We start from the raw sequence: 72,089 nt of genomic DNA, 5'->3' as shown, positions 1-72,089 counted from the left end.
TCCCCACAGACTTTGAACAGGTAACTACCTGGAAAAGTCTTTGAATCTCTTAGAGGGAATTCATGGGTCTCCTTTGTCAAGCTGAAAGAAGTGTGCCTGCTCTTGCCAATGCTGAGCTGTGTGACAGCATGCTACTAAATCTGCTTTTAGCTGCTTCAGAGGTATGTGAAGCAAGGAAGAAAGCAGAGTATCAGTGGGTGAGCTTTTAATGGGGTGGGAGACAGACTGCTGCTCTTTTTCTCCATCATTCTGGAGACCATCATGAAAAATGTTGCTATTTCCTTCTCTCTCCTGAGGTTTTGCACTGTTACTGTACCTCCACTCAAAACTGTCGTTCTCCAGGTGTGCCACCCTGAGCGATCCCTCAGGTTTGTGTATGTCCCTGCAAGAAGGTGTGACACATAGCTTTCATCTCCAGCTTGGTGACAAACGAACAAATGCAGCTCTCCAGAAGCCTAAAGCAAGTCCTGCTGTGTTTTTCCACCCTTAATAATATTAGACCAGAGTTAGAAAATATAAGGAAATAGTAAGAGTCACTAGGCATAAACATGTTGGTTCAGCTTGGAATTCCTTCTGCTTAAAATAAAGTCCAAATCCAGCTCCATGTTACCATTCCATGTCCCATCACTCCTCTTACATACAGTATCTAAACCCTTTTGTCTGGGGCATCTAAAGTTGTCCTTTTTTTTTTTTTTCTTTTTTTTTTCTTTTTTTTTTAGAGGGACTAGTATAATGTTTAGCTGTCTTCTTTACCCAAGTGAGTATTTAGAAGAAGTGCGTTCAAAAATCTTTCTTGCTTCATGTGTCATATTGATTATACCTGGTTTGGTCCTTACTGCTTTGGACAGTTAAATGGAAGTAGTCCTTGCTTCCTCCTAGTCTTTACCTCATCGCTTTGTACAGACAACTCTGGGCCAGATTTGCAGTAATTGGGAGAAGAATATTCTCCAGTTCTGCCATATTTTTATTCTTTTACCTGATTTTTTTTTTCCAATGTCATCTTTTCTTTCCATCAGAACTTCTAATGGCAGCAAACCTCTAACATACTATTTCTGCTTGAGGTGAGATTTTTGGGTCATTGTACAGCTCCTTGAAGATGTAGAGTCGATTGAGAAATGTTGTTTTTCTCCTCTGTATAGGTCTTTCACATTCATTGGGCATTTAGTGGGACATGCTCTGTGAAGAGTGGTAGCTGTGGAGAGTCCTGGTTTTCCAAGATTTTGTTGGCTGTGGATACCACCTAAACAACACCTGGGTCTTCTCTCTGGAAGACTCAAAAGTTTGAAGTGTAGCTTACACTGGCGATATTCCATTTGATTTCAGGGAGAATTCTGGCACTGTCAAGGGCTGCTCAGCATGGTTGTATCTGCTCCTCTGCTTTTTAAGCTTCCATTTTCCCATTTAAGGAATTCCATCAATTCCTGACTGTGTGGACATGAGGAAACAAATGACTCAACAGCATCACTGTCTTCATGATGACAGAGGGCAGCTAGTAAGAGAGCTCTGACCAGACATTTTAACTCCGAGAACAAATCCAGATCCTTTCCCAGTTCCCAAGTAAAATTTTATCAAGCCTTTTGTACAATTACTCTTTCTTTTCCATGACATCACCTGCAAGCAGAATCACAGTGTGTGTATGTAAATGCAGAATGTGACCCAAGCTTAATAATCTCTTAAAGATTTGTTGTTACAGACAGTCAGGTGGGAGTGAAGCATCACTTCCCCAGCAGCAAATTTTTAAAAAGCACACTCTGATTTTTATTCTATTTTTCACATAAGAAAAAGTAGGCCTCAAATGCCTGTGAAAATGTGGGTACCAACAAGAATTTAGGTTGCTCTCTTTCATAAGAGGGAGAGATGCTTAAGCCTAATAATCACATTTATGGAAATTTATTTTTTTAAACAAGAAAAAAGAAAATCAGTGAATACAAACATCCATACCCTGTTACTAATCCTACACTTAATCTGACTAAGTGCTGTTGATTTTGCATGTGAGAGAAGATGTGTCTTTGACAGGGAGTTTGAGAAAGTGACAATTTAACTGGCAATTCCCCTGTTGCTACTAAGATCAAAGGCACACCAAAGCTGCTAACCTGGAATATGAAGTGTGCTAAGAAAGTGTGAAAAGAAGCAACAGATACCTCAGGAAAACAGCTACTTTACAATATTGCTGCAAGAACTAAATTTGTTCACTTGTTTTTGGCATTGCTCCCTGTATCTGACTCAGTGATATTTTCCTAGCTGCCCTAATGGTAATGTTTTTTTTTGCTCCTAAGAACCAGTTTGGATAATAATGGCCATGTAAAGTGTATTTTGCACACCTGGTGCTTGCCATCCCATCTCCAGCTCTCCCATAAATGATGGCTCATTCTGCTTTGAAAGTGTAAGTGGGCCTTAAAAGTGAGTGTAGGTGCAATATCCTTCCTCCCTGCACTTGCTGATGAAAATTTGAACCAGACCCCTGGAAATGTACCCCTAGCATGCCACATGTCCCACATGGAACAGTGTTATGGACCTGCATGGAGCTGATGGTCCCTCCTTTAACTGAGCACTTGGAATGTGTCTCTCTGCCATAGAAGAAATATTTGCCCTTGGCTGGGCACAGTGGGACTGTAGAAACAGCAAGTGAGTCTTTTCTGCTAATTTAAATGTTTCTCCTTTCTGGAAGCAGTCATCTGGTTAGATTTCACTTCATTATTCATCAAGCCTTGGTGAGCTGCCTGCATGTAGAGTCAGTCAGGGGTTTCCCGAGCTATGGCTTTACCTTGGTAATCCAGGACCCACAGAAATGACCTCTGACTGAGGGCAGGCTTGAAGCTTTTTTAGGGCTTTGAAGGGTGTTTTGTTCCAGCCAGTAAAAGCAGGACAACCTTTTCTGCAGAGGAGCTGTGCTCCACATAGCCATCATTCTTTGCCCAGGCCTTCCCCTGGCAGCACTGTGTTTGGAGAGAATTCAGGCCTTCCCTGACAAAAAAATGGTACAGGAGAAAATGAACGTGATGGGAAGTGCAGAACATTCTCTCTTCCGTGGACAACTTAAAATTTTTATTGTGTTTTTCCCAAAGAAAAACCTGCCCTACTCTGCAATGAATCAATGAAGATTTAGTAATATGAACAAATGAACTTTGAATTGTGCAATTGAGTCTTTCAAACTGCACTATCAGGAACTATATTGTCTGCACCTCTTTAAAAGTCCAATTTGTTCCTAAGCCACAAATAGTTTAAATTGTCAGTGATTTTGTGAAAATCAATAACGATCATGCAGATAGAACTCAGAGTATCATTTTAACCATAAATTATGCACCTGATGAATCCTATCCCATGGACACAATAGACAACAGAGGACCACAGAAGTACAGTATCCCTGTTGCCTTTATTCCCTTTCCATGTGCTACTTCCTGTGTTGGTGATCAGGAGGGAAACATCAGTTACAAACCTCCTGGCTCTGGAAAACAGGCAAAATTCTTAGTGATGCATTTGAAAATGTGCTTTTAGATAAATTGTATACAGCATATAATTCAGCATATAATTTATCTTTCAAGTGTTCTGTCAATTTTTCCATTGAGAAAACTCCTCAGGTTTTTCCAGAGCTGATGTTCTCTCTGGTGAGCTCTGCTTTTTTCCCAACAGTGGCTCATAATGCTTCTTGCAGCTATAAGAAGATGATTAATCAGTTTAATCTGACAGATCTTAAGTCTTGAAACTGCTAACCTCAGAAAAATTCCAGCAGACTCCCAACAATATCTTGATATAATCTTAGCAATATGAAGCCTGATCCTCCAGTCCTTGCAGGTCTCTGGCAGTTCTGCTTGAGCTGGTGGGATGCATGGTACATGCACGTACTGTGCAAGGCTATCAAAACCACAACTGGTTCCCAAACTTGTGCATAAATTCATTTTCAAATGAAGAAAGGAGGCGGGGGGGGGGGGGGGGGGGGGAGGGGAATCCTTATTGCTTTAGTGCTGAAGAGGATCAGAGGATTAAACCCCATTATTATTTTTCTTGTTCAACTCCTTCATAAAAAATTCGATATCAGTGTTTTCCTTTCTTGTAGCTCTGGTTTTTGGTGGAAAGATGGTAACTCACTGCTGAATTTATATGAGGGATGTCCTCTTGGATCAAATGGGAAGCTTTTACCTGAAGCATAGTGTGTGACTGTGATGGCAGCAGCTTGGAGCAGAGAATTCTTGATGGATTCCTCCCAGAGCAGGAGGAATGGGCAATAATAGAGGCACTGTGATGGGCTTGGTTCAGAGACACACGTTGTGCTCATTCTGAGCCAGCAAGAAAAACAGAAAGAGAACAGAAATGTATGTGAAAGCATATAAAATTAAAAAAAAAAATTAAAAATAAGTTAAACAAGACCTTAGAGCAGATATTTTCTCCAAAATTTCTCACTGATTTTCATGCTGGAACAAAAAAAAATAAATTAAAATAACAAGAATGGAGCCTTTCAAGTATCTTCTTGGCAAGTCTTGTTGATAGCATTGACAGTTTTTGTCTCCAAGGAGGTCAAGAAAATATAGAGGGAGACGTGTCCATAATGAAATTTTGTAATGATATCCACTGATATAGGAAGCAGCACTGGCAAAAGTACATCTCACACATGTCTAGATGAGGTAGAAACCAAGGCCAGTTTCTTCCTTAAAGCTTTTTGGATCCTACCCACATATTTCTCATTTTTGCATAAAACCTGCTGAACTGTTGCTGTGACCACTTGCTTCTTCATTTGAGTCATCCCCTTTCAATATACAAACCAGATGGTGGCTGTTCTCCATGAAAAGAGCTATTGTTGCATCTTTTTTTTGTGTGTGTACGTTAGTAAATGTGATTTAAATGACTTGGAAAAAAATATTGACAGTTTTTTCATTGGAAAAGTTTGCATCTCTCAATTTTCTGCTGTATTCGAAATTAAGAAATTACTTACAATTTCAATTTGCCTAAACCTTGGGATTTTCCTGCATAATAGAATTATAAGTTTGAAAACCTGTTTTGAAGTTTTCTGTTCCTTTTTTCAATGGTAAAATGCAGAGAGGAATAAAACAATTTCTTTTCTTGCTTGTTTTAAAGTCATCATTTTAGAGCCTTTTGAAGCTAAAGCAGCTTTAAACACTTTTGTAGAAAACCCCTTGCATTTTCAATCAGCCCCACTGCACTTTAATGCACAGAGCAGAAGACACAAACACCCAAGTTATGAAGTTAGGGTGAGCTGAACTCACGTGGTGTGGTCACAACTGTAACCCACTAATTTCCTTTTTTTAGAATTTTACTTGGGTGCCTGAAGAGTCTTACAAAATATCCACTTAGTGCTGCTGAAGAGATCTAGGAATGGATTATAACTGTTGGAGGATCTCCACCAATGTAAGGTGTAATAAAAAGGATTTAATGAACCTTTGAGAGGAATAGACTTGGTTTTTCTGACTCAGTTTTAGGGTAGTGGAACAGGATAGATAATGGCTTTGCATCCTTGTCTCCAAAAAGGATGATCTTACTGAACATTTGTAAAAGTCAGTAGGGTCCAGTAATTCTGGAGTTGCAGAACTCCTAAAGCTCAGTGCAGAACACATTTTGGAAAACCAACCCACCCTGATATCAGGGCTGCTCTGGTGGGCAAATTATCTTATCAGGAAAAGGGCATTGATGTTTTGATTTCTGTGGGCAGGAGCTCTGCTCTTCAGTGGACAATTCTGACCAAGAGTAGGTTTTGTCCTTGTGGTGTGGCAGCAGCACCCACCACAAGGTCTTGTCTCTCATTTTCTTCACACCTCTGTGCACAGCCAAGGAAGATTTGATTTATATTTCAATTGTACAGCAATTTACCGAACAGTAATTTTTTAAAGTTTTTTGAAATTACAGAGAATTGACTTAGAAAAACTTACACTTTGGAAAGTATCCAGTGCTTTGACGTATTCTTGAAATAAACCCTGAAATTCATTATAGTCAAACCTTAGTCAAAGACAGACTATATTGCATTCTCCAACTAACAAGCTGCTTTTTCTGAATTTGAATATCAGAATGAAAACAATAGGTGAGATTTCCCATTACTCAATGAAACCTGATGTTTGTCAAAATCTATCATACTGAGTCCTTCTAGCTCTTCAAACAAAAACTGTGAGGGTTTTGTCATTGCGTGTTTTTGATATGCTGCCCTGTTGTTTTGTTTTGTTTTGTTTTTAACTTTTATTATTAAAACTTTACAGTAATACATCACTGTTCTAGATAGAATAACGATATAAGCATAAATCTCTCAATCTCTAGATTTCTACACCTGCTCCAACTTTGTGTGGAAATCCATTTACAGAACCAAGGAAAATAAAATGACAAGTAAACACAAACTTCTTCCTTGAAAAGGGAGAAAATTATTCTAAAATCTGTTTACCCAGAGGAAGGCTTCAGAAGTTTGCTGCTGCAATGCTGCTTCAGAACTTACCTTGAACAGCCATGTCCCCTGCAGACTGAAATATTTTGGTATAGCTGACAGAATTAAGCATTACGTAAGGGGTTCTTGGAGAATTGTAATCACCATTTTCATCCAGAGGAGCAGCATGCAAGGCATTGACATCAAAACTTTATGGAACTCTTTTTTCAACTAGTGCAGAAAATAACTAGCTAGACTGAAAACCACTGAAAGTGTGTTTTGATTTGAGAATGATGGGATTTAATATTTTAAAAATGTACTTAAGTCAAATTCTAAGGTAGGCAGTTTCTTCCTCTAGGTACATGCAGGGTATTTCTCAGCAGATCTTTTTGAAAGGTATAAACACTTAAATAGGTGCAATTCAACATTTCTGTAATTACAGTAATTTCTGGTTATTCATGTCCTGATCTATAATTTGGAGGGATTCAAAGACCAGCCATGTTTAGTAGTCACCATGTCTAATGTGTTCAGCTCTGCAGCTCTGAGCCAAGAATGAGTGGTATGTGCATACCAGAGCAAATGGAAAAAAAAGGTCTGTGAGTATTCATTGAAATTCAGAAGTCAGTTTTAATTCAATGATGTTCATGGAATGTTCCCATTCACTTCCTACAATCAGATTTTGGGCATTTGTGCAAGAAATCAACCAGACCACAATTTTGCCCTAGGTTTTCTTTGCAAGTTAATTTTAAATTGAACATTTAAAGCACAGATTTGTGGGAAATAAAATGAAATCATGAAATATTAATAATATTTTCAAGCTGGGTTTAGTTGGTTAGATGATGTCATTATGCTCTGCCAGTTCCTTCTTGGATGCTTTTTATGTGTGACCAAGTGTCTGCAGATCAAACCATATAGGCAAATCCAGCTACTACATTTTCTTACTGATTTCATGCAAAAACCCAGTTTGGAAAAATACAGTCTTGGGGCTGCTTCACCATAAATGTGACAAAGCAAATAAATAGCTTTAAAGTTAAAGAAATTAGGAATCAAGAGAGTATATTTCATCCTATTGGATCCTGGATTTTTTCCCTCTCTGATTTGATTCAGGAATAATTGTCTTGCCATCAGTGGAGCTTCATTGGTTTGGATTTTTTTTTTTTTTTAACTGCTGCCCCAGCAGAGACGGGATTTTGCATTTACTATTAATAAACAGGTAAGTCAGGAGATGCTGAACCTCACCTGAGTTCTCTACAGTCCTTAAGTCATTAGCATTTCCTGAGTTATGAGTACCTGTACAGACCCCATGCCACAGAATCTTAGTCTGGTTTGGTTTGGAAGGGACCTTAAAGCCCATCCAGTCCCATCCCCTGCCATGGGGACACCTTCTGCTGTCCCAGGCTGCTCCAAGCCCCATCCAGCCTGGCCTTGGACACCTCCAGAGACAGGGCATTGGCAGCTGCTCTGAGAATGATGAAAGGAGCTTGGTCGGTGTGATATATGTGACAAATTTTCTCTTTGGGAGAGAAAAAGAAATGCTCTGTTACAGAAAAAAAAAAAATATGTAATTTCTTTAGGAACTGAGAAGAAATTAATTTTTCAAGGTGTTCGTTTAAAGTTTGAAAGATTTTGACAAGTAAAGGGCTTAGTAGCTCCATGAAATAGTGTAATCTTTTGGTTATGCTGTTACTGTCCATGTCAGTTTACTTATATATATGCCCAGGGTTAAGATCAAGGGCATTTTTCAAAAACTTTATTTAATTCCTGGATTGTAATTCAAGTAAAAATCAAAGATACCTAAGAACATCTTGTGACTTGTAAAAGTTTCTCTTCTTGATGTTAAAAATGCTGTTGAAGATCTCTTGTCCTTTATCTTATGATCAGTGTTACCCAGTGTGATCTGGATCACTCAATTCTCACTAAAAATTCTTTGGTAAAGACTATTTTTGGGGGTTTTTTAAATTTTTACAATTATGTATGAAATTTCATATGCCTTGTTGAATGTATTTCTCCTAAGATTTGCTAATGAAATTTCGAGGACAGAGAAACACAAGTATTTGCTTTTTAAAAAATAGAAATACGATTTAATTAATGAGGCTGCAATCACTGCAAAGAAGAAAACCACTATAAGAGCAAACTAAGGGAGTCATGAACCAGCACATGAGAATTTTTAGCTACTACAGTTTTCAGCTGTGTTCTTCAAGTAAAGATAATTTTTACTCCCGATAGTCCTAATAATACGCTGAGAGTGGGGTGTGAGATTTCTGTGACTTTGTGACTGTGTCAGGATCTCTCACCCATGTGTAGGAAAAGTGAATGTGTGTGCACATTGCCCTTGTGCTCCCTGAATAACGGTCAAATTCTGCCTACTGGAATGGCACCAGCTGGCTGCTTTGATTTTTTTATATATATATTTTTTTACAAGTGTATTTTTTACAAATTTACGGTGACCTTCTCTTTTAGAGGAGTTACTTCCACATCTTCAGGTTGGATGTGAAATGAAATCTGGAGTCAGCACACACCAAAAAATTCCTTCCACTGGAAAAAACCTGGGGGAGATTTTCTAATGATGACTGCGAAAAAGGTTTCACTGAAAACACTGGATGCTTCTTCTCAGCTGTCATCTCAGTTTTCTTCTGAGTTAGAACAGTAACTTCATTATGGCTTTCGTATGGCACACACATGGAGGACGCTCCAGATCCTACAGAGGCTTTTCTGCAATACGGAGAAACAGTGGCAAATACACAACAGCAGCCTGAGTGGGGGATCCAAACCATAGTTATACATTAATCCATGACAATTACTAATGGAGTCATCCAGACTGGGCAAGATTATGGGAGACAGGACTGGAAAGCCAAGAGCTGTGTTTTTAGGATATGCAGATGTGTTTAAGGCAGTAGGCCTGCAACACTCAGGAGCATGTGCAAGCCAAATTGTGCCTGCCTCCAAGACTCCCCAGCCAGAGCCCCAGTGCATGTGCCTGCCTGTTCAAGGATAATTTGTCATTTGGACAACATGCAGCAATCCACCAGTTTATTTGGACAGTCTTTTGGCCAAATTCTGGGCTTGATTCAGCCCCTGCAACCTGTGACCTTAGTGCTGCTGAATGGGTGTAAGGGAGCAGGAGATTTATTTTTGTGTTGCCTTTTAAACGGTGGTTGTGTTGAAATCCTAGGGAAAGCTGGAGCTATCCACCATGTTTCAAAAAACATCCCAATCAAATTATGAACTGATGTTTTTACCACATTAGGATTCCTGGTGGACTGGTAAGAGCTTTAGGTGAAGGAAGACTCCTAAAAAGTTTGGGGATTTTGTTCTGAATTAGTGAGTGATGCAAAAATTAAACAGCTCTGCTGTATTTTATGGAAATTAAAAATTTCTACCACATAAATGATACTTTAGGAGAAGTGGACCGCATTTTCTCCACACTCTTGTGTGCTATTCCAATATATATTGCTATAGACCGCTGTCTATAAAATGTGACACCAAGAGCAAGTACAGCCTTCTCATGCTCATGCTCCAGTAGTTTTTGGTGGCCTTTTCAGCAAAGGAACCTTTCACATCTAGAAAATATGGTTCGAAATTTTTGGTTCTGTCACACAGATGTGCACCTGCAGATCTCCTGCAGGCTTTATTCTGTATTTCACTCTTAGCTCCTTCACCAGCATAAGGCCAGCACAACTCCTTTGTGCTTATCTAGTTGTGACAGTTGTCTCTACACATCTTTATTTTTTCCCCTAATTTTCAATAGTTTAAGTGTAGTTATGTGTATATTTGTCAAGGAGAATATGTTTTCAAAAATAATACAGCCTTGGAATATTTTGGAATGTTCACACATTGGAATCTGTTAATGTTGACACAGGCCTTTCTGACACATTTTTTCCTGCTTCTGTTGCTTCTGATTTCCAACAATGCCTCAGAACAGAAATCCCTGAGTCAGAAGAGTGGGAAGAGCTCCCCACTTCTCCCCACATCTCTACTATTTAACCTACAGTAGTTTCGGGTAGAAAGCTGGAGTGAGCAGAGCAACACACAGACACACAAAATCCCCCCAGAATGGAAACTGAAGTATCCAAGAGCTTGAGTTTTAGTGGCTGGGAGAAGGCATTTCAAAACAGACCATGTTATACAGCTGACTTATGGATGGAGAAGCTGCAGGGTAAAGAGGGACACGGGGACAGAGAGGAGGCGTGGAGATTTGAGCTTCCTTCAAAACTGGAAGTTAAAAGGAACATTTCTTGAGTATCCTGTGCTGATGTCTGTGCAATGTCTGGGCAGGTTCAGTGCCAATGATTCTGAATTTCCTGGGGAAAAACTGTTGTGTCAAAAGAAAATGTCTGAGTAGCTCTAGAGCTTAGTCAGTATAACATCACCACACACGGGACCACTCGCAACACACCACAGAGCCACACACCACACTGTGCCATTTCACTGCCTGGAATTTAAGATCTCTTAGCAACCAAAGGAAGATGGTTGGTGTGTTTTCCCATATTATTTCAAGTCATAAAGCTGACAGGGAAAGAACTCCTCTTTTGCAATTAGTTGTTCTCTTGGGAGGGACCGTCTGCAATGTTCCCATGAACCATTCTGAATCCTGCACAAAGAAAGGATAGAAAGCTGATGAGCAGGGCATTTATGCTCTGCATGAGGGACCCTGCACACAGGGTTTTCTGCAAGGCTTCAAGGACTTACCAGTGGTTCTCATTCACACAGGTGCTATCTACCAAGCATTTTCTAAGGTCTGAACTAAGGCTGAGAATCAAAATCTGATAAAAGAACAATGATTCTTTTAAAGTGGTAAGGATGTTTGTAACTCTGCATAATTAGGTGAGAATTACAGGACGTCTATTTTCTACCCACAAAACACCTCCATGGTATTTTACTAATATAGCCATACTGATGTTCTTGTAAACAGAAAAAAATTCTGCATCAAGAAAGTTCTGTTTTTGTCTCTCTAGTTTTGATATATGTTGTGCTGTTTTACTATTTTTTATCTATGCATGGTAATTTTCTTTCACCCTTAAATAAGACCTTGACAGAAAAAGATTATCTTTCTTCCATGTTGTATAGATTGGACAGTTTTCTGTGTCCAGAGACAAACTCATGCTTGACAAATTTCCTGCTTGTATTTGTACCTAAAATAGTGGAAATTTCCCTTTTCTGTCCTTGCCTCTCCCTATGCCAGCAAGTAGGTTCTGGTGGTTGAGGCTTTCCGACTGTCATGGGTTGTTGAGTGATTCACAGAGCAGCCTGAAGCAGCTATCCTTGTGAAATCCTCTGATTTAGCAGTAAGCCCTGGGCTGTACTTTATGAGCTCCATGGTGCCTTGCCAGTTTCATCCTGGGCTGGTTCAGGAGAAAGTTTACAAGCCTACTTGTGCCCTTGGGTACACACAGAGGTTTCTGCTGGGGTTCAGAGGCCTGTTGGTGTCATCTGCTGCACTGGTGCTGCTCTTGAGCTGTGACAGAATCACAGAACAGCTTGGCTTGGAACGGACCTTTAAGCTCACTTTGTTCCACCCAGCCATGGCAGGGACCCCTCGCACTATCCCAGTGCTCCAGCCCCAGTGTCCAGCCTGGCCTTGGGCACTGCCAGGGATCCAGGGGCAGCCCCAGCTGCTCTGGGCACCCTGTGCCAGGGCTGCCCACCCTGCCAGGGAACAATTCTGATTGCCAATCTCCCACCCAGCCCTGCCCTGGGGCAGTGGAGCCATTCCCTGTCTCCTGTCCCTCCATCCCTTGTCCATTGTCTCTCTCCATCTTCCCTGGAGCCGCCCTGAGCTCAGCCCAAAGCTTCTCCTGGCCGGGTGAGCAATGCCAGCTGTGCCAGCCTTTGCTGCCAGCAGAGCTGCTGCATCCCCTGCTCACCCTGGAGCCTCCTCTGGGCCGGCTCCAGCAGCTCCAGCTCCTCCTGGGCTGGCCCAGGGCTGGGGCAGCTCTGCAGGTGGGGTCTCACCTGAGCTCTCCTCCCCTGCTGGTCACCCTGCTTTGGATGCAGCCCAAGACAGGACTTCTGGGCTGCCAGCACATGCAAAAAATTATCTGTGTGCATCCTCCTTCAGCAGAAAGGTGCTACTTGGCTGAGCAATAATTTTTGTGTGTGTGTGTTATTTGGGATTTACATGAGTCACTGAGAACAGGGAGTAAATTGTGGAAAACCTAGATAAAAGTGTCAGGTTTTCCTCATCATCAGCATTGCTTCCTAGCTGGTGTGTAAAGAAGGTCTTGCAGGAAAACTTTCCTCAGCTTGGCTTTTTTATTGGAAATAACGCTTTCCACAAAGACATTGTCAGCAAACTCCATCTGGACACACTCTCCCTCTTCTTTTGTTTTGCTTTATGATCCAATGCTAGTCTATTTTAAATAGTGAAACATTCTTCTTTTTTTCTTTCTTTTTTTTTTTTATTTTGTCATAAGACCACATATTCTATTTCTTTGGTGAGTGTCAGCACTCTCAATCTAATCACTGTTAAAAGATTAACAATCTCACTTTTGGGAGTGGCTTTCGCATTCAATAAAGAATAAAAATCAAATAAATCAAATTCAGACAGATAACTACCAAAGAGTATTATAGAATAAGTGGGTTGGGTTTGGCAAAGTTATAAACAACAAGATTTAATAACAAAACTTTAATGGCCTCGGGTTCCACTAATTGCATCTATTGCCTGTCCATGCACATGATATGGAATGGATGTATTGGAATGGTATAGAATGATACTATATAAAAATGCACTGCTTGCACACATGTTGAAAGACATAATAATTTCAAGTATTTGCTTTATCAGCACTTTCCAATTGTGAAGCGCCATTTGCAGCAGTCTGGTCTTCTCAGGGACCATCTTTCAGGAAATAATCTGGTAATCTGGTACAAATAACATTATGTTCTTGTGCCAAAACATCCCTTGTGCACAAGGATATTTGCATTTTGCAAAGAAATAATGGGGACTCAAGTCTGATTTTCCTTCTTCAGAACTCTTATTGCTCTCTCCTGCTGCTGTGACTGCTTTGGACTGACTCCAAACCACTGACTCTTCTTTCAAATGTACTGTTAATATGCTATTATGTTAAACAGGCTGATAGAGTAAAATGGAAATGAACATGTGCAAAAGTCATTTAGGTCAAATGAAGTAACATGCTTTCAAAATATTAGCCAAAATTTTAGCATAAAACTTTGATGAGGCTGAAAAATCCTCTATTGAGCGGGAGCGTGGAATTAGCCCTTATACAGACCATGTTTAGAACCTTATGATACTGTTTAATTCTACGGTTCCCCAAGGGCTACTTATAACCAAATTAAAGGGCGTCTTGTGCATGTTCTGGACACTGATTACGGGACCACAGACTGAAGCTGAAGACAGCTCTACAGCCACTAAGTATGCAAGTAGAGACACCCCTTAATTCAACTATATGTACCCTCAGGGATCTTGGTAATTATAATAAGAAGGCATTTTGCAATTTATCCAAGGCAAGACTTAGTGCTGGTGTGGTTTTTCCTAGTGTTTTTTTGTTTTGTTTTGTTTTGTTTTTTTTTTAATCTTGCCCTGTTTGTTTCTTTTGTTTATTGTTTGTCTGGAGGTTTTTTTGTTTCTTGGTTTTTTTTTTTTTTTGTGTTTATGGGCTTGTGAAGAAGGTTATTTTTTCAGCCTCAGAAGATTCAGCAATCCACCAATTTCTGCTTTTCCTTGACATACTCACAGGATGGTGGTTTCTCTGCACAAATGCCTTGGAGTGCCTGTGGTTGCTGTAGTGCTGCACTTGAGAGCGTTCACGAGCTTGGTCTTGGTTCTGCCTGGTTTAAGAGAACACGTTCCTGGGAGTGCAGCCCTGCTGGGCAGCCCTGACATTTAGAGTCTGCTGAGGTTGTCAGCAAGTCTCTGCCAGCCTGGAGATCTTGGAACAAAGTGGCTGAAATGGCACTCAAGTCACCTGGACATCCCTGAATGGTGTGAGAGGTGGCAAACGCCACAGTGTGGAGTTAGAGAAGGGGAAGGAGGCTTCTGCCATTATTTCTCTATTTGTCCTCAACAGATTATGTTGTTTGTGAGGATAAATCAGCTCAACTCCTTTGACTTTGGCAGACATCTGCCAGCAAGCACCATCTGAAGATTTGGCTTGGTCAGTAAATTGGGATTTTTGAAACAAATATGTACATTTTAGTGCAGAGCCTGGTCACATATCTCCCTGATGTGAAGTAGCAGATGTTCCTTTGGATGATCATCAATACCTCCAGGACCAGAGGCACCGTCACGCATTTCCAATGGTTACATCTGGCAGACTGTTGTCTAAACCACTGCACTCTCTTTTCATTGTCAGTGAAGGGCATATTAATATACTGGTGTGTATTAACAGTGTTCAGCTGAAGAAGAATGCGACTAACACACTTTGCACACCCTGACACAGGTTTCACTGGTTTCGGACCCCTTTTTTTGGTTCAATGTTACTAGAGCGAGCAAAAAATTGTTTTCTTCCTATTCCCCAGGCTGGTCTAGCAGCAGTGGAAATTCTCATTTGACTGTTACTTTCTACAGTGGTTTATGCCAGCTGAGGATTTGGTCCTGCTGGGTTTGGTCTCAGCTGTAGGCTGGTACCAGCGGAGCTTGTGGCCTCTTTGTGCTGTCTCATCTTCCCTGAAATCCCCTTGCTCCGACAGCAGGCAGTGTCCAGAGCAGAGAAATTGGATGTAACAATTGTGTGCAGTCTCCAAAAGGGTGACATTGCAGAGTACATCTCATGCACACCTTGATGGGGACCAACCACATAAGGCTCCTGTTTGGCCCTTAGGCCCAGGAGTCCTTGTTTGCCTGCATCTCTTAATGACATTATAAGGCATTAAGGATGAAAGTGCAAAGATCTAAGTGGGTGATAAGTTGTGAGTGTCCCTGAGACTTTTTTCTGCCACCTTTGAATTCAGGTGAGACTGTGCAAGCAGTGAGATGCTACTCAATCCAAATTAAACTGGGAGACCATGTGTTGAGAGTTGTGGAAAAGTCCAAATTACTTGTTGCCTTGTGGAAGCTGGTGCCTAAGAGATTCTGTAGCCTACAGTTCTCTGCAGCAAGCAGCAGAAATTAAGGCAATAATATAAGCAAGAGGGCTGGAAGTGCAAACTCAAAAGAAGCTTTTAAACAACTTTCTCTGCTCTAGTTCTCCTCAGACTTGTGCAACATGTTGCCTACAAGGAAAAAGTATTTTCCTGGAAGTAATGTTTAGAGGAACAACAGTCTTTCAGTGCTGTCGAGTTAATAACAACCCCCAGGAGTGGGACAAAGGAAATTCTTGAGAGGAGAAAATCCATGGAGAATGAACAGAAAACAAACAGTTCAAAAGAATTCAGAAAATATCTATGATTGTATAAACCAAAAGCAACCCTTAACCCCTGTTGAGAAGTTTTCCCTTTAGCTGCTGAAGGTGAAGCAGGTGTGAAACATAAACAGAAGCAGGTTGGTTGCTCTGGTTCACGAGCTGCCCCTCCTAATCTGTGCATGCAGGGAAATCCATCTTGGGAATGCTACTGAGGGACACAAAGCAAGCTTTGTGAAGGACCTGGGAAGGTGGAATGTGAGAAGTGTCACATGCTTTCCTTGCTCTTCCACCTTGCCTTAGGCAACTGGTACTGTTTCCTCTCATGGACGTAGTACTGACTCAGGGGGATTTGCAGTCTAATCTAGCATGTCTGTTCTTACATTGCCAAAAAAACCTAAGAGAGCAACTTAAACATCTTGTCTTTCGAGTGGAACAAATCAAGTGTTTTTTTAGGGGGAAAAAAAAAGGTGGACGGAAAGCTTTGGAGCTGTAGCTGGAGAAATGAAAAGGCCAACATGAAGAGCAGGTCCCACCAAAATGCTTTGCAAGCCCTCAGGCAGATCATGGCTTTTTCTGGCATTTAGTCCAAAAATGCATTCCACCCACCAGGAGTTTATTGTGCCATGTGTTCCTCTTGGCATGTCTCTCCTCCTCTGAATAAAATTAACTTCTGTAACTGGCAACTGATAAATTCTTGCAAACACTCCAGGCCTCCTCTCACTAAAGCCTGCCTGGAAAAACATCAGGTTGCCATCTTCAAACCCATAGATTTCCTGCTTGCTACTGCTAACCAAGGCAGACCTTCTCCTCTCTTTTTCAGCCCCCATCTAACTCCCTGCTGATCACAGGCATCCTTCTTCCCAGGGATGTGCAGCTTGATCAAATACATGGCATATGGAAGATGCCTTGGGTGCATAGTCTTCTAGTAAAAACAAGCCAAGACTCATGCCAAATGAACATCTTATACCACTTCTGCAAGAGCCTTTATGTATTCAAGAGGATGAAAATAATTCCCAACCCAACTATTAGGGTTCCCCTGCAATGATGGTGTGCTACCTTGGCATGAAAGCAGAATGGGCTTCTTTGTGCCATTATCATTCTTAAGGGGAAAAAAAAAAAAAAAGTTCCCAGTCCTTCTAGAAGGTTCTCTGCAAAGCCTGCTGACAAGGAGGTGTCTTCCAATGATATTTCAGGGTCTGGTTATCATGTAGATAATGAAGACGCAAGGTTTGGCATTTCAAATTCAGTGATTTTGCTATTGGAGATAGGATTGTCCCTGATTCCAGTGAAAAGAGAAAAGTCTGTTTCTAGTCCTAGTGATTGTAGAAATTCAAAAATTTGAACTCTTCGGGGACTTCACACCAGAAAGCAAATGAAAAATGAAAAAATGCACTTGAAATTATTCAGGACTTCGGGTGGGCTCGCTTATGAATTTTGGATACCTCAAAGATGATGACATATTTTAGTTTTCTAGTTCCCCACTGAGTAAGCATAGCTCAACTCAGTTGCAGGCTGATTACTTGGCAGTTTTCATAGTACTCAGTTTGGCAACCAGTGAGGGGTTAGAGACGAGTCACAACTGATAAAACAGGATTTTCTCTGTCAGGATGGCAATTACTTTGGCAGGATTTGTCTCACAGTGGACTGTGCTAAGCTGAACTGGCTTTCTCCTGGTGTGGACTAAGAGACGTTTACCTGAGCTCAGCAGATGGGAAGCCACCTGCCGAAGCATGGTAAGTTGAGGGCAGATCAGCACTTCTGGGCAAAATACATCTTGTGTGAGAGATAGCTTTCAGTGAGAACATTGTGTGGGAAGAAATAACAATAGAGAGAATTTTCACAGCTGATGGGATGGAGGAAATGAGGGAGAGGGAGAGGGAGAGGGAGAGGGAGAGGGAGAGGGAGAGGGAGAAGGAGAGGGAGAGGGAGAGGGAGAGGGAGAGGGAGAGGGAGAGGGAGAGGGAGAGGGAGAGGGAGAGGGAGAGGGAGAGGGAGAGGGAGAGGGAGAGGGAGAGGGAGAGGGAGAGGGAGAGGGAGAGGGAGAGGGAGAGGGAGAGGGAGAGGGAGAGGGAGAGGGAGAGGAGAGGAGAGGAGAGGAGAGGAGAGGAGAGGAGAGGAGAGGAGAGGAGAGGAGAGGAGAGGAGAGGAGAGGAGAGGAGAGGAGAGGAGAGGAGAGGAGAGGAGAGGAGAGGAGAGGAGAGGAGAGGAGAGGAGAGGAGAGGAGAGGAGAGGAGAGGAGAGGAGAGGAGAGGAGAGGAGAGGAGAGGAGAGGAGAGGAGAGGAGAGGAGAGGAGAGGAGAGGAGAGGAGAGGAGAGGAGAGGAGAGGAGAGGAGAGGAGAGGAGAGGAGAGGAGAGGAGAGGAGAGGAGAGGAGAGGAGAGGAGAGGAGAGGAGAGGAGAGGAGAGGAGAGGAGAGGAGAGGAGAGGAGAGGAGAGGAGAGGAGAGGAGAGGAGAGGAGAGGAGAGGAGAGGAGAGGAGAGGAGAGGAGAGGAGAGGAGAGGAGAGAGAAGAGAAGAGAAGAGAAGAGAAGAGAAGAGAAGAGAAGAGAAGAGAAGAGAAGAGAAGAGAAGAGAAGAGAAGAGAAGAGAAGAGAAGAGAAGAGAAGAGAAGAGAAGAGAAGAGAAGAGAAGAGAAGAGAAGAGAAGAGAAGAGAAGAGAAATTCCCATTGCTTTGTTTTACAGAATCTGAAGGGGAACCCAGATTTGAAGCAGTTCACTTTTCATTTTTTTTTTTCTCCTGGCACAGTAAGATTGTTTGGCCTCCCTGATGATTAGAGGTCATCCATTTCAATGTTATTCTCAGGGGAAACCTATGATATTGATAATACAACATCCACACAGTTGTGCTGTAATCATAATAGTATGTTAATCCTTATAATTACCATGAGAAGCAATGCAGATTTGACCATAATTATCTGTATCTCACATAGCCATGTAAAATTAATGTTGTTTTGATTCTGCTGATTGATGTGTCATTTTGGAGCCAGCATCTGGACACTATCTCCTGATGGCTACCTAGAAGGCCTTGGATTAGGTGCCTCCAGGCTGAAAATATGAGGCCAGGTCCTAAGGTGACAGATGCCAGCATAGTTTCACCTAAGTTAGGGCAGCTGCCAAGCCATGGCTGGGTGTCTGCTGGTGGCATGTGTTTGTTCCTGCTTCTTCTCAAAAACACAGGAAAGAAATAGCAGAGTTCAGAGCAGGACAGACAAAGTGATCTGTGAAAAGACATCTTATGACAGGAGGAGCAGACAGGCTGTGGGAGAGTGTGAGGGTTGTGCATTTCCCCGTTGCGCAGTTCTGACGGGTTTTGAGAAGAGAAAAAGTGCATGGGCTTACTGGAAAGAGAGGTTTCACCAAGGAGCACCTGAGATATTCTCTGCTATTTCTCTCTGCACATATTAATGGTGATCTTCCTCTGCTACTGAGGGCAATGCAAGAAAAATCATGTATGTAAAAAATCAGATTCCCCTAGGAGAGAAGCAAGAAGTGACCAGTGAACCTCAGATGCAACAAATACAAAATGAATGACTGATCATGTCTGACCTTAAATGTGAGGATTTGCAGAGGGTCGGGGTGAGAGGAAGTGAGATGAAGTGGATTTTGACCATCTTGGTGTATTACACTGGATACTCCTTGTACTTATGTCATAGGAGGAGATCAGAAATTTACAGGCTCCCCCATTGTGTTCCTGCCTCCCATTTATGTCAAAACTGCTCCTGTCCCTTTCAGAAGTACAATTAATCCTTGAAAGCCATCGGAGCAGAAAATTATGCAAATTAATTTTCAAGTTTGAGAAAAGGATTAAGAATTGAGAGGAGCCAAAGTAAAGGACTAAATTTTGGTCTCACACACAATGCTTTCTTCTCACTGTGTGTCAGACAAACACATGACTCTGACTCGTGAAGATTATGCCACTATAAGGGATCTTTACAGATGAATCTGGGTCTCCTGCGCAACAGTAACAGGAGATATTCACAGTCCTCATACTAGCAGTTTTTGTGGAATTATTCCTTCATGCCATGGATTGCTGGTACTTTCTTAAATGAACTTGGTAGCTGAGATAATTTGCAGACTGGTTTAAAAGTGTCACAATGGTGAAGCAAAGATGTTTTTGCTCCCTTGGAACTGGAGTCCGCTGTGACCATTTTCCCTGTACTGCCAAAGTTAAAATCACAACAACATTAGAAATTAGTCATGGGCAGGCTCAAAGGCATTTTATTCGTGGGAAAGGTCATTTACTATGAATGTAAGTGATGTAAACAGTGCATGGTGACATGTTATGCTCCTTCTCCTTTTTTTTTTTTGTTTTTTTTTTTTTTTGTTTGTTTGTTTGTTTTGTTTTTCTTTCTTCTTTTTTTTTTTTTCTTCATGAGTACCCATTGATATTAGAGACCAAGAGCTTAAATGTACATGGGGTTTTTTTCTCCTTTTTTCTTCCTCCTAGTCTGATAATTTCTGTGCTTCTTCTTGTCTTTGGATTTTAAGAACAAAATAGTACCTGTTTTATTTGTGGGTTCCAATCCTGTTCACAGATTGCTCCATTCCCCTGCCTTGGCAGTCATCACACCATGTTTGTGCTGGTTTTTCACAGAGCTAAACCTCACCTGTCACTTTCATCTGCTAACAAGGTTTCCATAACAAGCAACTGAGTGCTGAGGAAGATGCATATATTACCTCCTTCCACTGTCATTCCTTCCCCTAACTGCTCATATCAGGTAGAACACTCATCCTAGCTACCTATATTCTCCTCCCTTCTAAATTTTCATCTACCAAACTACAGCACTTTCACCAACAGAGCAGAAGCAGGAGCTTCTGGGAGGTACTGGGATTCATCTGCTTTCAATAGATGTGGCTATGCATCACCCTGCTGCTGAAAAAAATCCTTTTAACCCTTTCACACACTCTGACAGATCCCCGAGTGCCATCCTGTGTCTCTGAATGACTGGGAGGAGAATAAAGAAGCAAACAAGAAAGAGTTCAGCATGGTTGAAGGCCAGCTTAGAGCCCAGGTGACTTCTTCCCACATTGAAGTCATTCAGAAGTAAATGGCATTTGAATATTCACTGTCCCTCCTTCAGAGGAACTGGATTTCTCTTCAGATCTCTAAAACCCCTCCTACATTATCTCAGACCACCTTTCTAGAAAAGGCAGCCTTTCCTGAAGCTATCAGGCCAAGCTGTTCAGAAAGTTTGTTTCTTTCACCAAGAGATTGTCTTTACTTCCATCTACATTTCCCCTAAACTGAAATCTTCATTGTAATTTTTTATCATTAACTGATAACCATAAACATCAGAAATTTATGGGTTTGAATTCAGAAGTCAGTGAAAATCTCCTGTATTATTTTTTAGAGTGCTTATTAGGGTATATAATTTTCAATATTACTGGTGAATTGAAATTCTGTTCATTGTTTAAGTGAGAACACCAAGTTGAGTACAAGGGATTAATTTTGAGAAAGGGAATTGCCAGTGAAGCAGAGAGTAAATTATAAATATGTAATTTTTGTGTTTCTGTTTGTCTTATTATGATCTATTTGCAAAAACTGTTACTAGAAGGGAGATTATGCAAAAAGCAGTTTAATGTCTGTGTTAGTTGGTAGTGTTTGGGCTAAGATATATGTGCATCAGTCATTTCTACATTCATCTGCTTCATATTCAAATATCACCTCTGCTGAAATTATAGGCAAAACATTGCTGCAACAAAATATTATACTCTGTTCTGCCAGATCATTATAGTATTTCCCAACGTGCCAAACAGATACTGCAATAACATTTCTTTGTGTTAACCATACTGATCAGAGGGATTTGTGCTATATCATGCTTCTCCAAGCCCTAAACAATAACCAGATTTACTAGAAGAAATATCTACCTACTTGTGAACAGGGAACCAGCTAGGGATATAAAAGTGCCTCCTTCACTTGAGATTAATAAATGGTAAACCAGACCAGTGAAATCTATGTTTTCTTGTCAAACACTAGTGAAAAGTCAGATTCCAGCCAGCCTAATACTCTTGTTAGCACTTCTGTGTACCCACAAGTTGGTCTCCTTCAGTTAGGCAAGTTTAGTACAGCTGAGCTGAGGTGTGCAAAGCATTCACTGACTATGGAAACTTTAAAAAAGCTTAGGAGATAATTGATTAAAAGTCTGGGCTTTCTGAGCAGTGAACTCAGCTATGTTTCTTTCAACACCAGTCATCTTGCTGCCTATGACTGTATTTTGTACCCAAGATTTAAGGGAGGGTGGAGGATTTGGTTGTGGGGGGAATTGGGAGTGGGGAGCCAGAGGTGCACATTTTTAAAAGTTTCTTCAGTTTCTGGGGCTAAAATTTCAAAATGCTAATTGCTCTCCAATGACATTTGGAGAGAAAGCACACTTACACCATGTGTTTGAACTCAGGAAATTGAATAAATTTTCTTCCTCCTAGCCTAGAAGATTTTACTGAAATACCATTTTTTTCCTTTCTTACTTTAATTTTTTTTCCCCTCAAGTGGTTCCTCCTCTGCTCAAAGCATGTCTATGTTTTGTACCTTCTTACTTAATTTCAACTATTTCAGTTGATTTGTTTTCAGCTGGTGCCTTGTTGTTCTGGGTGGGAAGGCAGTATCAAACCACAGCTTGAAAAGAGGAAAATCACAGATTTCTTTCTAAGGGTGGCCTGAAGAATGCCAGCAGAATTTCTCATGTCCATCACTCAGGAGCCAAAGATTTGTCTTTGCAGCTTAGAGCTGTGATTCAGACCACACAGTTTGAGTTTAGATCTACTGACATTCTGATTATATAAGGTGATGTTCTCTGAAGAAAGGCTCTTGCCTCTCTTCAGCCCGTTTCTGGTTATGAGGTGTTCACTTGAAACAGGAAAACAGGAAATTTCAGGAAGTTTCCTTTACATGTGCAATGGTAAGATATCAAGCAACCAATCTTGTGGATCAGGAAGTAAAAAAAAGGTGTTTTATAAGAAAGAGTCATTATAGCTGGGTTTGTTTCAGAAAGGGTAGTAGTCATTAGACAAATATAAAATGAGAATGGATGGTAATATTCTACCAAATAATATCTATTTTCTGTTTCTCTGCTTCTGCTCTTTACTTTGTCTTCTGTTTCACACAGTTGAAAAATCTCAGTTGTTTCCATTTCTCCTTGTTTCACCACTGATAGAGTTTTCCATTACTCCCTTTCCATTCTCTTTATTCCCCATTTGTCTCCTTGGATTGCCTTTGGCATTTTTAGCTGTCACTCTAATTTTTCATTTGTGTGCTCCAGCACACAAACACAGGCTCCTGTACACACACCCACGAGCAGCCACAAACTCTCTCCCTTGCTTCCCTCTCTCTCTGCACCTTCTCTGAGGACAAGAATTCCTCTCTCAGCTGCTTCCTGGTTACACAAGTGATTCCTACAAAGTCTGGGGGTTAGTTTGACACCACTGTTTTTCATTTTGTTCCATTTAGCTGTAATCACGGCCTTGGAGAAGTTTTGGTTCTGCTTTGTTTTTTATCAAGACAAAGCTGATTTTTGGTTGTTTTGGCCTCATTTTTCTCTCTGGCTTTCTACTTGCTATTTTACTGAATTGCTAAGGATGTGAGACTTTTTAATGTGCCACTGAAGAAGGTAAATGCTGTAAAGGTTTGAGGGAACATTTTTACTCTAAAATGGCAGGTTAGCCCCTACTCCCACCCCCTTTTGGATTGAAGGTAAGCAGAAAAGACATTCAGAAATATATATGTACCAGATACATTCTCTTTTTCTCTCAGAATATACAGCTTACTATTATCTCTATGCCACTGGAATGAGGAGGGGGTAATATCTGTAAATTGCCAGAAGTGTGATTACTTCTAAATAGCCATGGCTCAAATAACCCTGGTACTTGGCTTTCCTCATTGCTTTATAATGTATTATCTTGAATTAAGCCTTGAAGGAACATAGGTGTGTTTCACGGGTTAAACAGGACAATTTCTTCCCAAAAAGACTAGGACTAGGTTTGATTTTCACCTGCATAAATACACAGAGAGTGGGGAGGCCCTGACACAGGGTGACCCAAGAAGTTGTGCATACCCTGGAGGTGTTGAAGGCCAGTTTGGATGAGGGTCTGAGCAACCTGGAACAGGGGAAGGTGTCCCTGACACCATCAGGGGGGTGGAATGAGGTATTCTCTCAGGCCCCTTCCAACCCAAGCTGTCCTGTGATTCTATGATTATATGTATATATGCTGGATCTTTTTTGCAACCAGTGCTGTTTTCCAGCAGATTAAAAGGTGCCCGGCCTGAAAGCTGCTCCAAAAGCCCAGTTGTAATATTTCTCCAAGCTGCAACCTCACTGAATGTTCTGTCCCCACAAAAGATTAGAAAACCTTTGCTTTAACCTGTTCTCCCTCAGTGCCCCCTTTCCTAAAGAACCTCCCTGCATTATTGTGCTTTCTGTCTCGGTGATCTCAGTAATAGAAGATGTCTTTAGGAAATGGTTTAGATAGCATACTTGTGTGAAATTCTTATGCAAAACCCCAGGGCTGGCTGACCTGGTTCACCAGGCAGCTTCTGCTCCTGCACTGTAGGCAGAATGGAAAGGCTGTGTGTCTCCCTGCTGCTCCAGTAAAGTGTATTTCATTTCTCTGCGTTATCTACCTATTATGCATTTATAAAGCTCTTCGGGTGACTAAGTTGTTTGCATAACACGCTGTATTTCTGGCAGTAACTCTCCTCTGAAGGAGGGATGTGTGTGTGGACGCCTGCTCGTGGCTACCGTGGCTACAGCACGCAGGCATCCTCCAGCCACAGAAGTGGAACCAGCACGCTGGCCAGGTGAAAATTTCTGCTGCATTGTTCCCTCCTGGCAGCTGTGGACTGTGAGAGGGCTCCTGTGAGCTCAGGGGTGTGTGGTGCCAAAGGCTGAGGGAGCACAGCCTCGGTATCCAAGGGCTTTTGCAAACAGTGCTCAAAGCAGCATAAATTCCTCATCAAACGAAGCAAAATCCCAACTCCTCCCCGAGCCGTAGTCACTGCTGGATCAGGAATCTTGTTAGGTTTGTAGCTTTTGGATTAGCGAGACCCTTTATTAACTGGGACCAAAAACCTTCTCTGAATGGCTAAATCCTGCATTACTGAGCCTTATTCTCCTGGTCTCCAGGAAAGGTCATTGGTGTAGGCCTCCTTGTATCTTCAGTGTAAAAATGTGTCACTGTGGGTGGTCACTCTCTCAGCTACTGTGCATCAGCTTTGTGGAAGTCATGGCCTATTGACACTGAGAACATCTCTACCTTCCCTTTGTAGCAATCTGAATTTAAGCCACGCAGTATTTGTGCAGCCAGTTAAGGGTTTAACCACTTACTCACCCTGCAGGATGAATAAAATGCAAAATTATGAGTTTGCAGGGTGCAATTCAGCTACTTCAACTTGAGAAAGGACTGTCAAGTTTAGGAGGGCTATGCTGTACTACATTGCTGAATTTGTTAATAAGCACACTTAACTTAATAGATCTAAACCCCAAACAATATGATCATGATAATAGTATTTCCTGATATACACAGTGTGATGATGGTTTAGGACTAAATTAAAACATTTTCAGTTGTTTCCAGCTTAGATGAATCAAAATGTTTAATCCCACAAATGTTTTGCAATTAATTTTGCAAGACAGGTAAACTTCTAGCATTTTGCTTTGTGTTAGTGGACATAACACAATTCTTCTATGCTTCAGCAAGGAAAGTAAATAAGCATGAACCAGCAGACACGAACAGTCATGAATTTAACATGGTTAAAAAAAGTTAAGTTTCAGACCACACTCTGTCCTATAAACTTTGTATTTCAGTGTATTTTTTGTGTTGGTAGTAGGTCTCTTTCTATATATCCCATCATGAAACCATATTATTTGCAAATATTCGTGAAAGCAAAATTGAGATTTTAAAAATGGCCAAGTTTGCTTTTTGTTTGTTTGTTTCTTGTTGTTGTGGGGTGTTTTTTTCTGTTTGGTTCAGGTGTGGTTTTTTTGTTTTTTTGTTTTTGTTGACTGTTGGCAGGAGAAGACAATTCAGGGTGTGTAGACTAAAGTAAACTTGGGGTGGACACAAGTGATTTAGGTCAGCATTCTTCCTGCAGCTGTGTATGCCAGCCATGTACTCCATGCTGCTGCTTTAATGCACAAGGCACAGAGGAGTCCTGTGTTCTGAACAACTTTATCCTGGGATCTCTGACTGGAGCTGATGTGGCACACTGAAAGGAGCATTAATAAGGTAAAGGAGCAGTCTTCATGGCCTTGTTTAGACAGTGGCAGGAGAACCACAACATTTCACTGATGAGCTGCTCCTCCTCCATCATCAGGACCTGAAGCACTTTCATTTTATTGGGAACAGTTGGTTGCATCCAGTTTTATACACAGGGGCTGTGTATTGAAATATGCACCTTTTTGCTGCCTATTGAAATATGCACCTTTTATGAAGTTAAAGAGATGAAGTAACCACTGAAGGTGCTCAGAGAGGCTGGCAGGTCTTGCAGAGAGTCGGAAGATCCCAAAAGTGATTAAAAACTGCACGGGGAGAGCCCGCTGCCCACACTCCTACAGACACACACACTGACACAGAGCTGGGCACAGCTCTGACACAGCACACGGATGCAAATCACTGGGACACTGCTTAACTTCGCAGTTCAGTGGGAGGGTTGGTGCTGGGCACTCGGGGATGAAGTGGCACATTGCTGGTCACATCAGTCACCCGCCTTGGTGGAGGCAAAGGGAGTGTGGGTGGATCAAGGGGAGGTGATGAGACAACAGGAGGAGTTGCCCCTTCTGCCTGCTATGGTATCTGCTGCCTGTTTCTTCCAAATATGAGTTTCCTTACTGTTTTCCTCTTTGTCCCCTTCAGATGCGCTTCTTCCTTCTTCATCTTGCTTCTTTCCTCCCTCTGAGGCACAAAGTTCCTTCCCCCTCCTACCCGCCCTCTTTGTTAGCTGCCTTTCCTATTATTCTGCAAATACATGCAAACACTGAGGGACTTCGAGCAGATTCAAAGTGGTACCTCTGTCTAGCCCCAGAACCAAGCTGGGTTTTGTGTACTCTCTTCCACTTTGTTCTGGTTTATTGTATCTCTTCCTTCTGCACCGCTTTAAATTGTTCACTAAGGAATTCCAAGTCTTTATTTAATGATTTAGCAGAGCTTCTCTCTGAACTCACAGTAAATTTCACTGAGCATCTGTTTGTGAGTTTGAATTTTGTCTTGCTCTGAATTCTTTCACTTGCAGGGCATGGTTTTATAGCACTCTTATATTCATTTAATCTTGTGTAACACATGAATGATCCCACTCATTCTAAAGGCCACATGCTTGATTTGGCAATTACTATGGGTCTGTCTCTGACTAGTTTGGTTTTGTCTCTGTTTCTTGTCTGTTAATTATTTCATGAGATCTTGCTGTATCTTATCTCTCATCTCCAGTTCATACTGTTATTTATTGTTCTCCTTTTTAATCCCAAAATTTGAATTCTGTAGAAGTTCTGCCTTAATTTTTTTTTCTTTTAATGCCAAGACCATGTTTACTTTATCAGTTTTGTTGTCTAAGATGCCACCAAACACATTACCCTTTCACACACTAGGTCTGTGCTCTTCTAAGACCATCTCTAAGCTCTGGTAGCCTGGTGATTTTGTAAGTCAAAATGTCAAGGTAATGACCAGATAGGTCTCAGACAAGCCTGTAAGAAAGCATGAACTTTACTGGCTCTAAATGTTCAAAAATCCTCTACTGAAGCTCTCTTTCCTCTACCAACAAAAAAAAGAAAAAAAAAAAAAAGAAAAAAAAAAATTTTAAAAAATCCCTGTCCCCTTAGCCTGTGGTTGCCTTCAGAATAATCTGACCTGGCTCTGTGTGTGTGCATGCACAGAAATAAGTTAGAATGTTCCCTCTACAGCCATTTAGCAGGCCTACAGGTTTAGAAGACAGGGTCATCTCCAAATGTCCTGAATTCCCTTCTGTGTCCCAGCCCCTGACAACAGAGAAAGCTAAACATTTCTGAAAAGTTATTCAGAAGGCATAAGCAGAGCCTTCTTTGGGACATGCACACAGCTGGAATGGTAAGCTGCTGGCAAGGGGCTCTTCCTTCACCTCCTTTCCCCTTTTTCACTTTTCTTTTTCCCCTTTTCCTTCCTTCCTTCCTTCCTTCCTTCCTTCCTTCCTTCCTTCCTTCCTTCCTTCCTTCCTTCCTTCCTTCCTTCCTTCCTTCCTTCCTTCCTTCCTTCCTTCCTTCCTTCCTTCCTTCCTTCCTCCCTTGCTTCCTTCCTTCCTTCCTCCCTTGCTTCCTTCCATCTTTTTTCTTTCTTTCCTGTCTCTTCTCTCTCTCTCTTTCTTTCTTCTTTTATTTTTCTCTGTCTCTCCCTACTCCTTCCTTTCCAAATGAAACCCGAGACACAAAAGTGCTCCTGTTATGTCAAAGTCAGAGCTTTCAGGAGAGCTCTACACATGGCCAGAAAGACAATAAATTTCTTGAGCTGACAGCAGTGTGGCGGTGGAAAGACAGATCAGGTTTGGTATCCTAACAAAACCTGCAGAGCTAACCAAGGCTGCTAGGACAATGTAATATTCCTGAGGAGCTCCTTCTGATCCCTGCCCCACCTCTCAGGAGATGCTTCCTGGAATTCTGGGTGATTCTGCTTTGTGCCTCTGCCGTGTGCGTCAGGATATGTGATATTCAGGGCAGTGAAATAGACCATCATTTCTACGAAACTGAAATGTCTGCTGTGGCAGGATGAGTGTTGAAGCCCTGAGCATGTAATTTTGTCTGGAGCGAAGTGATCTCTGAAATATACAAGGGTAGAACGAGCGACATGACAACTAGGACTAAAAGACCTTATTTTTGAATTGGAAAAGCTTTTCATCCAGAGGCTGCGAGGGAGGGTGAAGTTTGTAATATGATGATTCAGGTGTGAGTGAAAAACTGGACCATCTCTAACAAAGGTCTTAATTTGAGATATATTAAATCTCCAAAATTAAGATTACAATAACATACAAATAACAGGAAATCTTGCCTGTCAAAACTTTTGAACAAAATGTCAGCCTTTTATTTTGATGAGAATATTTCATGCAGTTTGCTGGTATTTTGTGGAATTATTTGCATTTAAAAAAAATATTTCTTGATTCAAAACAAAATGTAGATGCAGAGAAAATAGTTAACTTCTGTTAGATTTTTTCCTCCTTTCTTCCACTCCCTCTTCCCCCTCCTTGACTGAGGAGATAAACAAGGATACCAAATTATATTTATTTTAATTTCTTCTGATTTGAAAGGAAGTGAATATTGTTTCCAATTGATGAGAAATACTTTTTAGCATGAATCACTTAATTGAAAAAAAAATCAGTACTTTAAAATATTAATATATTAGCATATTTTCAGATGTAGATTTTCCCACTGAACATCTTTCAACAGTCCTGCTCAGATTACAACTTTTCCAGTGCCTTCAGAATTTTGGGAAGTCTTGGGGGGATCAGCTGCTCACATTGGCCAATTCCAGAGTCAAAAATTTGGACATCTCAAACCCGAGATGTCCAAGCCCATAATCTCCCATGACCCAGCTGAAAAAAGAACTTATGCTGAGATCTTGGCTGCTTGCTGGGTTGGGGTATAATTGATAGAGCATAAACCTAAATAACATGTAGAGGCAGAAACTCTTCTACCTGGAAAACCCTTGACAAGGCTGCATTCAGGGCTATTGAGAACGGTAATTATCTGAAATAAATTATCTGAAGCAACAGACAAGCACATAAGCAGAGAGGCAGAGGAAAATAGGCCTTCTGAGAAAAAAGCCCTGATACCCCCATCCCACAATTTTACCTCACTTCAGGTCAAGTGAGACACTTCCCTTCAGCAGCACATCATGTCCTAGGAGAAAACAAGTCCTCAGCTCCTCAAGGTCACTGGTATTGTTTAGTGTCTTTGCACGGGGAGCTGATTCCTGCAATCAGACTTCCTTGATGTCCTCCTCTCATGGAGGGAATCAAAGAGCTCCATTTGTGAAAGGCTGACAAGCCTGGCATACTTGGAGAGACCAAACAAAGGTTAGTGTGGGTGGGTATCATGAGTCATTTCTATGACTAAGACGCTGGGATAAACTACCCCTTCCTGGTAATTTAAATTTATTAAGGTCATGGGCCATCTAATGAATCAGTGTGTCTAAATGAATCCAAGTGTGATGCTCATGATGTTAAACACACCAAAAAAAAAAAAAAAAAAAAATCAGGTGAAGGTAAGATTTAGTTTTCTGTGATCTAATTCAGCATGAGGCCTTTATTCCTGCATGTGCTATCAAAATGTGGTTAGCTGGTAGTGCTGACGTGGTGCTTCTGTTTCCTGCTATTTCCTGTTATTGATGCTGGACTTGGACAGTCAGCACTTACTAGAAGCCACTAAAATGCCTCCTATGGTCTTTGAAAGGACTTTTCTGGCCAGAGTCAGAATGGAGGTGATTCCTCCGTTTTCATGGTTCAGAGGAGCCTGGTCTTTCTAACCCAAACTACTCGAGCTACTTCTGTCCTTATTAGCAGACTATTAATTAACAGCAAGGAATTTAGAAAGAAGCTTAACTCTGAATTCTGTGTGTTAGTTGTGGGCAATGGAAGTGGTATCTAAAAGAAAAAGAAAGCTTCACACATGAAATATCAACAAATATCAAGCACTGGTACAGAGGACACAGTTTCCATCCAGGACACTGCAGACCCTTGATCCTTAGCAGTGGACAACTGTGGTCCTTAAGAGTTGATGACTGTTGGTAACTGATGGAGCAAGGAGAGGAGACACTTAAAAATATGTCCTGACACACCCTTTTCTGTGCTGTTGCCAAAGTCACAGCTCTTTCCTGACCTCTGCCAGCCCTCCTAAAACGACAGCTGTGTGTTCACCCCCACCCTGTTAGGTTGCATCCAGGATTTCAAGCACATTTTCCCCCCGGTTGCCTGCCTGACTGTCCCTTGCTGACAGCCAGAATATGATGCAACATGTTCTTTTCTCATGTGTGGCCACCAAATGAAGCCAACAGGTCATTTATGGAGGTGGAGGTGGCTGCCTCTGAGTGGCAGCAGAGCCTACAGAAGCAGCCCACAACCTTCCAGTTACCAAGCAGGGAGTGGTGGGGCTGGCCTTCAGGGAGTCACCTGAGAGCCCTTGAGTGGAAGATGAAAAACATCTTGTTCTGAGTGTCTGGCATCCAGGAGAGGAAATGAACTTGGGTTTACGACATGGGTAGCAAAACAACAGGAGGTCAGATTATGGAAATGCCTTTTAAGTGATGTTTGTTCTCCTGCATTCAAGGCAGCTGAGGGATATTTCAGTAGGAAGGACTCGGCCGGCTCACTTGGCAGAGGACCCCATTGTTCCTCACCTACCTCGCACCAATAGTGAGGAATAAGTGTTGGGTGTCAGGCTGTGGACTTCACTTTTAAAATGCAGGAAGTCTTGACTGCTCTCCAGGATCCAGCTGCAGGCTCCCAGACCTGCTGTTATTTTCAGATACATGGGAACTATGAATACTTTGTGGAAAAGAGCCCCATGTAAAGGACTTGAAAGGACACAATAAAACCCCCCCACCACTCAAACAGTAATGTGCTACCTAACAACTCTGTCTCTTGTGTTCATGACAACCTTTTCTTTCTTTGCATGTGTGAGGAACATATGGGTTCACATTTATGCAGGTATGCTTTGATTAATGCCTTTATTTTTAGCCCATAGAATGGAACACTCGTTTAAATTTCCACTTTGTTTGGTACAGTTTTTCCTCATTGTGTACATTATTGGGCAGAATATCTTTGTTGGTTCACTTACAATGGTAAGTGCTCTTCTCTCCAGGGTCACCACCAATGCTTTTACATTCTGATAGGTTCAGTCTTGCTGCTGGCACAGATCTCTGTGACTTCATGTCCAAAAATGTATGCCCTGTTAGGCACGCTGAAAAGATGTTTCATTACTGCTGCGGAATGGAGCACACTCAACTTATCTGAGGTGGGTCTGAAGTGAATTTCTCCCCCTCTTTTGTCTATCAGCAGCTCTCTCTTTCTCTATGTGAATGTGTATGGGTGATTATGTATACTTATATCAGCTACTCTGGAACTGTACACTGCTTTCAGTGTGTAAAATTACTGTGAAAAACAGCTGTCCACAGAGACTTGCAGCTCAGAGATGAGAAACTGAGGCACAGAAAAGCTGGGAACCATATTTTCTCCATTTTGAGACATATATTCTGGATGGGGGACTGAGATGAGATATCTGAATGAGATACTCAGAGAGATATTGCAAAGCAGTTTTTATGGCTATCTGGCACCAAGCACAGCAAACAGTGAAAGAGCAGTGGTTGAATTGAGTTATTCTGTTTGGTGGTTCCCCACTGCCAAGGGGATATGTATTATATTTGTACCCACCAGGCTACAGGAGAGGGCAGGGCCAATCCTGGGGATCCAGCCTGAAATGGCTTTTCCTCAGTTTCTGGCTCTTAACATTCTCTTTTAACATCCTGAAAACTCTTCTAAACCTTCAGGTACCCAAAATATTCAGGCCTCTAAATTAGCTGCTTATCATTGTCTGTGCTGACGTGGGGACATGAGCAGGGCTGGATGTCATTTGCCACCCAAATCGTCACCAGAGCTTGCAGGCTGAGGCTGGGTGGTGGCTAAATGTGAGTTAATGTCCCTTTGGTGGCAGCCTGGCTTCACAGATAAGAGAGTGCAGTGGCAGAATTGCCAGGTATTTTTTTAAAGGATCCTAAATTAGTAAGCACTTATTACAACTCTGACAGAACTTAGGTTTCATACTGGTTGCAAAGCAGCAGACTGAAAACAGCTAGAAGAGAAACAAAAATGCTGTTGGGCAACATCAAAATGTTGACCACAAAGTCCCTCCAGTGCAAAATATCCTGGGACACTAATAAAAATAAATTAATCCTTCCAGCCAACTTAAATATCCCTTGACATAAAGAATTTAGATTCACTATTTTTAAACACTGAAGGAAAAAAAATTATCACTTGTGCAATGTTGTTACAAGATTTCTCCCATAGCCCTTAACTCAGGCATATTTTATAGAGTGTATTAATACATAAGAAATCACACAGAGCAGTTTATATTTAATAAGAAAACAGGAATAGAAAATTATAATATATACAGAACAAGACAGGACTGAACTTTTTCTGGGCCATTGGATGTTAAAACCTTCTATCACTGTGAGGGTTTGCCAGAATTCCTCCAGCAGCAGACAATGAACTAGATTGTGACTCCATGGACTGAATTCCTCCAAGCAGATAGCTGGGATGGATAACATGCCATGCTCCAGCTTCTGGTGCAGTATTTGCTACCTCAGAATTTTCTAACTTGTAGACACAGCCCCCATGACAGGGAAGGATGGGATGGCTGGAGGGGCAGGGCTGGGGAGCAGTTCATCTGTTGTTTTGGGGTCCCACTGGCCAGCAGCTCTGCAGAAGTTCAGCAGTGTCTCCTCCTGCTCTGGTGGTACGTGGGAAAAATCCAAGAGCACGCTGTCACAGCTGAGGCAGTCTCTGCAAGGAATGGGAGGTGTTCTCAGGGTTTGGTGAAAAACCATGCTTGTCTGATTAAGGCATTTTCAAGAGGTGAAAGAAGCCAGCTGCCCTTCTGGACACATCATAAAACCTGTTGGCTTTGTGTGAATACAATTTGTGTTGAGGAAATGGGCTTGAGGAGAAAGAAGAAGCACTAAGGCACTGAAAAACTCCTCTCAGACTGATGGCAAGGTGGCCACATGTAGAGCATCACCCTGTACCAGGTCACCTGTCTTCCTGCTGTGTCATGAAGTGCATGGATGTTAAAAGCCATGTGTACCCTCCTGACTTTATTTGGTTGGGACCCAGAAGAACTTGTCAGCAAAACTGAGGACTAAGCACAGGCCTTTCACTGAAAGTGTTCATCATCTTCCTGAGAAAACAGCTCAAAATATACAACTAATTTTTTTTGTGCAGCCTTTTTCAGCATAGCCATAGTGTTTTGCAATAATTCTCAGGGAGTGGAAAGCTAACTTGCTTTCAATAAACCCATCAGAAGAGCAATAAAAGTGATGAAAATTCTCTTTATGGCTGGTGGCTGACTCTGTACTAATTTGAAAAACAGTCTGCTTGTCCAAAGACTAGTTAAACACCCAATCTGACTTTGACATCCATGTAAGGGACAGCTGCTGCTTTGTGTTTCAGCTGTGCGGGTCATCCCTTGGAGAAGTGGCACAGATGTTGCCTGTGCTGCTGGTACCTCACAGAGCCACCCCTTGAGAAGGTTTCATCTTTCTGTGGCCGCAATTTATGACAGCATCTTAAATGGATTGAAGTAACACAGAAAAAAACCCTTCTTGTCAGCAACCAAACCTGATGTTTCTCCCAGAATCTAACATTCTGGGTGCTCTGCCTCTCAGAGTGGAGACATCTGAAAATCCAGCAGCTGCATGGTACCAGATCTCCTCTAAGGCCTGGTTCCACATCCCTGCATGGCTGTGAGTGTGTGAGCTGCATCTTTCACTGCTGGCTCACATAGGCTGAACCCTGCAATTGCTCCTTTTTGGAACAATGCTGTTGAGCAGACCTGTTACCTGAAGCATTTTGCCATGTTCAGGAGGAGCTGAGTTTGGGGTGGCTCCTGAGGGGCTTGGACATGGTGCTGCCAGCCCCCTCCTCTGGCCTTGCTCCTCAAAGTTACAGGATGGTGGCTTTGGGGCTGTGTTAGGGTGGCAAACCAGCTCCTGCATCCAGCTCATCTCATGGCAGCCTGGAAACACCTTGGGCAGGACATGCAGCTGGAGAACCCACGGAGTCCAGCTCTGTCTGTCTTAATGGATGTTTGGGACTTCCAGAGGGGTGCTGGCCTTCAGACACAAGTTGTGCCATTGCTTTCTCACAGCAGTGGTGTGAAAAGCTTCGCTGAAGGATTGGGTTACCCCATTTTCAGCAGGGGAACACTCAAGGTGAAACCTGTTCCACGAGCTCCTGTTTTGCTCTGGTGTAAAGCTGGAGGAGGCCACTAGAAGCACCACGGTTGGGACTGAAAAAAGCTGACTAGCTGACTTTTTTGGCTGATGTGGCATGCATACCGTCCACTGATCTCCCTTAATAGCCTAGGCTGAATTGTGAGCTGCTGCAGCTGGGCACTGAGGACTGGCAGTCCCCAAAAAGCCACACAAACCACAGAGGCAAGTCCTTGTGGCTGGAGATCAAGGAAGGCTGCCAGGGGACTGCTCTCTGCAGAGGAGGCTCAGTCCACTGCCTGAGGGAATGAATGAATGAATGCAAGGTTGCCCACTGATTTAGTGAGGTCTGGGCTGGGGAGAAAAGGCAAAGGAAGCACTAATTTGCCAGGCAAGTAAACATGGGGGATGACAAAGAGGCCAAGCCCTGGTCTCAAAGCTGCTCCATCCCACAGGAGACACGGGAAGTTTGGATCTCCATGGAGAGGAAAAGTTGCACATAAACAGCACAACTGTTTATGCAGTTCAAAATGGGTTTTGAAGGGCCCCACCATGGCCAGCAGGCAGAGCTGTAGGCAGAGGTAGGACACACTGATCTGCTGCTTTTTGGCTCCTTGCTCTAGTTGTCCCTAGAGCAGGCTCAGGACACAGGGCAGGTCCAGCCCTGTGTACATCAGCTTCCAGGAACACTTTGCAGCTTTCTGTCTGCTGCTGGTGCCAGGACAAACCACCGGGCATGACTTTCATCTTGGTGGACTCTTTATTCTGAGTTGTGGTGTTCCCTCTGGCTGAGGGCCATTCTTGAGCCTGGTGAGTGGACAGGGCACAGGAAATGAAGCTGTGGCCAAGTCAGAGGTTTTCCCATATAAAAATGGCATACTATCGTATTTTCTCGGTTTTTATTTATGTATTTTGCAATGCACCCACTGGGTTGGTGGTGTCTAATTCCTGGAATTACAGGAAGATATTTAAAGGTTGAGTGTTTGAGGTTTACTTCACCTGCCCACTGACTTCAGTGGGTATTGCCAATTCCCAACAGATATTAGCATAATCCAAATCTCTGCTATATCAGCTTAAGCTCCCAGGAAAGTGCGGGTATTCCTGCACTCAGAGCAGTCTGAATGTAGAGGATCATTGAGCTTCAAAACTCACATGGCCATCTATTTGAAAATGTGGTGGTTTTCAGCTCAGAATCCTCACTTTTCTGAAGCTTCAAATACCAGAAGGAAGGTTTATCAGTCAAAAATCCAAGTTTAGGCAAAATTTCATTGAATTAGCATCAACCTCAAAGTGAAAACCTTCCTGAAACATGTGAAATGGAGCTAAAATAACATTTAAAACCTTACTGAACTTATAAAGCAAAGGAACTTTTCAATGTAGCTTTGAACTAGGTTCACCATTAATATTTATGTTATTAAATGGATGGGTATTTTCCTGGCAACAGTTTGATCTCACTGCCTCCTAGGGTATTAGAGAGTTTGGCTCAAGCTCATGGTCAGATTTTAGCCAGTTCTTGCATTCACGGCTGGAGCATGATTTTGTACATCTCTGTTGAGAAAGAGAGCTTCATGATAGCCTCCAGGCATCAGAAAAGCTCCTTAATTGCTCTCCACAGAATCTGCTGACCAGAGAGAGTTCTTGTTATCTTTAAGCAGCCCTGTTTGTGTTGAAGGATCAAAATCACTCACAAAGAAAACAAAACCATCTCCTTTCCCCCCATCCCCACGATGTTTCCAATTATCCTAGATTGCTGTCTCTCTCATTGACTAGTAGGTCATCCAAAAGCTAAGACATATTATGGAAACAGCCTGTTAGCCCCTTCCCTGGAGTGTCTCAGAGAATTTGGACTCCACTTGTGAGGACTGAAACGCAGACCACAATAAGGGCTGGCTGCACACAGAGCAGGGAGATGCTGCTCCTGCCACTCCTGAGGCCACTCCCGAGGAAGTCGCTCCTCTGGCCGCTGGCAGCAGAGTAGGATGAGGACAAGGAGCCATCCCACAGAGAGCAAGGAGCCTGGTGATTCTCCATGTGTGCTCCACAGGAGAGCACAGGTGCTGCTTCAAAGCCTGCAGGAAAGCGTGGCAAATTCCTTCTGGATGAGGGCTGAGAGCTCTGCCTTGCAGGAGAAACCCCATATCTCTATCTCCCAATGCATCAGAAACCAGCTGAAGATAAGAGATAAGGCGTTTGAACCCGACAGTTCATTGAAGTCTCTCTGGCTGTACCAAACCAAATCAAAAAAGAAAAATAAAAAAAAAAAACTGAAGCTCTGAGGCTTTCCCCAGTAGAACACATCGAGGAGCAAGTGGTTTGTCACAACCTCTCCCTCTAACCATAAGCCTTCACCACATCCTCTTACTTGGCTGCACTCTGACAAGTACTGAAAGGAAACCATGGAAAGGACGTGGTGATGCCGCACCTGGCAAATGTCTGCAGGGGCAGAAACCTCTACAAATGTCATAGACACTTATAAATGTCTCTGAATGCACCATCACCCTGCTTGTCTTCATGTCTGGAAGGTCACATGGCTCCTCCCAGTGCACACTACTTTGTGTGCTTAAATGATACGCTGTTGTAAATAAAATGGTATCGAGTGTCTGTGAAAATGCAGAAGCCTTTCAGAACAAGAAAATTACCCCACCTTGTAATTTCATTGAAAACACTGTAAAAATAGCAGTACCTTTCATATCCCAAGGAGGAAAAGGTGATGGAGATTTATGCTTTTCCTTGAACACACAGATTTATAACAGTGTGTAATGTACATTCATTTCATCCATATTTATAACTGCATTGATGCAGAGTCTGGTATCCATTACTTTAATCTATGTAACTTGATCATCAGAAATTTAAACCATAATTTTTAACACATATCACCAAGAATTTCAGTTTGATTCAAAAAAGAAGAGCATATTAAAATCCCAGCTGCAATTAGTTATTAAAACTGAACTTTTTTTGCTTAAATACATCTGTTTGTTCACATAGACTCTGTTCCATTCTTCCTGGTGCTGGGTATTTTACTTCAGGTTAATCCTACAGCAACTCACTACAAAATACCTTGAGGGTAGAAGGGAAAAGAAAAAAACCCACAGTTAAGGATCACATTTGGAAGAATTCCTGTAAATAAATCTTTTACATCTTGGCAAAGTGAAATCAGGAATTGAAGAGTCGGTGACAGCAGTAGCCTCTAGTCACTTAGAGTGAAGTGGAAAAAATAATTCCAGGCCAAGATCAAAGACTCCAATTGACAGACAGCAGAAATTAAACCCAGATACCATTTCATAAACATGGAGCGATTGACGTTCACCACATGGTTATTGTCCAGCAATGGAAAATAAAACATCTGTACTCCTCAAGATCCTGAATGGATGACCCAGAACTGAAATCACTCAGTTGCCTGGTGCTAAGAAGGTGTTCCATTGTTTTCTTTCCCCACTTTGATTTCATTCTTTCAGCACCATTAAAAGGTGGAATACCTGGATAGTTAGAAAATAGTACATAAAAATGAACATATATTCATTTTCTGACAGGAAACGACATTCTTTTTTCTCATCTTTGGACCCATATTCTACTATTCATACTGCAGGTAAACATGAATAATTCCACAAATTTCAATGGGTTTAGTTTAAATATAGCAAGTAACACAATCTTACATGAAACTAATAGGAAGAGGAAGCTGCCTGTGATGTTGCAGAGCCAATGTTTAAGTATATGCATTTCAGGCTTTCTAAGGGAGGTAAATGATGTCTTTCAGAATAATTTTTCATAGCTTTTTTTTGCTTTTTCCCCCCTTTGCCCTCTTCATTGTTTTTCTCATTTCAGAGCATTCATCTGCAGAAATAAAAACAATGGAGAAGAGGAGACCATGTGGGAGCTGGCTGTTGAAACCTTTGCATTACCAGGACCAGCAAGGTGATGTTTTTCAGTGAGACCTACAAATTATGAAAATGATCACTGAAAAGGGCAAATAATTTGCCATTTAGAATGAACTTCTTTATTGATAGTATTGATTAGTTTTATGTTACTATTCTTAGTAACTCCGTTGAGGAGTTATCCCTTGAATAATTTCTACAAAATTTGTCTGAACTGTTGACTGTTAAATTATTTTCCTTAGGTAGAAAATAGTAGGAGAAAGACAAAGAACTTAGGATTTGTCACATATAGACTTCCAAAAAAAGGAGTGCCCTGTTGCCAAATAATGTCTTTGTTTGAATAATTCTGTTGCTTTCTTTACAATAACTTCTATATTAAACTGTGGTAGATGTGCAAATGCCTTATTAAACCAGGAGCATGGGTGAAAATTTTTCTCAGAGGTTTTCAGATTTTGTTCCTGTAAGAGAAAGATCTTGCCCACCATAACCAGAGCTAAAATAACGTGTTCCACAGCCATGTTAATCATATTGTATGAGGGCTAAACTCAATCTGAAACACTGAAGAGACACTGAAAATTAGAAGACAGAAAAAAAAATCAGACCTTCTCTATTCAAACTTCAAAGCATTTCCTCCACAGTACATTAAATGTAGTTGCTGGCTGTATTCAGATGTAGAGATGTTCAAAATAAGGTTTTTACAAAAGTAACTTGTCCTGTTTCATATTTTTTCTCAGCTGCAATGCAGTTGCCCTCCTCAACTGTAAATACAGAATAAAACATCAGCAAGGGAGAAAAAGACATGTCTCGTCACTTTGAGAAATGTGGGAGGTATGCTGGGCCTCTAAAAAGCTCTCATTTTCTGTTTGATTTGGACAAGTTCCAAGAAATTCAGCTACTCACCAGAAACCTATCTAAAGCTCAAACTCAACAATATTTAGCAGAACATCTCAAAACCACAGTGGCACCCATGAGTTCCCTCCATTATTTCTCCTGGAAAGATCACAAAAACAGCCTCTTTTCCAGAAACAGACAAATTCCTTCAACAACAACAGTGAAAAATGCAGATAAGAAATGCCATGCTTTTTTTTTTTTTTTTTTCAAATTATTTTTTTTTTCCTTCCTGTATCTTCCACTTGCTATCAGCCCAGCTTCCAGAGAGCACCAAATGTTTTATCTCTCAGGCTAACTCCTGCTGTATCCTACAGTATTGTGGCAGCCCACACAAACTAGATGTAGCAGAGGAGAAAATAAATCCCTTGCAACTTTTGGTGCCCACAGAGGCTTCAACTTAGGTGTTTTTCTAGCAGTGGGCAGAGGTCCACAGTATCATTAAGCTGTGAGGCAGTTCAGCCCTCCTGAGCCAGCACCCTTCAAGACTTGTTACCATAACAGCCGAATTTTCTCCCCGTTGAGCAACTCCCACCACTGAAAATATGCAAAGTGACAGCACTGCACCTCCACTGTGCTGTCTGCTGGAGAGGCTGATCCCAGCATTGTCTGCACCTACGTGGTGAAGTTAAGATACAGCTGCTGGGCTTTTTTGAAAGACATCTACATTTTTCTGCTGGTGAGACGAGCAGCGATTTTCTGTCAGTCATCGTGTTTCCCACAGCTGCCATCACACCACTTGAAAACAGACCCCAGGTGACCTGAATCCCAGATCCCCTCAGCCCAGGCAATATGTGAGATGCCATATGTCGCTGTGGGTAATAGCTGACGCTGAACAGGTGTATGTCATCACAGCACACCATCTGGAGGGCAGAAGATATTAAAAAATAAAAAATAAAAAAATAAATCAAAAAAAGGAATTAAGGTACATATCCAGCGTACAGATCTCTTTGGGTGACTTTTTCAAGCAAACCTGGGTGTATAATGTCTGCCTTTTTTGTTTTCTCTCAGTGACAAATGATAGAAGCCATGACACATGTCCTGATTCTACTTTTGTCCAGCAGTGGTCTACCTTCAAACTTGATTAATAACTATTCAAAAAAAACCCACAAAGATTTCATTAGGGTTTGTTGCTTTAGACTTTTTCCATTAACCTCAGCAATGGAGAGGAGGGTACCACAAAACTTTTGCACATAAGGCACAAGTTGACCAGGCAGTAGCCAAGATAAAGAGACTTTCTGAAACTCCACTGAAGCACAAATTTGTTAGTGGCAATGGACTGAGAAAGCTGCTGAAAATATTCTGGTCATCCCACTTGCCTGTGTGAGCTGAGTCAAAGCAGTGGCATCTGTTCTCTGATAACAAGTTTGGAATTTTGAATGGTTCTTCAGTGTCACATCAGGAAATTTGAATCCAGATGCTCAAAATCATATGGTTTGGTTTGGTTTTGTGTATTTATGGTTTGGGTGTTAAGGCCCTTTTTTCCCTCCTATAGACAGAAATCTCACATCAAAGACATGGGGGCACTTCATAGAACATGCCTTTTTTACAAGGTTTCTGAAGAAAAAAAGTAGGGTCCTCTCTCAGTTTGGCAAATTATATAAAAGGAAAAGAGGTAGTGACAGGCTTTGATTTGACAACACAAACCTAAACATGGAATTTGTAGAACTCACCATGCCAGTATCTCAGGGTTCTGTGACATAAACCAAAGCCTTGGATGTTCAGATTTAGCATCCTGGCTGAGGCCATGCTATAAAACCTGAATATATCCAGAAATTTCCCAAATATTACTTTTTATCCAGGTTTAATTTGGACTCCATGCATAGTAGCATTATAGTTTCTTAAAAAAAAATCATTTGTACAAATAAAAGCTGGGTGGCACTATTTATGTATAGTTTTAAACTGCAGGATAATGGACACTTTATTTTTTTTTTTTTTTTTTTTTTTTGCCACCTTAGAGTAATGTAGTTGTGAGTTGCAGGATTTTAACTATTTAGGGATTTTTTTTTTTTTTTGGGAGGGGGGTGGTGGTTTGGTATTATCTGGGAATTTTTTTGACATATAACCCTAACAAAAGCCATTAGTTGCCTTACATGCTTGCTTCAGTCTCATTGGAATGTCTTTTTTGCAGCAGTTTACAATGTCAATGAATTTTATGTTCCAAGTATTAAACCTCTCTTAATTGTTGATCCAAAGATTGCCAGAGTCAGTGGAAACTGGCCAATTTTCTCACAGAAATTTCATTGCCTTTAAGACTTTTAAAAATCAATACAATTTGCTAAGTTAATTCTTCATATTCATAAATGATAATAATGTGCAATATTTAAGGTGGTCTTTTGTTTTAAACAAAGGAGAACATAATACCTCTGAATCTCATAATCAAGTGATTTCACTCATTTTCTTATTACCATGGTTTCCAGATGAACGAGATACACAAAGTGTGGCTCCAGATCTTACGAGCAAAAGAATGATTTCCTGGTGTAACTCCACTGAATTTAACAGAGTTTACATCAGGGAGTAATTCTGCCCAGCAGGATTAGGCAAGTCATTTACATAAAATTGGTACTGTACATCATGTGTCGAGTTGATGAATTTGCTGAGAGTTGACTTTATAACAGTGGGCTTGTATCACATGTTATAATTATTTGTATCATCCTTGGCTTCTTATTGTGATGTACATTACACATCCCAAAGGAGCTGGATAAAGGACATGCAATTCGACAACATGCTGCTGAAACACACAGCAGCTGGAGAAACAACACATAGACTTTTCTCTCTGGAGATTGCAAATATATCCAGAAGTATTTATTTTACAAGAGAGGAAATTAGGTGAGTGAGGGGCCTGACTGGAAAGCACACTTAATCTCTTGTCCTCTTGGTTTTTGTTGCTTGACATTTTTTTATGTAATTTAAATTAATTGGATATTTGACAATAACACAGGGCATCTTGAACTCTAGGTCAAGTAATGTTTTCAAGTTGCTCAGAGCCTTAAATAAAATTAAAGTTTACTTTTACAAGGGGCTATTTTATATGATTTTAGCACAGATCTACAGATCCACGTGTTTGTCCAGAAATGCAAAGAAGCAAAATAAACTGAAATGTGAAATTAGTACCAGCTGAAGGGAAAAATTTCCTGTAGAAAAGAGCAGTTCCCACCACAGAAGAGTCTCACAAGACAGTGGATGGCACGTAGAGGAAACCAGGCTAGATAAATGTGTGGCTGAGAAAAACAGGTTCCACTGCTGGAAGAGCAAATCTGCCAGTTTGACCTTCCTGCATTTCTAAATTGGTCTTTACACAGCATTAGGAGATTGATGAGGGAAGGGAAGGGAAGGGAAGGGAAGGGAAGGGAAGGGAAGGGAAGGGAAGGGAAGGGAAGGGAAGGGAAGGGAAGGGAAGGGAAGGGAAGGGAAGGGATAGAAAGAATGACGCGAGCTTGACTCACATCAAACAACCAAGGAGGTGCAATGGGTCTCTAACCTTCATCCACTTGAATGTCCAAGTTCACCGAGAAGTTTCCAGCTTCTTTTTTCCCCACTGGCTTCCAAAACAGTGTGGTTCAAGGCATTTCTTTGTCAAGAACATAGTACCATCAGTTCAGATGCACAGCTCTGAGATCAGAGGGATCAAATTGCATTATAAACCTCCAGGGTCATTTGGCTCAGAACTCCAAGGAGACGACTCACCAGCTGAGCAGCTGCCTCAGGTGCTCCAACAGAGATTTGTTATTGCATTAAATATTGCACAGCTGAAACTGCTCCCTCACTGTGTCAACAAGGAGAGACTTCCCTACTGGCGAGAATCCTGTCTTGGAGGTCCCCAGGGAGTTACCTTTTTCCTTTTCCCATATGCCTGCTCTTTTGACGCATAAAGCTTTTGTCAAAGTGTCCCCATGTTAGACTTTGCACCAGCTTGGGATGTTGCCCTTTCTGATTTGACTGTTCCAACTCAAAATAACTAAGTATATATGCACATATCTAGGTGGCACAGCCTATTTTTCATCCAGTCTGTTTCCAGAGTAACCTTCTAAAGCGTAGGACAAGACAGTGCTGAGCTACTGATGAAAAAAAGCTGATTTCTCAACCTCAAAACTACAATTATAGCAACAAATCCAACCAAGAATAATCAGTTTCATTCCCACTACAATCTATTCCATGTAGTAGCACTTCAGAGTTTGCAATAGGTGATCTGGATTCTCCATTTCTGTGTGAGGCATGCTTCCCATACAGTGCTTTGTAGCTATTCAGGGCAAGCAGGCATTGATGCACTGTGCCACTGAATACTTCCAAAAATAGACTGTAGATATTGCAAAGTAACAGCTTTCTTTTGAATAATGCTGAGACCTCCACGTGATCACAACACGTTCAAAGCAAAGTGAATCTGGGCATTTCACTGTTAAAAATGCAGGCAGCAGTCATGGGAGGGTAGCTGGAAAATTCAATTCAGTATTTTTAGGCTCTGACTTTCTTCATTGTCTCCAGATTCAGAAGAAAACAAACAGCTACCTAATGACAAGTGAGCTTTTTTCATATCTGCATGTGTGACACTGCCTTGTAGCTGATCAATATATGGCAGCAGTTTCAGATGTACTGCAAAATAAATGTGCTTCAGCTAGAAGAATAATGGTACATGAGCTCAATAAATCTTCAGCAATCTGGATGTCCATATATGAAGGCAAAAAGAACATGTAAATGGAACAAAGACCCACAAAAATAGGAGAAATTGCAGAAAGTGCAATATGAAGTCACGTGGTTTTTGAACAGCTGTTGTATGGCCAGTTTTATATTTTATTTCACCTGTAAAGATTACAAAATAAAAGGGGGTACATTCCCCATCTTAAACACTCAGCAGAGAACTGGGCCTCATGAGCATGTACAATGGTAGAGGGACCTATTTGTCAGCCACTGAACATTCAAGAATTAGGCACCTTCATGTCAAAAAGACAGACCCATATTGCATAAACATCACTAGTGCTGATGACTTTGGAAAAGTCATCTGACTTTTTACTGGCAGATATGAACACAGTGAACAGCCATGTTCACCTCTGACTCAAGGTCTCTGTCACTGTTTGACTCATGAGAGGTCCCACCTCTCTTTCTCAGGTGAGCTGGGCATGTAGGAGTGAGTTTTCTCTCAAGAGTCTCCTTTGGGCCGTGACAGAACCGAGCTCCAAGAAGACTGAAATGCACAAACACCTTTTTATGATAACCTTGGCAAGCATCTGAGTCTTGGGCAGACATCTCAGATTGGGGGGATGATGGCCATGACACACACTGGAACAGCTTTGGAACCTGTGGCAGTGACTGCAGATTTCATGTTGACATTCTTCAGAAATCCATAAGGACACATTCAAACTTGAACTGCATTGGGATGGATTCGCAGCACTGAGCATTTTGCAGAGCAGAACAGCTGCTGGTTTCCAGCATCCATCATGTTTATGGTAACATTTTATTGTGTGGTAAGATGCATGAAATAATATACCCTAAAAGCACACTCCTCCCTTCTCACTTTCTTCATCTTAATGCTGAGCCTTTGAGACCTTTGACAATATGTTTAATTTCCTTTTGTTGCATAGTCGAGCCCTGGAAAGAATGAGATGAATATCTGGCAATTCCTGCTGTCACCTACCCAACTGGAAAACCATGTAGGGAAGAACGAGTCAGAACCACAGCATCAGAGGCTGCTTGGATTTGAAGGCATCTATGGACACTGTTCAGCCAACCCCCTTCTCAAAGAAGGGCTGAGCAGAGAAGGTTTCTTAGGACTTCTCCATTTCAGTTTTGAATGTTTCTAGGGAAGAAGATTCTCTGGGCAACCTGCTGTAGTGTTCCACTGCTCTTCCAGTAAAAGAGTTTTTGTGACATCTAAATGGAATTTCCTGTGTTTCAATTTGTGTGTGTTGCCCCTTGCCCTTTCATGAAGGGCCATGAGAATGGGCTGTCTCTGTCTTCTTTACAGACTCTGGCTACTGATTTATGCACATTTATAATGCCCCCACTGACCCTTCTCCTCTCCAGGCTAAACAGTTTCAGCTCTCTCAACCTCTCCCCACAGTGACAAATGCTCCAGTGTTGTAATTTCCAGTAATTTCCAGTATTGGACTCTCCAGCACATGTGTATTTTTCTTGGCAGGTGGAACCCAACACCAGACTTGTTCCACTAAATCAATATCTTGCACTGAGGAGCCCAGCACACCCCAGATGTGCGTCCCTTGGGTTGAGCAGAGGGAAAAGGTCACCTCCCTTGACCTGCTGGCTAAAGCACCTCAGGATCCCACTGGCCTTCTTTGCTACATGAGTACATTCCTGGCCCACGGTCAGCTTGGCATCCACCAGGACCTCCAGATCCTTCCCTGCCAAGCTGCTTTTCAGCCAGCTGGCCTCTGGCATGCAAAGTGACAATTCCTGCTCAAGAGGAAGAATTGCTTCTTCCATTTGCTGAATATGGTGGTATCCCTGACAGCCCTTTTTGTCCAGCCTGTTGAGGCTCCCCTGAGTGTCAGCTCATCCACCTGGTCTGTCATTCACTCCTCTCAGTTTAGCATTTTTTGTGAGGAGGATGACAGTCCCCTCAGTCTCACCATCCAGGTTATTAATTAAGATATTATGCAGTATAGGCTGCAGTGCCTGCAGTGCATAAACTGCTGGTGGCTGGTCTCCAGCTGAATTTTGTGCCATTTACCAAAGCCCTCTCAGCCCCAAAGCTTAGCCAGTATTCAGTCTACCTCACTGGCCACTTTAATAGCCTGTGCTTCTTGAGTTTGTCCATGAGGGTGTTATGGGAGGCAGCACTGGAAGTCTTGTACAAGTCAAGATAAAAAACATCCACTGCTCTCCCTTCATGTGCAGAGCCAGTAATTTCTCTGCAGGGTGGTCAGGCATGGCAAATCCCTGCTGCCTGCTTATGATCGCCTTGTCCTTCATGTGTTTGGAATGAGTTTTAAGAAGTTTCTCCATTGCTTTTACATGTTTTGAGCTGAGGCTGTTTCATCTGCCCTTCTGTGTATCCTCCTTCCTGCCCTTCTTGAAGACAGGAGTGATGGTGGCTTTCTTGCAGTCCTCGGGAATTTCTTGATCTCCACAGTTTTCCAGAAGTATTCATGGACCACAATGACATTGGACTACTCCCTCAGCAATTCTCACATCAGGCCCCTCATTTTCCATCTGTTTAAATGTTCTCCAATCTGATCCTCTTCCCCTAAGGATAAGAGTTGACAGCTCCAGAATTTCTCACTGGAAAAAATCAGGTATGGTAGTTAAAGTGAGCTTTCTTCAGCAAAGACACTAGAGGTGAAAGGGAGGAGCAGATACTTTTTCTTTTTTCCTTTTTCTTTTTTTTTTCCCATAGGAATGAAAATATTTCCTCCAATGCCTTTCTTTCAGACTCTTGTATAGTGGTTTAGGGCTTTCCAGACTTTAATAGCAAGAAATTGCAAGAATGAATACCTGCTGTGGTGACACTTTTAGCCTAGTGTGGGCTAAAAAATAGCTCCCCAAAAGAACAATATTCAAGAGCAGAAGAAGATTAAGCAGGCTTTGATGTATAGCTGCTGATGGACAGAAGTTCTGAAAATCACTCTAAGTGAATGTCCTCCCACTTATAATACAAGAAGCCTAATTTCAACTCTTAGTTATTCATTACCTTTCTTTTTCAAGCTTGACAATGTGAATCAACATCATGAAAATGTGGCATAAAATAACCAGCTAAACATTCCACATCTAAGCTCTAAGTAATACAGCAACAAAATAAGAGTGTTTTTTATGATTATGAAACCTGTATGCTAAGCTGCCTGACTGAAACATCAGTAATGATTCAGGCTGGAGGAGCTCTCTTCCCTTGATAACAGAAAGCTGGTGTCCACCAGTTGAAGCTTTTCTTTGTTAATTCTCTTGAAAGGCATTTTCCAGAATTCATCTTAATTCTGAACTCAGGATTGAGAGATGTATGTCAACATTTCACCAGCTGTTAGCCACTAAAAAGAGCAAGAAGTCTGTGGCTAACTATTTTTTTGCTGCAAAGCTGTTACAGGCTGCTAAAAATTCTGTGAATATGATAAAAAGAAATAATTTACCACTTGTGACTGCTTAACCATTTGTGAATGCTGCAAATTCCAGTGTCCAAGAGAGCTGGATGTGGTTAATGCAATGTAACAGTAGAGTTATGCCATGGGCTCAATAGCTGTGCACTGAAAAAAGCAGCTTGCTGCATCATCAGAAGCACCCTTGATGAGATGTCCTAGACATCACACATCAAGGGTGTCTAGGGTGTTACTTGTTAGGTTGATTTATTGATGAAAGCTGTTGGTTTTGCAATTATAATGGAGCTGTTGCCAAGCCCAGGAATTTCACTCAGCTTATTGATCCTGAGGTGTGGAGAACTTGTTGGCACAAGCAGCTTAACTTGAATGCCTGAGCTCCAGAAAATACTCCAGTCATTACCCCTGTTCTGTCAAAATCCAAGCCCTCTCTCAGTCCCATTGGAGGAGACATCACCCAGGTTTCCAAAGTCAAAGCAACAACACTGTGAAATGCACAACATCCTGCTTTTTGGAGTGAGCTGCAGCTCCCTGCTCTAATGAGACAGCAGAGCTAGGACAGGTCAGACAGCACAGGACACAGGGACCCTGATCCCTATTTCATTCCCACATCTAAGGGTTCATCCTACCTCACCTGCTTTCTTGTGATTTCTCAGGTTATTTCCATGCAGAATCTCTGGTTTCTTTTACACTGTGCTGGTGAATGTCAGATTTTCTGTCCCTGCTGAGTTTGAACCCATCACCAGGGACATGGTGCATTTGCAAATGTTCCCACAGCCTCTGTCTGTCCAGAAACCACAAGGAAGCAAGAGCATAAGCTATGTCCCATTGTTCTTTTGAAGCTGCTGATGATGGGCATTATTTCTTAGTGATTCCTTTATCATTTTGGATAGAGCCTACTGTGATGCAGCTGTGCCCTGAAATCCACGTGTTAACGAAAAAGCGTATTCTTCATTATCAGCTCAGTGCACACTCCAGACATTGCTGATACAGACAGTGATAGGGTAGGGTTGTTTGGCAGTGTTAATGCATCTGCTGCAGCAGGAATGCCATGCAAGAAGAAAAGAGTTCAATTGTTCAGAGTGGGGAGAAAATGTTGGAGCAGATAAATGATGAGATGGCACCTGTGTGGAAGCAGATGAAGATGGGAGAACCCAAGAGGATAATTAATGTGCTGAAACAGGAGCCAGATGTCAATAGATTCAGCTTTCCTGGTCATTTGAATGCTGATTCTGTAGTCTGTTGATGGGAAAAGACTTGTTAGGCAGCCTGTTTGTGGAGCTCAGGATTGCCCATCTTAATCGCTTGTTAGGGGTATTTGACACTTTCCACGGCAAGTACTGTCAGCCAAAGGAAAAATAAAATTTGAGGAACTGGTTAGAACAAGCCAAAGTTGCAGTGGTTTTTTTCCCAGAAATCTCTTCTGCTGCTATTCCTACCTGAAGTGAAATGTTCTGCCCAAAACATCTAGATCTCCTGTAATGAAGGGAAAAGGTGCAGCAGGAGCCCTGCAGGGATGTTTAGAGCTCTGCTCCTGACTCCTGCTGCCCGTGGCACATGCAGGAAGCAAGGAAGAAAGGAATAAAGGCAGCGAGGCTGTCACCTGGCTCATGCTGGGCCTGATTGGTGCCCAGTAGTTTTGTGTCAGATGAAAGGGACAGGAGTACCTGTGAGGATTTACTCACCCTGGGGCAGGCAGAGCCAGAGCCCAGCCAGAGTCTCACACACAATTTGGTCCGGCCTTGGATGCTGAAAATCGTTGTGTACTGCATTTTCTCATGGCAAACCAACCCTCAGCTCTGCAGAAAGCCAGCCTGGTGCTCAGGAAAGGCTGTTTGTTCTCTGTGGCACTCAGGAGCTCTGTCCTGTCCACACAGGGTGGGTAGATCATCAAAGTGAAGGAGGTCCTTCATGGCAGCTGAGAAAGCTTCTTGTTTGTCCTTCCTGCAGCATCCTCCTTCTTCTCTAACAATAAAATTGGCAATTAATAAATATCCCCTTTATAAACACAGTGCCACCCAACCCCCTTGACAGGGCACAGCAAGTGCAGTTCCAGACTCTGCACTACCTTCAAAAGACAAACATACACAAGGCAAAGTCCTAACTTCTTCACCTACTGGACATCCAGCAGTTTTGTAAAAACAACTAGTTTGTCTGTGTATTACAGGAGAATGGGCAGGTATTTTAAGACAAGTAGCTTTTAAATAAGCATAAAATCCTGTGGAAGGTACTTCTGCTTGTTTATGCCCTGCAGGGAGTTTTACTTGCCTCTCTCCCTCTGCAGAGGGTGTGGGGAATGTCCCAGATATTTTGCCCCCAACCCTGGAAGTCAAACCATGCAGGGGCAAGATACTTAATCATTTACATTTCTTCCAGAGAGACCACGGGACACTTTTTTCAAATGTAGTGGTATGAATTTGGACCACCAAAGATCTTGGTTTAATCTGAATTTGGACCTGGTAGTAACAGGATAAGGAGGAGGGGTTTTATGGCTCATGACCTCAACAGAATAGCTCCAGAGAAGCTGGTAGGGAGATTTTACATTTACAAGCCAACACAGGTGAGCTGTAGGCAGAAGATATCTTTGCAAAGACTTGAAGAAATTGAAGGGGGCAATTCCCAACAGTTTCTTAAAAGTCTGCCAGAATTATGTAGGAATGATTAGTACAACTTTTTCAAAAGTTTGAGCAGGAGTGAATATTAATGAAGTGCAGGACAGTGTTTTCAAATACACTGAAATTTATCTTCTCTTAGGAAAAGGGACTGTGTTATCAGCCCTGCTAAAAAGGTGTAGCTCTGTGTGAATGTGAGATCACATGCTATTTAAACATTCAGAAATATATTTATTTAAAATGTATGTGGCATCATCTGTATTATTCAACTATTCCTTGATTAGCATCATCTGCACAGGCTTCCCCCACTCTCGTGTAAGTTACAGGCAGGACTACAAAAGGGGGATTACATCTGTGTGAAACAGGAGAAGGATCTGAAGCACTGCTACTTGGGCCTGTTAGCCAAACACAGCTCACATCTTGCTGCAGGAGAGAGATCTTGCACCACACAGCTCCCCACTGGCATTTTGACATCTTTATGGAGTGCCAAGGGATAGACAATACCTCCTTGTTGCACCCTGCAGCAGCTCTTGGTGCTTCAGAAGAGGTGCGGCCCTCCTGCAACAAGTCAAGCCTGCAGTTTATAAGGACTTCCAAGAAAGTGCCTGGAGTTGTACAATTAACAAGAAATTACTCCAGAGGGAATTATGTTCCTCATCTCAGCTGGTGTTCAATTTATCTGCAAAGAATATACACACTCAGCCTATATTCCTTTCATCTTAGCTTAGTTTTACAGTAATTAAAATCCTCAGCCAGCCCAAAGAGCTGTATATATTTCTTTTTGGTCTCCGTGAGACTGGAGCACAGGCCTGCTGTGTGAGCCCTGGGAAGGAGCTCAGCTGTGTGTGCCTTGGTTTCCCTCCTGACTCTTGCTCTGCCTCATTTATGGTCTGATGTCCCCACTGTGTGCACACCCTGCCCTAGGACAGCAGGTCCTACAGTCCCACCAGAGCACAGATTGCTAATTATTACTGAGAAGATTAATGTGCTGGGAGTGTTCTTCAGTCTCAGTGTGTATAGCTTTGGGACCACTTGCTAATCCCCCAGGGAAATATTAATTTAAAAAAAAAAACTTAACACGCAGCATTGTTGGCACCAGTGATTTTATCATGAGTCTCCTGATATTTGGTGTTTCTTGTCAAGGTCCACTTCCTGGAAACCTGAGCATCTTGGCTTGCCTTTTGAAACAGGCAAGTTTTTAGTGCCTTCTGTAGCAGTGAGCCTGGGAAATGTTCCCCAAGTATGCTCTGGAGACAGAGAAAGGCAAATAAAAAGACCTTAAAATGTGTTAATTAAAAAGAAAAACAAGAATTCTGCAAGACTTTTTTTCTCCCCCAAGATTTATGTGTCTTGTATTGCTTGCATTGTGCAAAACTGTATGTCTTGGAGTGGGATAGGAACCTCACATTGGTTCTGAGGCAAGAAAATATCTAAGTAAACTAATTTTAATATCCTAACTATGGCTAGGTTGGCACCATCCCTCTAATTGGACCTATTTTGTTAAACTTTTCATCCTGGATTATTTTTAACAGCCTCAAATTTCATGTCTTCCCCCTTGGAGTCCTCTTTCTTAATATCCTTGGGGTTTACTTTTTCTTCTCTGTGTCTGCTCCCCCTTGCTTTCATTTGTCCTTCAGTTTTGATGAGTTGGTACAGGCTGAATTTACATCAAGGAAAAGCATGAAAGGCACGAAACAGACATTGGTGGTGCAGAGAGAGGATTTCTGTTGCTGTTCTTCACTGTGATCCACAAAGAGCCTGGAACAGTTAAAAAAAAGTGTCCTGGACTTATTTATGCTTGGCTTTAAGTGTCACTTGTTGAAGTTTTCCCATTAGGGGAAGGGAGATGTTCCCCAGGCCACCGTGCTGTTTTAGCAACTAATCTATTTCAATGCTTCTTACGTAGACAGGCCAACAAATTTCCAAACAACCAGAGAGCTTTGGCAAATAATTCTGAAAGCAGAGTACTGGACTCACACAAAGCAGCCTGTGTTACTCCAGTACCTTCCTTCAGGGCTGGACTCTAATAACCAGGTCAACTGGCTTAATAAGACAGCTGCTTGCCAGAGTGCAAAACCCTTACTGGGGGGAGAGGAGAGCCCTGCTGGGGACCTGAAGAGGGAAAAGCTCTCCAAAGGGGATGGGGGTGATGCTTGGGTGCTGTGGGGCCTCTTTCACCAGAGGACTTTAATGTGCTTTGCAGAGGCAGTGAGTATTGCATGCTTTACAGGGGGGAAACTGAGGCACAGAGAAGCATCTCTCAAGGTCACTGCAGTCCTACCCTGGTGCTGCTCACTCCACCAGCAGTGCAGAGGGGTGGCATTGCCTGGTTGTGTGATCAGGGGTGTGGTGGAGAGCAGAGGGAAGGAAGGGAAAGGGAAAGGCAAAGAGGAGAAGGGCAACAAACACAACGGGTGAGGCCAGAAGAAGGGGGTGGCACATTGAGATGTGCCTGGGTGGCCTCACAAACCAAGAGAGAAGTAGCTGAGGTAGGCGAGTGGGAGCAGTGTCATGCAGAGAGCCAGCCTTTGTCTTCATGCAGTCAAGCAACTTTCACTGGTGGTTGCAAATGTTTCAACAAGCACTGATGCTCTGTGGAAACCCTTCACTCTATTAAGAGGAGGGTCTGTTTTCCTACTCTCAAACTATGTCTTTGAAGAAACAAGACGTCTGTGTTTGGTATTTTTGGTAGGAGGTGATATATTTCCCATTAACTTCCCTTCCCTTCCCTTCCCTTCCCTTCCCTTCCCTTCCCTTCCCTTCCCTTCCCTTCCCTTCCCTTCCCTTCCCTTCCCTTCCCTTCCCTTCCCCCTTTCCCCTTTCCCCTTTCCCCTTTCCCCTTTCCCCTTTCCCCTTTCCCCTTTCCCCTTTCCCCTTTCCCCTTTCCCTCCTCTCCTCTTCTCTCCTCCTCGTCTCTTCTCATCTCTTTTTACTTTTTTTTACTGTTTTCCCTGTCTCCTGCCAGATCTTTCAAAGGAAAAGCAAGCTTGCCTTTAGCTTCTCGTTCCCCTGCTCTAGATAACATCATTTCAGCCTGTCTGGAAATTTGGAAACCCTTATGCTTGGAACCTTATCATAGACATTTCCACTGCAGGAAGAGTGATCAGACCATCAATAGTGTGTTGAATTCAAGGCAGAGGAAATGGATGACTGCAGAGCTTGGTTTGATGTTGCACTCAGCACTCAGTGTGCTGATTCTCTTCTGGTTCTGTACTTCTGTCATGTTCTTGGATGAGAACCACAAACTGCACTGAGGGGTTTGCATCACGTGCTGTGCTGCCTGACCTGTGTGCTGCCTGCTCCTCCCTCACATCTCTGGGAAAGATGCACCTTCTAGGCTCCTTCCTGCAGGAAAGAGGCAGGGCTTCCATTTGGAAATAGTCTTTTCACAGCTGTCAGTCCTTGCTTGAGACACAACAGCCACCAGAGCAGTTTTCCTTCTGGCTTGCAAGTGGTTTTGAGTTTGAAGTGATCAAACCCATCCTTAGCAAGTGCAGGGTCATCAGCAGTCACAAAAAGTACAGCATGGCTGAGTGGGAGATGTTTGCTTGTGTTATGAAATGTGTTGGAGTGAGAGTACACACCAGGGATTTGTTCATTTTAGCAAACCTGGCAGAACCTTCCTGTGACCTAAATAGAATACCTTGCTCTACATAAAGCATGCATCAGGGTATTTCCTGATTTATTCATGAAAGGTTTGCTTTACAAAGGCATTTGGAACTGTGTAATCTCAGAATACATGATACATGTAGCTGGCTGCTCAGCTGGCATTTGCACAAATTGCTTTGATATATGGCTGTAACATATGAAGGCACAGTGAGGCCAATTTAAATACTTGATACTGGAGTAAACTGGTTAAAAGAGTAAATTAAATCTAACCTACAGATTTTCTTGCTACTGCATGGAGAAGGTTGCTGTCCAGAATGAATAATTGATAAAGGGATGGGAGACTACACTCTAGCAAGCAATAAAATCCTCCAATATTAAGTGGGCAGGGTTAAGGGCAGCTCCATGAGTGGTGTGCACTGGTTTTGCATCTTTCACATTAAGAGCCCTTTTCTGATTCACATCAGATTGAGTTCCAACATGTTGTGTTAACCAGATCAATAACTGAAGATCTCTGCTGCCTTTCACTTGGGACACTTTGTACTTTCTATTGCTCTTTCCCACTGGCAATAAAAATAGAAGATAAAGTCTAAGGTAACTTCATCAGGTCTGTGAATTAATTAGGGAATTTCCAATATATATCTTTAATGATTTGTATAGCTATTATTTGTACAGGTTTCCTGCTGTAATATAGTCAGTAGCAAGGTAGATGGGGATGGTTGCTTGCAAGCAAGACTTATTTTGGAGCTTTGGAAGAAATTTGGGTTAATTTACAATAGAATGAAACTGACATTTGTAAAGATGGTAAGAGGGGAATGCCAGAATCCATTACACTGATGATCCTAAGAATGCACTGGCATTCTCCATTGGTGAGTTAATGTTCAAATCCTATCAGTGTTACTTGCTAAACTTATTGCAACTTAATGGCAGGGTTCCAGATTTTTATCATGTCAAACATTTGATAGTAGATGGGTCTGCACAATTTTTTGGGGAAAAACTTTCACTTTTTATGAATCGTTGCCATAAACAAGGTAAAAATGTGATTCATTCAAGCCCCATGGAATGAACTTTCTCAATTCTCAGTCTCATGATCTTTTGTTTAAGAAAAATTTTGTCCTGTGTGACTTTGGAATAAGCTGCAAAACATATTTTTTAATTACCGTGCTTCTTTAAAAAACCACAAACTGTTTCCTAAGAGGTTTTGTGATTGAGAAGTGATTTAAAATTAAAACAACTCAACTGCATTTGTCAGTGTTCGTGCAGTAAACACAAGAGGCAGCAGAACCTCGATTGTCCATCCTCTAGACAGTAGAAAAATAATTTTTTTAAACTTGCTACTGACACCATTGGTTGCCCAGAACAATAGGGAACTGACATACTGATTCTGTATTTTGTATCTTTTCATATGGCATACTTTATAATATCAAGTGATGTTTCATCTGTACGCACAGAAGACATCAAATAGAGCACAATTCTTTCCATATTTTTGCTTTTAATTTCATCAGCTCCAAGCAGCAAGCAATTTGAGGTCTTTCTTCCTCTGCATTTCTCTCCCCCACTCTCCCCTCCCCTTCTACATTCTTGACTGGAAGGGATCTGTTTCTCCACTGGCTCTGTAAATCTGGGCATTTTAGAGTTAATCAGGACCTGAAAAGAGCAGGATGACATGAGGTTTGCATTAAAGACTGGTATGTGGACAAGTGGCAAAGGCATGGATTTTGTGGTAATAAAAACACACTGGGTGATATTTTTGACAGAGGGCCTCACTTCACTGCCCCCAAAATGCAAAAGCATCAGGAAATCGGATTGCTGTCTCTGAACCATGATTGCAGAAGCAGATCAGTGTGCACCTTGCTCCCAACTCACTGAATCAAGTTTAGCTGTCTTCTGGCACATCAAAAACTGTCCACATGCAATGCTGGTGAAGAAAGCCTGGGGTTCAGCATTGCTTCTGGATTAGCAGGACACCCACCCCTAAATGGAAGCCAAACTCCATTTGTCTTGCCAATGGTTTGACTTGCCAAAACAAAGAGAAAATTATGATGCTGCATCAGTCTGGTGTCATGGGAAGGTTTTGTTTTCCCCACAAGCAAAAACTGGTGGTGGTGTTGTTGTTCACTTGGATTCCATTATTTCAAATTCACTGAAGTCTCAAAAAACTCTGCAGACTGAAGCACCTGTGTCTACTGACTCTAGTGGTGGCTGGACAAGTGTATGAAGAGCCTGAAGTTCTGGCTGCACCTTTTCAATGTCAGAGGTCATCTCTCAGCTGACCTCCCTTGAAACACACGGCACATGTGCAGCATTACTTGCTCATGATAGGGGCAGGGACTGCCTGACTTCCCTTGTGCTCTTTTGCCCCATGTCCCAGCCTTCTCCAGTGGAAAAAGACTGTTTCTTTGACCCATCCAGCCAATTAAAGCCAGTTGTTGACAGTAGCCTTTCTCTTCATTTTTTTTCGTTTTTCTTCTTTTTGAGACAATGTGATTTTATCACGCTGCCACTGAACTACTCTCCCCTTGACTGAAGCTGGAACTGGATGCAGAAGAGTCAGAGAGTGAGAGATGAGTAGACAGAGACAGTGTAATGACAGAATGTTTCACATGCCTTTGAATTTCTAAGGGGATTAGGCGCTCCCCTGGCGCTTTGACATGGAGCCTATGGCAGCTGCTTTGGCAAAGCCTGCCAGCAGCTACACAAATATGTTATTTTCCCCCCATTTTCCCAAGGTGCAGAGGACACAACAACTTCTGTTACAGAGCAGCAACAAAGAACATTTGGAGCTGTCAGGGTCTGTGTGCTCGTGTTCCTCTGCATGCAGGACCACCTCTGAGAACTTGTGCACCCATTGTGTTGGAGTCAGATACCACCACTTATGTGGCTGAAGTGCAACCCTGCCATGCACACTGAGATGAGTGCCAGAGTCACACAAGTCAGCCTTCACCCGCAGCCTCCACACCTTCTGAAAGAGCTTCTCTGGGTCAAACCTTTTCCCAAGCATCAGCTGAAACAAAATCCTCTAGCTGATGTAATTCTATCTGCCCCACATACTCCAGAGAGTTCTTTGCACAGCAGAAGTCCTTTTCCTGCAAGCAGGACAGAGACAGCAGGTGTTGTGCTGGTGTTCCTTCAGTGGAATCTGATTACCATTTTGGTTGCTTTTCTCTGTCTATTTGATATGGTTGTTTAGGAAGCTGTGGCTGATGGTGCATTTTTGAGCCAAGGACTGACAGAAATCAGGTGTCTTCACTTTATAAAGGAAACATTAACCCACAGGTTGAGATCTGCCTGCAGCATCACTGGCAAACATGAAACTTCAGCTTTTCACAAAATGATTGAAGTTCCTTTCTCATTTTAAAGTAGATACAAGGTTTAAACATTGAACAGTAATGCTAGTGGAGATGCAGCAGAAAAAAAAAAAAATAAAAGAACTCCTGGAATAGGAAAGCGCAAGAGATGGGAGAAAAGGAGGTGCTCCCTCCTGGTTGAAGAAATGGGCAAGGAAGATTACAACAAGGAAGAAGCATCAGTATTCATAGCTGCAGCGAGAGTTGAAATGATGGTCAGGGCCTGTCAGTCCCAATACCTCATCCTTGATTCACATGCACTGATTCAGACATTAATTTGGACCTCAGATGTGCATGTCTGACTCCCAGTGAGCCCTCCTGGAGGGCAGAGTGTGGTCTCCTGAGCGGTGGGGTGAGGGCAGAGAGCCCTGGAAAGAGTGGGCTCAGCAGTGGTGAATGCAAACCCTGCCTTCCCTGGCATCCGTACCCTTGGGATGGGACCGAGCTTGCTGGTCTCAGTGCAAGACACACACACACTCTCACAGGGGCTTCACCCCAGCACCAAAGTGCTGTGAGTGTAAATGAAGACTGTCACAGCCACAGTGGATGGATTTTTTGTTGGGGTTCCCCTCCCCCTTCAACCCTCCTGCCCCCCGCCCCTTTCTGAAACAACCAGCCAATTTAAGAGCACAGTTCAGAGGGAAGGGATTCTTGTTATGCTCATGAATCTCAAAGATTTCCTAAAGGAAGAACAAAGAGAGAAGCAGAAAAGACAGAGAGAGCTGGAAAACCAGGAGCAGGCAGCAGACTTGGAAAGAAATGTCCTCCTTCTCCCCAGCCCAGGAATGCAAACAGGAAGCCGCCAGCAGAATGTTTGGAGTGTGTGCAGCTGCAGTTGGGTCTGAAGACACTGAAAGCTGTGCTGAAAGTATTCAGCTTGCCTCTTACAATGGAGGGGAAACACTTGCTTTGACACTGCATTTGATAACCATTTTGTAGCAGGAGTGCAGACCCTTTCATTTGCAGGGAAAGGGAAGACAGCTGTGGCTGTCTTCAGCGAAACTTGCTATTCTAAATGTGAGAGAGTGTGCTTGTTAAAGGAGGACAAAAGGGTGCTTACTGAGGTTCTGCAGGTGGCTTCTGGTTATTAACCAGAGGAGCTCAGCTAGTCCAGAATGTGTTGGGCTGCCCTAATTCTTCTCTAAAGGAATTTCAGTTGCTGCTTGGTGCCATTTTGGAGACTGCACTGTACATTGCCTGAAACTCTAAGCTACTGCTTTGGAAGCAGAAGTTTCCTATCTGCTAGATCATTCTTCCATAGCACATGTTTTCCATGTGTGTTCTGATTTGGGCAGTTTCAGGGAGGAATCATCTGTAACAATATCTTCTAATTCATGTGTAGATGGACCTCTTTGAGGTACCTTTGTAAAAAAAAATCAAAAAAACCACTTGCATTATGTAAATTGAGATAATTTCTTACAAATTACCTTTCAAACAGGTTGGATCCCTGTCTTAATTCAAACGTCCTTAAAATTATCTCACCTAGTTTTCCTCCATTGTTCTTGATCAGCAATTGACCTTGAGCTGGCTTGGTTCTTAAAATAGATCAAATAAGTGTATCACTTCTTTTGATTATAATACAGGTTTGGTTTTATAAAATGCTTGTTGAAATGAGTCTTGCCGGTTCTTTAGTTGCTAACATTTTATTAGTACACTTTGAAGCTGCCTGAGATTATGCATGAGACAGAAAATCCATTTCTTAATTAGCTGATTGTTTTAACATGTATGTCTGAGAGCTGTATGCTGGTAGTTGGGTACTGGTTATATGTATTAATTTGTCTTCTTGTGGAGCTGATAATCTGAATTATCTCTTCAGGCTTCTGCCTTCTGATGGGTCAAATGCAGAAAGTTTGCACCTACAACACCACTGGAGACTTTGCTAAAGGTAAGACTTGGGTTCTGAGATGATTTTGCAAAAAAAACTGGTAGACAGTATTGCCTTTACAAGGACTAATTGCATTATGTGTTTCCTTGTGTCTAACATGCCTGAATTTTAATAAATGAGAAATTATTGTTCCTTGTTAGGTAAGTAGGTAGGGTAGCTAAATATAGAGGAAATCAGACTGTGGGGAGGTGGGGGAAAGCTCCAGTTTAAATGACTATGGAGGAGGAACATGCAACAGCAGCGCTTCATAAAGCATCACCCAAGCTCAAGACCACCTTAAGCTCCACACAGAGCTCCACATGTGTCCCCAGCTGCTGCCCTGGCTCTGGTACTGTCTCAGTATTTGTGGTATCATCTTGAGCTCTTGCCTGTGCTCTGCTGGGGTTAAAAACCAGATTTTGTGATTCCCAGTCTGGAGCTGTGGCTGCGAGGTCGTCATTTCCACCAGGAAGGACACCTAAGCTGGGGGCAGCCCTGCAGTGAAAATTGTTAAGAGACATAAGAAATCCCAGACTGTATGTGGAGAGAAGGATGGGAGTGAGAAAAGGCGACACAGGAGGGGTAGAGCGAGGTTGCATTTTAATCAGCCTTTAGGGGAGTTAAGTAGGGAAGGCTACTGGACACACAGAATGAGACAAAACTACAAAACACCTTGATAAGAGAAGAAAGCCCTGTGTCAGCACAGTTGCCCACAAGGCAAGAGCTGTCAGATCACTGTTTTCTGACACCTTCTGTCTCTCCAACACCTTTTGTGCTGTTTTTCTCTTCTCGTCAAGGTTTGGCTGACAGAGTGAAAAAAATAGATTTTTCAGAGCAAATCACAGCCGGAGGAGCTTCCCCAGTTGCAGATTGTTACCCAAGGGAACTCCAGACCTAGATCTCAACCCATTCCTCAGTAAACAGCAAGGGTCTCCTGAGATAGAGATTGCCATTGCCACATCTTATGCAACAACACAGATGTTGATTCATAGCTCCTATCTGTGTGCTCCAGTGCAAAGCTCACCCATCAGCAGCAAGATGTTTGGAGAAGGGAATTTGTCTGGGGCTATCAGTAACCACAGTCATGAGCTATCATTGCTGAAATACAGGTTAAGGAATAAAAAAGTGCTCGCAATTACCGTACGGAAAACAGCAAACTTTGCCAGTTTTGACAGTGAACTGGGTAAGGTGACTAAGGCTCAAAGGAGGTTTAACACCTGAGTTACCTTTTGAGACCCTTTGGAGGGAATCTGATTTTTAAAACAAACAGAGCTGCACTCTGCAAAACTGATGAAAACTGCTTTCCTATTTTATCTCATCTGTGTGGATTGTCTTATGATCAACCTGCAATTTTTCCTCATAGGGGCACACATCTGGGTATGTCTTTTACCTTGTGACCTATTTTCTTTAAATGTGAGAGAATGTAATACCTGCTAAACCTTTACCCCTCCCCCGATAATGTGATTGAAATCGATTGACTGATTCAAAAGCAATTAGGTGGGGCTGACAGACAGACAGCATACAAGTTTTATTCTGTAAGAAATGAGGTCAAAAACTTCATGGTCCTTTGAGATATCCTAAGGCCAGTATCAATAAAATTATATTTCCGATGTGAGGAAGGGCTTGCATGTCTGATACCTTGTCCTTTCTATCCCCCAAATCTATCAGGTGGTCTAATAAAAGATATTACCTCTTCCTACAAACCCTTCCCCTCTCTATAAAATGGGGTGTACAAAATCTCTTGTCCCCTGGGAATACTTATGTTGTGTACCCCCCTTTTCTGTAACAGATTTTATTTTCCTTTGGTTTGCTCTGGTTTCACTGCAGTGCCTTGCTGCCCTGAGTGCTGAAGTACCAGGGGTATTCCAAACCAGCCATGTGCTATTTTTTGCTCTCATCAATACCAGTATATTCCCCACAAGGTGGTGGGCAACATCAGATTTTCTCTGGAGGGAATAATTTCCTTTCTTTCTTCTCCTTATAAACAAATGTAATCTGAGTCTGGCTCGCTGTCTTGGAAGGTTTCCAGAACAAGGTGATGTGCTCTTTTTGGAATAAGCATATTTCACTGGTTGACAGCCACTGCAACAGCAGCATCAGAAAAAGAAGGCTACAACAATTCCCGCCGTGGCAGGAGTTGCTGGGTGATGTTCTCTGACCTGTGTTATGCAAGAAGTCAGACTGGATGATCAGAGCAGTCCCTTCTGGCCTCAAAATCTATGAATCTGTGTTCTGATTACACATCTGAGAATGTGCAACCCAAGTTGAAAGTGGTGATTTATTGGATGCTAGCTACAGGCAGCTTCTTGTTTCTGAGTAAGCAACTGCTTTTAAAAGGGTCCCTGTAGCTTGATGGGGCACAGACAGCTGTCAGCTCTTTTGGGAAGAGAGCTCACCGGTCTATTTCCGTAAAGCACATTTTAAATTTACAGCTCTGTGCAAGTGCTGTTTTGCAATAAGGATTGACCCTTTCTGGAGATGGCTTTGTGGTTGATTTATAGGTATATCCCCAGTAGAGCTGCTTTGGGAGGAGGCCAAGGTGGGTGAGATCCATCTTTTCTCTCCCAGCTTGTGGATCAACTCATACATGAAAGCACCCTGGTCTGGCTGGCGTGAGTTTTGTTGTTGCGTCCTGCAGAGGACTGTTTGAATCTCAGTGAAACAGATGATGTGTCAACAGCCCTTAAGAGGCTTGTCTTCAGCCCCGTTGTTTCATTTGCTTCCAAAGCTGTCACATGCAGAGCAGAAGATTCCTGCAGCAGCTGGGAGTCACTTTAGAGACACCAAACTCCAACATCTTGGAACAAGGGAGCCCCAGTAGTACCCTCAGATGGCTGGAAAGAGCATGATGCACCTCACATGTTCTCTGAGAGCTGAGATCCTTTAAAACACTGGGGAAGGAAGAGCAGAAAAAAGGCCTTGGTGTGTTGATGAGCCAGTGGTGAGGGACTGGGAGAGGTGGCTCCATCAGCAGACAGAATTTTAACTTCAGAGCACTGATAGGATCTCAAACAGCATCTGCTGGTCCTGTTACTGACTTCAAAGTAGTGGAAAACACATTGATCGGATTTGAAGCAGCAGAGACCATCAGAAGCCTCTGTAAAACCAATAATGGAAAGAGGAACTGGCATTCATAAAACATTCTTCTCTTGAATCTCTGGTAAGATACTGCTTTTAATGGTGGAAATCTAGGGCTGCATTATTATTATTATTATTATTATTATTATTATTATTATTATTATTATTGCTGGTGTTGTTATATAAAATACATGGTGACAGCAGATAAACATCAATGACTAAAGAGCTGTGCATATTCAAGAGTGTTAGGTTTTAGTTCTGGGAACCACTCTTAAATCAATTATGGCAATACTGCACTTTATTAAAACAGTTAAATCTACCCTAACAATGAAACTGTCATTTTGAATTAGAAGAGCAACCTACTAACTTGTAAAATATGTAAATATCAATGCAACTATATTTCTAGGTATATACATTATTTTTATTTACAGTACTTCCTTAATTGCATGGATTAACTGAGTAGAGATTGCACTCTAAATAGTCCCACAATTATTAAAATGCATGTTTACATTTGCTTAAATTGTGCAAAAGTAATTTAGAAGATGAATTTCAAGAAATATTGAGGAAATCTGCATACAGAGAATGTAATTATTATTGATATTTGCATAACTTCCCTTTCCACTTTCATGCACTATTACAAACCACACAGAACATGACTAAAGAAATTATTAGAGAGACTGCTGTAATACAAATATGGATTCATCAATAAATGTTCAGGCTTCTAGGCGAAAAACAAACGACATGGCTGTGGAGAAGAAATATTACATTTTATTTAGATAGTTATTTGGAATGGGATCTCCACAGATAAATCTATACTCAGAATATAGCAGTGTGTTATGACAGAGATGAATGTTGTTGAAAAGAGCAAGTAAAATACAGAAAAAAAATTCCAAATGCCAATGGAAGGCAGTGCAAGGGCTAGGAGATATGCGAGGCAGATGTGCTCCAGGTGTGGGGATCAGAACTGGCCAACAGCAAGCTAAGTTTTTCTCTCCAGCAGTGATGAAGAGGTCCTGATTCAGAGCTGCTAAGCAAAGCAGAAAAAGACTCCCAAGTGCAATGGCAAAAATCTCCATCAGGGCCCACTTGAAAACAAGAAGGTCCTGGTGATATCTGAGATCACAAATACTGATGCACAACTGTGTGTCTCCTGCAGCCAAGCAACCGCTCTGTGTTCAGTGAAAAACAGACTCCAGCTGCGACCCAAGGGCACGTGGAACAGGGAATTTTGTGCATTTCTGGGGAAAAAAAAAAAAAAAGTAAGAAAGAGAAAAAAGAAAAAAAGTGAACTGGGAGTAAAACGAACCAAGAATGAAATGACAAAAATGATTACTGGAGCACTCTCTGGAAGCAGCAGCTATGCCCTATATTAGGTTTCCAAAAGAGGCCAGTGATTACTGACTAATTGTCCTTTGGCTTCTGCAAATCAGGACACTTTGAAAGATGCATGGGGAGGTGTTTTTGGGAACCTTGGTGGACACATTCCTACCTGAGCTGCAAGAAAGAGCTGAGACTCCCCCAAGACGTTGCAGGGCAGCTGATAAAGGCCCATGCGCAGAGAAAGACCCTGTGTGTACGTGTGTGTTTGTGTTTATGTGCTGTGTCTTTCTAGCAAAAGAAACGAGGAGCCTTGTCAAGATTATCTGTCATGAGATAGGAGAAACCCATGTATCACTCATCCTGAAGGCTGTGCACCAAGAAACAGGAGAACCTCACACTCCCCTGACAATGAAAATAATGAAGTCAGATTATCCAAGGAAACTGTGAGTTTGCCTTACCCACAAACCTCAGCCCCAGGGAGAGAAGAAGAATTATCAGAAAGGTCACTCTGAGCAGTCAGAGTCAAGGACAGAGCTGAACAGCTCCTGAAACCCATAAGGAGCAAACACAGAACTCACAAGGAGGGGGGAAGCAGAATGAGTTCAAGGGAAATAAATAACAACATGAAAAAAAAAAATTAATGCTGCTGAGAAAGCATAGGAGACATTTCTCTCCATGTTGTGAAGACCTACAATGGCATGCTGATAGGATCCCCAGAGAGAGCACATCATCTACAACTATGCAGCACTGCACATGCTGGTACTACTAATAAAAGAGAATGGTTCAGATCACAGAAATTAATTAGTTTGGAACTGCAACCACCAGGAAGAGAGCATGCACACAGCAGCATCCCAAAGTGTGTTCTTATTAACAATTCTCTGTCTGGTGTGCTGTTGACAGAATTCTGTCTGTCTCAACAAAACTCTGGAAGCAGCTTTAAACTTCAGGCCCCCATCAAACAGCAAGCGGTCTCCCGGCAGCATGCCTGCATGGAAGCTAGTAAATCCAGCAAATAAGGACTCGACAGCATCTCCTGCTGTCACAAGGAAAACTTCAGCTTCTGTGCTGGAAATGTCCCTTCTCCTTGAGGGGCCATCACTTTGCAAGCAGTTACCATGGCTGAAAAGCAGAGCTGTGCTGCTAGTTCTCAATGCAGCGAGTCCTGCCCTTCTAATCAAAGCCATCTGTGGAGGGGAAGGGGCAGAGCGCTTGGGAGCCTCCAACACCCTGCAGGACGGAGCTGTGCTCCTCACAGACTTCCTCCTCACTGTGGAGAGCAAGTTTTCCCCATGCTGAGAGGCAGAACAAAGGCTTGCATGCATTTTCCTTGCCTACCTTTCATGCAAGAGGGGGCCCGGCTCTCCAAGGTCCGGAGCTCATTTAGAGGCACCTCAGTAGTTCAGAGTTCCCATGTCCGATACTTCATCAGGCACAATTTACTGCAGTGAGATGTGATATACAGCAGGGCCATTTCATCTCCCAGAACTTTAGAGAGGGGGTCTGTGTTTTAGCATCTACCAGTTTTATCTCTGCCATCTGAATCTCATTTCCAGGATAACCAAGGGTCCTTCTAATTACTGCTCTGGTGAATGTATATTGCTCCAAGCCCTTGTGATTTGGCTGAAAACTGGGGAAATGCAGACTGATGTTATTAGTCATTTCTTCAGGGGAAACCCACTGGCACAAAGTGAAGTCATAATAAAGCTGTATCAATCTGACTACCTATCTGGCTACCTTGTAGAAGTGTAGAGTTTGAAAAATAAGCCTGAATAGGATTGCAAGGTCTTATAATGGCTCTTGCTGTCCTAAAATTTCTAAGAGCCTAAGATGATGATTATCCAAACACCAGAGAGACCAACAGTATTTTGTACAGCTATCCATGGCTTGTCCCTGTGCCAGAACACACATTATGGGTCATGATGCAGGGCCTCTGATGCTCCAGGCATTTGCTGCTGTGGTTCAGTGACCATAAAATACATGGGGTCTGCTCCAGCTCTGACACTGATTTGCCACGTGACTTTGGGCATGTTATGTCCCCTGCCTCAGTTTCCACATATAACATGCAACATTTTCAAATCAATTAGCCATGACAGTGAAACTAGAAAGAATGCAGCATTGATTGCTCTTTTCCCCCCTCTCCCCACTGGACATGAAGACTGTGATTTATCTATTACATTGGAGTATGTACCTGTGCAGCACTCAGTGTCTTGTAAATACTCATTAATATCCTAGGAAAGCCCCCATGAGGTTGGTAGAGCAATATAGCTCTCATTCTGCATTTGAATCACAGTGATATGAAAGACCAAAGGACACATTTTAAAAGCAATCTTTTATCTTTGTATCTACCTTTATTTGCATCAATCTGCTTTTTAAAAGCTGGCAAGATGGAGATTCCACAACCTCCATGGACAATCTTCCCCAGTCCTTAACTATTCTTACCATCAGAAAGCTCCCCTTGATGTCTGCCTGAACTAAATCTTCTTTGCTGCATTTTAAGTCCTTGGGTGTGGAGAAGCATTTGAATCTTTCTTTTCTGCAGCAACTCAACTGTATGAAAGGATTACCTTCATGACTCACCACAGTTTTCTCTTTTCAGAACAATCCTAACTCATTTGGTCTTTCTGTCTTAGACATGTTTTTAAGATTTTTCAATCATGCTGCCATTTCTCCAGGGGGATTTATGTCTCTCTTCAAGTGTAATATCCAAAGTCGGACACATGATTTCTGATATAGCCCAGGATGCCACTGGCCTTCTTGGTCACTTGGACACCCTGGGCTCGTGTCCAGCTGCTGTCACAGCACCCCCGGGCCCTTTTCCAGCCCCTTTTCCCCCATTCTGGAGCTGGGGGGTTGTTGTGACCCGAGGGCAGGAGCCAGCACTGCCCCTGGGTGTCCCTCATCCCATGGATCCAGCCTGTCCAGACCCTCTGCAGAGCCCTCCTGCCCTCCAGCGGATCCACATCCCAGCCCGGTGCTGCCCGGGACTGCCCCAGGGCCCTCGATGGCCTCATGCACACCCGTGCTGGGGGTGCTGGACAGGCCTGGCCCCAGCCCCGATCCCATGGGAGCCCCGCTGGTGCCAGCCCCGCTGGGTGTCCCTGCGCTGCCGCCGCTCCCGGCCCTGCCCTCGGCCAGTCCTGCCCCAGGCTCGGGGCCCTGCCGTGAGCAGCCGCTTTCTCCAGGAGATGCCGTGGCACAAGGAGCCAAAGGCTCTGTGCAGTGCGGGCAGACACGTCCACAGCCTTTCCCTCGGCCCTGAGCAGGTCACCTTGGCACAGGCTGGGCAGGCAGGACCTGCCTCTCCTAAAGCCAGGCTGGCTGGGCCTGATGCCCTGGCTGTCCTCTTCCTGTCCTGATGGCACTCCAGGTGACCTGTGCTCCATGGTCTCCTGGAACTGGGGACAGGGGACAGGCCTGTAGTTCCCCATCTCTTTATTTTAATCCTTGTAGCAATGTGACACTCTTGTAGAAGAGTGTTAATTTGCCAACTTCCAGTCCTGGGACCTCCCTGTGTAGCCAGGACTGTTGGTAAATGACTGAAAGTGTCTCAGTGAGCTCTTTGACCTGACCTCTCAGTGGAATTCCTTGGGAGGATACCATCTTACCCCATGGACCTGTGTGTGCCTAACAGGCGTAGAGGTCATTAATCACGTCCCCTTGGATTATGGGGTCTTCACTCCACTCTATATTCCAGCTCAGGGTTTTTGGAGAACGTGTCTTACTTTTAAAGATAGACCCAAAGAAGGCATTAAGTGCCCCAAATTTTTCCTCACTTTTGGTCACTGTTTCTAGCTGTATCCAATGAAGGATGGAGATTCTCCTTAGTCCTCCTTTTGTTGATGGTGTATTTTTATAAACATTTTTATTATCTTTTACAGCAGTAGCCTAGTTATGTTCCAGTTAGGCATTGGCACTTTTAATTTTACCTCTGTGTAATAACCTCACAACATCCCTGTTGTCCTCTTGAGTGGCCTGATCCTTCTTCCAAATGCAACAAGCTTTCCTTTTTAACATGAGTTCTAGACCCATCTCTTTGTTTAACCAGGTCAGAATTCCCCACTGTCTCATCTTTTGGCACGTGAGGACAGTCTGCTCTCGAGCCTTTAGAATTTCATTTGTGTAGAATATCCAGGGTTCCTGGACTCCTTTGTCCTTCAGGATGGTCTCTGAAAGGACTCTGTCAGCCAGTCCCCTAAACAGTCTTCCCTCCAGAAGCACAAGGTGGCAGTTCTGCTTCACCCCTCCTTACTTTGAGAATCAAAACCTCTCTCATTTAATCGTCATTTTGCCCAAGATGGCCTCCAAGTCTTCCAGCACACACCAGCCTGTCTCTGTTTCTGAACAACAGATCCAACAGTGGCCACCTCCCCTCAATGCCTCGCTCACCAGCTGTGTCAGGAACTTCTCTGCCACACATTCTAGAAACCTCCTAGACTGTTTCCCTCTGCTGTGTTGAATTTCCAGCAGCCACATGGTCAGTGGAAGAGCCCCATGAGAATGACTGGAACTGCTCATAGAATATTTAATCTCCTCCATCCTGGCTGGTCATTCTGTAGCAGATTCCCACCACATCTGCCTTGTTATCCTTTCCCCTGATTCCTGTTAACAAAATATCAGCCCTGTTGGCTTCAGGCCCTTCCTCTTGTTGCCCATACTACATTCTTTGGTGTAGACCATTTCCAGATGTTTCCATGGCTTTTAAGACATCAATAACCCTTGTGTGTTTGACACCACATGGATCTCGATCCCCTGCCTACACTGAGACAACAGACTAAAGGACTTGACTGGCACAAGACACCTCTGGAGGTAGAACCCTGCAGGAACTTCTTTGAAATGTTTCTAGATTTAATTGCTGATAATTATTGTTTTGGTAGGATTTGAAACCACTTTGTACCCACAGTGCAGTTTTATTTGGATGCTTTTAGATTATTTATTAGGGCATCTTCCTGGATAAAGTCAAAAGCCTTACTAAATTTTATTTAGATGAGGCTACTAGCTCCATACACATGAGGTCTGTTTCTCTGTTGGAGATAGAAATAAGGTTGTCTAGACATGATTTGCTCTTCATGATGATGACATTTGTTGGATTTACCACCAGGTTGCAGAGGACCTCTTTACAGAAGAGTGAAGCAAAAAGGCATTGAATAGTGCCATCGGTCCATATCTTTCTCTCCTCATTGAGTAGCAGGCCAAGATTTCCCTTTTTTGGGGTTTTGTAGGTTTTTTTATTAGGGTCTTTTCTGTATGGAGGAAATGTGTCATTTTAGTCATTCTTCTTTCCTATTAGCATCACCCTTTTTTGATTTATATTTTTTGGATCTCTGTGTTCATGATGTTCTTTTGTGTTTGTCTTTGCAACTAGATCTATTTTTTACCACCTGCATGATTTTTTTCCATGTTCTTCATGAAAATGCAGCAGTTGTGGTGCAAATGGATTTGTCTCTTCTGCATTTTTTCTTCCTCCTCAATTTTGGAGCAAGGAGTGCTTGTGTTCTTATTATTGCCTGATGTCCATTTTTTATGTCAGCTAAGGATATCACCCACCTCCTGCATCTACTGAGGATTCTCTTCTTGAATTCTTGTGGGATTTTTTTTTTTCTTGGGTGTTCTCTGTACTCTTTCTCTGGGATAAAATTACAATTCTTCCCTGACAGCAAAAAATGAAGTGCATTGGTTTTAATAGTGAGACTAATTAATCATCAAGCAGACCAACTCTTAACCATGATCAGAATTTTACATCTTTTCCAAAACAGAGTTTCACTGGGGAAATGTAGGCCAAATGCAGAAAGTACAGTGTCTCCTCACCTTTAAAAATCTGCATCTGTGAAAAGTTTACACAGATATTTTCTGGTCATTTCACATGAAAAAAGCAGCAGAGCCAGCAGTAGAACCAAATCCCTGTGGCCTGCTGCTGTGTCAAAACCATGGATTCATCCATCATTGCTCTCTAAATTACATTTTTATCACTTAAGAGAATGTAGGCTTCCCTGCATTTGAAGGAAATTGCAGATTCTCTGAACAATCACCCAAAAGCAAGTAGTCCACAGACTAATAGGGAAGTCTGATGTTCTGATATGTAAAGAGTCTCTTTTGGAACCTGATGCCGTAAAATCCATCAAAGGTAATTCAGAAGCTACTTTAAATTTTGCGGGTAAAGCATGGATTCTGGAGCAAGATGAATTTCCAAATCCCTTTAAGAACCTTCAAAAAGAACACAAATTATAGTTTGTTAAATCGATACTGTATGTTTAATATATCTGTTCTGTTGCTTGGGTAGAGAAAAGCCGTGCTTCGTTATGAGGGGTTGTATGGATCCATGTCTCTGTTTTTGGTTTCTTATCTTTATTAAAATCAAACCAGATGGCACTAATCCTTCAAACAAATTATAATTTATTTCTTCATGTTCAAAGTACGAGGATTCCTTGGTTTCCCTTACACTGATGAATTCAATGTTTTTAATTGAAAAAGGAATGGTTTAAACATAAGAAATAATTAAATAGATGCCTGCTATAGTTACCACATTGGTATGTTCCCTTTCAGTGGTTTGAGCACAGATTTCCTCCACTGAAGTCAGTGCTGCCCATACAATCTGATTTCCATACCCCTTCCTACATTCTGTGAGTGTCTGCAGAATCTGGGCCCATGTCCCCTTTCTGACCTCATGCTGATGTAATTCTCCTGATTTTCAATGGAATTACATTGGTGTTAAATCGCCAGCTTTATTTGGGTTGTTCACTGGGATCCATGTAGAACGGGTCATTTAAAAGGTCATGCATTCTTCTTGTATGAAAACAGTGAGTGGTTTTGGGGAAAAAAAATAAAATTTCTTTTTTCTTCCACATTTTACAGGCCTAATACCTTATTTTCAGGTATTTCAACAGCACAAATAAATGTTACTGTTCTTGAGAAGAGCTACTAGACCAACTAAATTTTCTGCTGTGAATTGCTGAAACCCTGCATTTTGCTATGCATCACTACCAGATAGGGGAGAGGATTTTAAATATTTGTAGAAGAGAGAGCATTTCAAGAGTCTCATCACCAACCTTCATTTCCCTCTTCTGTGGAGCAAAAATTAAATTTTCATGAGCTTCAGTGGGACCCAGTGGGCTGTACTTCCTCTTCTAGTCACTGTGGCTGAAGGAATGCTTATCTCTGGTGCAGGGGATGATATCCATGAGCTCCATTAGCATGGGAGAAGCTTTGACCATTGCACCCACCTTAGTGTTGCTACCACCATTTCTGGGGCTGCAATGGTTATTTGAAGTTGTAGCTTGGTGCTGAGTTTTCTTTGAGGGAGCCATACCATGCTAAACATGTTTCACATCAGTGGAGCTGTATTTTTTGCCAAAGGTTTTGCTGGTGTGTTGGTATGTGGTGCCAGAAGGTACAGAACTTTTGCTGTGTCTCAGCCATCTGGGCCTGAAACTGCTTGACAAAATCTGAAACTGATAATTTTTTATATTCCTGATAAGAATTAATATTGTATCTCCAGTATTATTTTAAACTGTACCTGTTTGTCAGTTCTTCCAAGTTTGGGAGTGGGCAGAGGAGACTGATGTGATTTCTAATGTCTCACTACAGAAGCATCTCAAGTAACAGAAGCCTTCTTTGCCCTTCTTGTGTTGCTGCTGTTGTCAATTTAACTGCTCTTATGACACAACTGGAGTTTTTGCTTTGTGTTCTTCTTTCTTTTGGTAGTTTTGGGCCAAACTTGAGAGAATTCACTGATTTGGCTTAAAATAAATTCCCAAAACAAAACAGAAAACAAACAATAAACTCAGGCTAAAAAGAAGGATGTCCCCGAAGCAATGAATAATTTCTGCATCACCTCAGTCCTAAGAATTAAAATGTATCTACAAGACAATGTCACTGGAACCTGGGAATTCATGGAATTGCACTGGGGACATACAAAAGCAGTTGAGCTGTGTGCACTGGAGTGACCAGAATGAGGACTACTGGTGTCAATGTAGCTAAAAGATAATTTACTGAGCCAACTTTTGCAGGTTGCAGGTGGATGCAGTTAGCTGAGATATACACTGAAGATGTCAGCAGAGCACCTACAGGGCCCTTCCTTCGCATGGTCATAGATTTTTATTTGTTTATTTGGCTACAGTGCTGCTGATCTCCAGTGCTGAGAGAGGACTGGTAAGAAATTAAGAGAAGATTTACCCTTTCATCAGGAAACAAACCCAAATGAGGAGATATAAAGCTGGCCAGACTTTGAGCGACTCACTTGATGGTATGACTCCTCTCAGGAGCACAGCAGGCCTCTACAAGCATGGATTGGTGCCCCCTGGAAGGACATTTGCCTGACCTAAGTCTCAGACCTGTGGAGCACCTCCAGCTGTCTGGAGGTTTTAAAAGATCTTTTAAAAGATGAGGCAAAGACTCTCATTCTCAGAGGAGAATCTCTGGCTGACCAGAGGCTCATCTGAAGCTCCTTGCCCTTGACACTGGCTTGACTGGATCAAGGAAGGGTTGGAGGGAGCAGTGGGAACAGCCTGGCAGGTCTGTTGGTGTCTGATGCAGGTCTCACAGAGAGCATCTGCCTCGTGGTTTTGCTGCTCAGTGAATGGCTGCTTCCTGCTGTACAAGGGTTTGGACTCGTAATCAAAGACTGGAAGGGATCTCACAAGGTCATCCTGTGCAAGCTCCTCCTCTGATGTCCCAGAAACCTGATCAGAGAGTTTAAGCCCTCCTCTTCTTTTAAGTACAAGAAGACAATTTGGTGCTTTACAGACAAATCTGAAGTTCATAGAACTAGCTAGTTTAAAGGATTTTCCAGTACACCTATTTTCATGATAGTTGACCAGTCATGATACAGATATAGTTTTTACATCTATTTTATATAATACATATTATATTAATTGTAGTCTATTATATT

General features: G+C 42.4%; 2 long non-coding RNA genes across 2 annotated transcripts; both read left to right on the top strand.

Annotated features, from left to right (window-relative positions):
• The first annotated feature begins 18,117 nt into the window (after window positions 1–18,117).
• Window positions 18,118–40,270, top strand: LOC146763593 (uncharacterized). The gene is made up of 2 exons (XR_014951397.1): window positions 18,118–31,611; window positions 38,405–40,270. It is a non-coding gene; the product is annotated as an uncharacterized LOC146763593 (long non-coding RNA).
• A 2,440-nt stretch (window positions 40,271–42,710) lies between these two features.
• Window positions 42,711–53,355, top strand: LOC146763592 (uncharacterized). The gene is made up of 2 exons (XR_014951396.1): window positions 42,711–44,801; window positions 44,919–53,355. It is a non-coding gene; the product is annotated as an uncharacterized LOC146763592 (long non-coding RNA).
• The last annotated feature ends 18,734 nt before the right edge of the window (window positions 53,356–72,089 follow it).

This window comes from Lonchura striata, chromosome Z, assembly GCF_050655825.1.
Source record: "Lonchura striata isolate lonStrDom1 chromosome Z, ASM5065582v1, whole genome shotgun sequence".
Taxonomy (NCBI): domain Eukaryota; kingdom Metazoa; phylum Chordata; class Aves; order Passeriformes; family Estrildidae; genus Lonchura; species Lonchura striata.
This window is presented reverse-complemented; position numbering and strand designations above follow the sequence as displayed.